At 39.4% G+C, this 57492-nt stretch overlaps 1 protein-coding gene across 1 annotated transcript; it reads right to left on the bottom strand.

Annotated features, from left to right (window-relative positions):
* Positions 1-5909: 5909 nt before the first annotated feature.
* Positions 5910-46337, bottom strand: SMIM14 (small integral membrane protein 14). Its single transcript, XM_066317092.1, has 5 exons — positions 46218-46337; positions 30228-30338; positions 18114-18162; positions 10604-10752; positions 5910-10048 (listed from the first exon to the last, which is right to left on the bottom strand). Exons 2-5 carry the CDS (start codon positions 30300-30302, stop codon positions 10016-10018), a joined length of 306 nt encoding a protein of 101 aa, XP_066173189.1. The 5' UTR covers positions 30303-30338; positions 46218-46337; the 3' UTR covers positions 5910-10015.
* Positions 46338-57492: the final 11155 nt, after the last annotated feature.

Raw genomic sequence — 57492 nt, 5'->3', positions numbered from 1 at the left:
TGAGCTTGCACTCTTGCCCTTGTAACCTGGGCGCTGCCCAGGCACCTCTTGCCTAGCAGTGTTAAAGTTCTCAGATACTGCTCCTACCCCTTATGTAAACACGGAATGGTATGAGTATACCACATCTGACTTTTAGGAGCCGAAAGATTATGAGAAATCTGCTGTCTTTTCTTCTCCAGTGTACTTAAGTTCACTTACGCTGCCTCTCCTAGAAAGTGGGTGTGGGTTTTGCTGCATCTGCATTATTGTAATGATTTGGACTTTAAACAGATTACAATTTCTATTTCTAAATGTTGCCAGACTAGGTGGATAATGCATGCATGTTCTTATCAAAGCAACTAAAGAATTGCCTTGTCCTTATGTGGCATTTTCATCCATGGCTCTTAAAATATATTTTTAAAAATTGAACAATTATTTCTGTTTTGTATTTTATTCTGTTGCTACTTTGGAGGATTAGGTCTTTCCCTAGAGGAATCTCTACCTATTTGAGTGAGTACATACTGTAATCACAGGCCCTTTAGAAATGCCTGTAGAATACGTGTGTTTCTAGTGAAAGAGCCTACTGAGGTTTGCAGTCAGTGCAGGATCCTGGCACAGTCAGCGTGGTTTGCCAAAGAACCGCCTGGAGAAGGCACAGGGTTCACTGTGTCTATTCTGACTAAAAACAAGTCATACCTTTTCTCATCGCTTACTGGCACAGCTGTCTCAATTTTAAACACATCTGGGTTTGGGTTTTTTTTTTTTCCAGGGAAACCTAAGCAAAGGAAATAGAAGCTCAGCGAGTGACTCAGAAGTCAGTCTCACCTATACCATCCTCTCCAACCCCCCATCTATCTCCTTAGGTCTCAGAATAGCCATGAATGCAGATGTTTGTACTGCAAGAATGTTATCTGGTCCTGCTGTACCAGCCAGAGCCAAAACCACCACCTTTAAGTGGTCCCCTGAGGGTGTTGGTAAGTGTGCTTAGTGTCTGCCTGGCACACAAGGGGTGGATTTTCTAGAACTAGGGAGGGTACGGTGGTTATGTGCAAGGCCGGGCTGTGTGACAAAGACTTCCCTCTGCCTGCTGGTGTATGTGTGGGTAGTTAGTGGTTCATTAGAGTCACCTAATACTTCCCAGTTACTGAGTATGCCAAGAACAAGGGCAAGAGCTTCAGAGCCTTCCTCTGCTGGTGGGGTTCAGGCATACTTACCTCAGCAGAGTGCTGTGTCCTGAGGATTATGAAGAAATATGTGGATCTAACTCTCCACCTGCATCTATGCTACTTGCCAAGGAGCTTCAAAAGGGATATTTTTTGTATCTGGCAATCATGGCCCTTTCCTGGGAGGAGAAAAGTCTGGGTTGTAATCATATTTGAGAGCTGTTTCAAATGTCTGAACAGCCCTTGGAACAGGCAGTGGACCCTAGTCCCTTCTCTTGTAGCAAAGGGCTGATAATAGACACTGATAATAGACAGTCACACCCCTGCCTGGGATGTCGATCTCACATTCTCTCTTACAATCACAACTTAGACTGAAAGGTTGGACTGCATCATCTTGGAGGTCTTTTACCAGCCTAAATGATCCTGTGAAAGGCTGACAAGGGCTGCTTTTGTTTCCCTATAGCCTACACTCTGGTGGTGAGGACGCTGCAGGCAGATTAAAAAATGCAGGGCTCAAAGACATGGCGATGAAAGTGGTGTGAAGTTTGGGTCTCCTGTCTTATTACAGAAAAAATTCTGAACTATTGGATGGGATCTTCTTGGGTTTTCCATTCAAACAGACCCATCATTTACCAGGATATTGAATTTTTTGCAACAGCAAGCAGAGGCAAGAAAGCTTATGTAAGGCTGCCGCGAAGTAGATGAGGCTGGTCCACTGCTGGCCATTTCATAAAGTAGAAGTTGTGAATTCTGCTCTGTTTTTTTTTTTTTTTAAGGCTTGGTGTAGACTGTGAATACTTTTGCAGTGCAGGAGGAATTGAATTTCAGGTCTATGTTTTCCTTTAGCCTTGGCAATTGCCTAAATCAGGTGAGTCCTTCTTCCAGCATATTGGGTTTGAGGCCACACCTCTGCCTTTCCAGAAACCACCAAGTGAAGAGTGATCTGAATACCAAAGGTGGGTGAAGGGGCCACTTCTCACCTCCCATGTACAAGCTGTTCCATCATGCAAGGGAGAAATTATGATTTATGAAGGATTTGGGGGATGAGGCGAAGGAGAGGGAAGGCAAAGAGCAAGTGAGTGCATGATTGCATAATCTCCTGGCTGGCATCCTGATTTTGGAGGTGGGAGGAAAAGCCAGCAAAGAACTCTGGATATTAAATAAGTTTTGAATCTTGTTTGGTTACTATTTAATGTCAGACTGATTGCCAGCCAGATTTAGCTGATCATTAACTAAAGGCAGCTGAGTTTGTATAATCAGTTTATGACACTGACATCTGACACAGATTCAACAGCCACCATTGTCTATCAAGCCTTTAATTTTTGAGAAAGCACAACTGGTAGGCAACCCCACCTATAACTGGGAAATGAGGTACTCAGCAATAGTCCCAGGCTGAGGCACGAAAGTGCCCAGGAGACCAGTTGGATCAGTATTTGAATCCATGCCTTGTATTTTATGTTAAGAGGAAGGAAGGAGATGCAGCTAAACAGATTATTCAGGACATGTGGGACTAGGCATCCATGTTAAAAAGGCTCCAGCAGCTGCGTAAAGCAGCCATATGCCATTTTTGAACACAGGCAGATGAGAACCTGAGCTCTACATGTGCTCAGAACCCACATTGTCTTGCTACAAGACATTTTCTGCCTGGCATGTCCTTACTTACACCCTCTCCTTATCTCCACCTCTCTGGTTCACCAGAACTTTGACATTGCTAAACAGTCTGACAGTTTGCCCAAACATCTTATGATTAATCTAATAAAGTATTTTCTTTGCTGGTGACAACCAGCCTCTCAAACTGCACTTACTGGTAAAATTTGTTGTAAAATGCAGTGAATTTCTGGTCAGGTTCAACATGCCTGTTTGCATAGGGCATGGAACATCTGGATAATAATGTCATCAGGTCTCATGTACAATACTGCTATGTAAATAAAACCCCAAAGCTATGCAGGATTAAAACTTTTGAAAGCTGGAGGAAGGGCACTCCAAGAACTGTGATGAAAATATCCTGACAAACCCCATTCTTTAAGTTAGTGCATAACATTTTGTTTCTCAGTACATGACCTTCCTCTAATTACATTATTTAAAGCTCTCAGTATAAACAGAATTTATTCACACTCCCTTCCAGGCATGATTACGTTTGGTGGCCTGTCTATTGTTTTTTGAGTGCCTTTTTTTCATTCTCTTCTGATGTTTTTCTGGAAACCATCTACTTCATACCAGACATCAAAGCTGCTTCTCCAGAAGCAGTGCAGTGGGCAGCAGCCCTGCTTTTCTGAACGTGGGGTACACTGCAGCTCCCACCAGGAGAACCATTTCAGGCTAACAGCCATCTCCAATGAAACAGTGAAGAAACATTAAATGCTAAAACTAACGCAGTGGAAGTAAAAGCAGCCAGATAAGGCACTGCTTTTCATCACTGCCCCATTGGAGAGAAATTGTCTTGTAGCATCCCCACTTTAAAGGGTTTTACTCAGCTGAGCTGTCCCATTGCAATAACAGTTCTTTGCATAAAATAAGGTGAAGATTTGATGCAGCCTCACAGTGCTAAAAGCTAATTTGGCTTAATCCCTTCCCCTTACATACCGAGGCCCAGCACAAGCATACAGCAGGAGAGGGTGTCAGAGACCAGATGCGTTTGTGATTCAGATTGCAAGCTAATATTTGATGAAGGAGGGATGATTATTTGGATTTTCTATTTCAAACAAGACTACGTGAAATCACTAAGGGAGTTAAGAAACCAAATTTTTACACATCATCACAAGAAAGCAGATTTTGATGCCTTACATGCAGTGTTAGGTGTAGTGCCAGTCCTGCAGAGGCTTCTTTGGGTTGTTTTCTTGCTAATTATATTCATCTCATCATTTTTGCCCTAAACAAAACACTTTTTAAGGTTTGGTTTTTATATGAAACCAATGGCTGTGACCTTCAGAATGTTATACAGTGATGGGGTTTTTCACTGGTCTGCTAAAGGAAATATATTTTCTTATCTCTAGGATCTTGTTCTAAATTTTTAAGATAGTTTTTGCAGCAGAAAAATTAATTTTAAACCAGTTACAAGTCTGAAAACTACATAGTCACAAAAATTATTCCTCTGTTTCATCATTTATAGCCTGGAAGATGTAACAACAAAACCTGTAATTGCAAAGAACTTTTTTCTTAAACCTTGCTACATGTGATCTTTGATTATAAATTACTGCTTTATTTTCAGTAGGTATTTTACAGTAACACTTCCATAAAAGGAGAGTGAAACCTTTAAAAATGTGTATATATATGGTGAATTAATATGTACTGCCAAATATTGAAGCACATTTGTTTCAGACAGCCCCTCTGGCCAATGCTCTGACCATGCACATGTTAAAAAAGATAATGTGGAAACCAGATCCTTGTATTATATTTAACTACAAAGTGTCTGCTATGGCAGTTGGCAATTTTGATACAAGGGTTCAGTTACTTTTCTTATATGAAAAGACAAATCTTCAGCTGATGTTGCCTGGAGCTGGTAAGAGTTATGTTGTTTTACAAGTGAGGATGTTGTTCTGCATGGCATATTCTGCCTGTTCCCCCACCCCAAGGTCCAGATCTTTGCACTGAATGGCACTGTAGGCAGTTGGCTGGTACTGAACCAATAAAAAGAAGGAGAAAAGGATGTAAGTAGTCCATTCTTGCAAGCAATCCACTTAATGGACTATTTTGCTGCAATGATTTGGTGTATTTTTCCCAAACATCCTAGATAGGGTCAATTTTTTTAGGCTTTACGGCAGAGCAATTTTGAATTACCTGGTGATCTTGAACAGCTAAGCCCTGGTACAGATCCACTCACTAATATAAATTTAAATTTGTGGCAATTTCCTTTCTGCATTACCTTTCTCAATAGGCATTTGCATCCTTGGCAAACATTTTAACAAGCATACTCAGAAGTCTAGTTTTAGTTTTATTTATAATCTCATGTTTAAGTCAAAAGGTAAATTTTGATGAGCAGATATTAATGATATCTGATTAAGATATTGTACTTTCTTGATCAACTCAAATGCCTAAAATATTTGTTACTTCTTGTTGTTGTTATATGACTCTGGTTTTGTTTCTGGTTCTCTGGTATTTATTACCACTATCTCAGGATAGCTGTATATTATTTTAAACCTCAGTACTCCTCTGGTTCTCCTTTTCTTCCTCAAATTAACACAGGAATCCCTAATGAGGGATCTGAGTTGCTGTTGAGGCAGTGCTCAGAATTTTGTGCTCTGCTTCCAGAGAACTGTGCTGCACTTCTTGGGAACAGTGAGGAATCAGCAGGTCTCTCCTACTCCTACACACTGTCTTAGAGCCACTGCAGCATCTTCCTTCCTCAGAGCAGCTGTGGGTCCAACCCTGCCAACATCTAGAACTAGAAATTAGATTGCAAATCCCAAAGTAGTAGGATTTGATCTAAAACAAAGTAATGCAATCAGCATATTTGTCAATACTTCTCTTACTGTATTATTTCTAACTTTATGTTGCATAACTACTTCAAAGAGCAAAAGGCAGAGGCATCCATGTTGATCATCAAAGTATGTTAAACCTTGGAAAGTGCTTTTGATTCCTTCTGTCTTGCTTGAGATACATACAATAGACAAGTGTCCATTAGAAAAACTAGAATTTATGTTTTAAAAGTTACACAGGTGACACACTTTTTACTGATTCTTATTTTTAGTTGATTTCAAATTACCTTAGAAATTGATAGGTTAGTGCAGTTCTCTATCTTACATACAAACTAAATGACAAAGACAAAAGTTTACTAATGATTGCTATTTATTAAGTCAATAAAAAGTGCATAGTACAAGCCCTTTATCCCAATCCAAGTACTCGGTAAAAGGTTACTAGGAAACTGCAAATGGCACAGATGATTTTTTGTTTGGCATAATTCAGATAGTTTAAACCATCGATTTACATTAAGTACATGACATCATCACTCTTCCTTTTTCAGTCATGGATATTACAAGGCTAAGTGATCTGCAGACAGTGCATGAATACATATGATTTCTCATTTCAGAGTATAGTAATTGTGTTAAGCAGACTCTAAAAAGACTATTGTTTTAACAAAGTTAAGGTATAATTGTAAATTTCCCTCCATGTTTCCCAAGTTGCTACAACTTGCATCTCTTACTAACCAAGCTTAAAACCATCATTACAGAACTGATCATATCCTGGAGCTTTGCATACCACTAATCTCTTCCACACTTCCCAAAATTTACCATAAACATCTGTAACCATGACACAATTATTTATTCACAAATTACATCACTAAAGGCCAGATTTCTGCCACCCTTACTAAAGCTGCTACTAGTACATTATCTCAGAGTAGTTCCACAAACTTCAGTGCAACTACTTGATGAGTAAGGCACTATTTAACACAAATAAGAGTGGCAAAATACAGTCCTATGGTTAGTTACTTTTAATTTTAATTAAGAGTGCTGATTTGTATCTTGGGAGAGTGTATCTGAATTAAAAAGGCATACATTTTGATGTGGGATAGTGGCCTGGCTCTTTAGTAAAACATTTTACAATAAAATATTTCCAATTTTTTTTCTTTTACATAGAAAATTTAAAATAGCAATTTACATGAGGAAAGCATACATATATAAAATCACTGGGACAATTAGAGGAATTTCAAGCAATACATTTCATTTAAAGGTAAACCACAACATTCCTCTGAACAAAAAGTTCATTTGCCAAGACTCTTAGAGCTGGGTGCATGTGGTAAGTTTTATAAATACATAAACAGACATTTAAGTGAGACTGATCCTCACAAGTAAGGAGCATCTGTAAATCTCACCAACTCCCATTAGGATGAGGAGTAGTGCTCTGTCTGAATAGAAGCCTGTTTCAGGCTTTTTAATCAATTGGAAGCTTGTTTTATGCCTCCAACAGTGAAGAATTCTGGCCAAAAATCCTTGGAGAAAAAAGGTCAGTCTGGGAGATTGTATATGTTTCCTTGTGGGTTCAACAAAATGATACTGTATTACTTGTTCTGAACAGTATTCCAAACATAAATGTACATGGAAGGCAAAAAGCAAGCACTGGCGGAGTGCTTGTCCCAGTGACATCTTTACACAGTGTTTGTGGCCTATACAGTATTAGACATAATGGGACAGATTCTCTCAGCTTCTCCCCTGCAGTTTCATTGCTTTACCTGGCACTGCACTGATGTCACTAAGAGCACCTGGCCAATCTTCTTTTTTTTCCCTAAACATGTTCTTATGCTTGGGAGCACACTATTCCATAGAAATTCAAAGGTCAATTACATCAAATTACAGAAGCCCTTCTTCGGGTCTACGCTGTACATTTACAAGATGGCTTAGCTGGCTCACCATTTACCCTGAAGAGCAAAACCCTGCCTCTGTCAACCATGAGATCTGATGTGAGATTTTTGTTAGATTTATTTGCTCCTTTTTATTTAGGGTATTTTTCCCATAAGTTGCTAGGAACCACCAACAACTGGGTATTTAAGAAAAACAAAAGAAGTGGCCAGGCTCAGGGGATGAAGGGCATCTGGTTGCACTACTCATATCTGGGAGTTTCTCTGAGGGGCAGAGACACTGGAGAATTGGGCAGGTAAAGGACAGGGCTGGGCTCTCTCTCTCTCGGCTTTGGAGGAGGACGGTCGGAGCTGCTGCTGCTTGGGGAAGGGAACTTGGGGCTGCCGCCGGAGCCCAGCCCAGAGCTGCTGCTCCTGCCGTGGGATGAGCCTCTGCTTGTGAGTGCAGCCGCTGGACTGGGACCTTATTAACACCCACCTCACTGAAAGAGGTGAGTGTTAATAATAAAAAGAGGGGCTTTTTCACCATCGGCTCGGGTGCCCGGGATCCTGAGCTCACCTCTCCCTGCCCTGCTGGGACCCGGGCTGCTGCTGGCCCGCCCCTGCTGCTCCTTCAGCACTGCTCCAAGTTTTCACTGCAGCGTAGCCCCGCACCCCCTGCCTGCTGAGACATCGTGCTGGCCCCGCTTGGTGCTCCGCAGAGTCCTGCAGGAGCACCGGGATCGGCTGTCCCAGGGTTTGTGAGGCCAAGCCTCTCCTCCATCCCTTCCCGTCTGGGCTGAGCCGCCATCCCCGCCTGCTCCCTGAGCCCACAGCGCCCCCTGCAGGCGCGGGGGAGTCACCGCACCCGCCCTGCCCGCCGGGAGCCAGCAGCGCCCCCGGTGGCTGTGACCGGAACTGCACCGAAGGGGTCACTGGGCTCCTGGTGCTGATTGTTGTCAGAGCTGGTGTTGGTTGTTGGCTTTATTGTACGTACTAGTAAAGTACTGTTATTCCTATTCTCATAGCCTTGCCTGAGAGGCCCCTGATTTCAAAATTATAACAATAATTCAGAGGGAAGGGGTTTACGTTTTCTATTCCAAGGGAGGTTCTTGCCTTCCTTAGCAAACACCTGTCTTTGAAAGCAAGGACAAGCCCATTAATACAAACCTTTTTGAATTTTAAGTTAGTTCATTCAGCTCCATAACTAAAGTCCTCATGAAATAAAGGTTTGTAGAGTAAGGCTTAGAATTCCCATGTCTGTTCTACTGACATTTAAGGAAAGAAGTTTTATGTTGGTAACATAAAAATGTTTTTTACATTATTCTGATCAATTTTTCAATTTGAACAAGAAAAATATACAGTGTTGCTTTTCTGTACATCTTTAAAATGTTCTTAAATTAATGTACATAAAAAAGTAATTCCCATTTGCCATAATGGGAGATGTGCACAGATGTGTGCACAGCCACACATACACACACTTAAACATACCACACATACACACAAATACTAGAGGGAAGACACATGCCATATGTAGTCACCTGCAAGTTCGTTACTCTACAATTACAACTAGTAGATAAAGATGAAATGTTAAGAATTGCTGATAACATACAGGTGAAAAATCTTGAATAATCCAGTACATGTTGTATACCAAAAGTTGGTAACTGTGGTAACTTCTTGGTATGATTTCATCCTGTCCAATATACATTACATCATGGCTAAAAACTTGTTAAGATACCAATTATGAGAAGACTATGCCAGGACTGAAAATTCTACAAAGTTCTTCTTACTAAATTTCTCTTTTGATGAAGTTTACAGGTAAACACACCTAGGTTTAGAATATGATTTTTTGACAATGTATCGAATAAGACATACAATTTATTAATGAAAATGGCTAAATTAACTTTTTTGGTGGTATAATCTTTTCTGTAAAATTCTCAATATATAGATCAAAGCTTTGACGGTGGCAATCGCCACATTCACTTATGTGTGCATGCACACAAAGAGTCTAATTCTAGTGGACAATCCATGCTTTTGCTAGCATCCCTGAAAACTGTGTTAGAGGTCCAAAGACCAGAATAAAAGCTGCTCTGAAACCAGGGCAAATATAAGACAATTTCTGTTTTTCAGCACATAACTAAGTAATTCCAATCATAATATTTAACTCTCAAAAGCATACTGGAGAAGAAATTAGAATTAATCTGAATAAAGGTCAGTGACCTTCCATTCTTCTAGATGGGACTGAGATTTTCTTTTTCTTTCGATCCATATCAGAAATCACGGCAAAGAGATTAGGATCACTGTAATAGAAAGAGACTGAGTGGAATGTCCACAGTAACAGTAACAACCAAAAAACCCCTGCAATGCCTTACCATTATTTGAATTACAATCTTATAGGAATTGTAATAACATACAAAGCAAAAATTAACTTAAAATTGAAGTTGCTAAAAGCAGTTCATGAAGATTACTGCTGAATGATAACTCTGCTCTAGATAAATGAGAAAGGGAAACCATATTGAGTGGGGTTTAGGAGTAATCTGGTCACTTCGTTCATTTGGTCGTGCAAGGTTTTAGCTGCTGAACTTTTCCAATATTGAATGCTCTAGTCCACTGGTGGGGCTGGTGGTTCTTGTCCCTTGGGAGAAGAAAGGAGGAAAGGAAAAGAAAAAAGCAGATACAAAATTAGAAACAGTGCTTCACATAGGAGAATTTAGCAATAGAAGAACTCAGAACCATTACACTGTGTTTTCTTTCATGGTTTTTCAATATCTCTTAAAATATTTGTAGTAAATGAGCATTAAAAAAACTGTACTTTTTTCTGTATTAATTGAGGTTATTTCATGATCCCACATCTAGCACAAAGATCACCCTTCTCAAAGTACCATGCTGCAATTTTGTTTACTGACTTCTCTTAAAGCTGTGTTTGTCCCCTTTCACCTAAGAAGGCAGGAGGCAGTTTCAACCAGGGACAGACAGTATCCAGAGGGCACTGCACCTGCTCCATCCCACAGCAGGCCTCACACTTAGCCTTCATGATGCCTTTCACTTTGGTTTAACTCAATTTTTAATGGACTTCCAAGAAAATACAGGAAAAAATAGGAAAAAAATACTTTGAGACAGTGTGTATTAAACCAAAATAGATTTAAGATGTTAAAGAATGTCCCAGCAGGGAACTTGAAGATGCACTTACATTGTGTTGGCTGGTTGCCTTTCCAGCTGTGTTTGATCCTCTTAGATTACTAGGTCTCAGTAAGAACAAGACAAGTGCAATCACTACCCAGGCCATCATTATCATGGCAAAGCTGATGCCATTGTCAGTGGAGGAGTTTGGTCCTGGCACTACAGACGAAGAAAAGTCAGGTTATAACAGAATAACAGCAGAGTTCTTTTCCCCAAGTGAAAACAAAAATGCAATCTCCAAAAAAAAAAAATCCCTGAAATATTTTTCAGTGGAGTGTTCTGATTAGTCCCTCGTTTTGGCTTTGAGACAGTAATACTGGGTTTTTGTCATATTTCTTATCCATTTGAAAAGAGCATTATCTATTTCATAATATTTCACTGGCATTCTCAGAATTCTCATGAATATTTGTTAGTTCATATTAAGTCCTAGTGAACTGGAGATGACAAACACACTCTTCACATTTAAGAAATCAAACTTGATGCAAAACATATTTATATAGGAAAATTCCCCATATGTATGTTGGTCTTTGTTTTTTTGCTTCAAACAAATAAAACAGTAAGACTAAACTAATGAAAGCTTAGGCCCCATTGTTAGGCCCCGCAGAGATGACATGCTAATTCTAGCAAGAAGGGAGAAAACTAATGGTAATCAATTTCTTGACTCTAAGTTATTTCTTGAGAGTTTGTTTGAATGTGTTTCAGTGTCAATATGCCAGATCTCCATGACTGATCATCCAGGTCTGCTAGCAACGTATGTGCAGGAGGTGAAAAAATGCTGCAAAGATACATTCCAAAGTGAATGGAAGACAATACAAAAATTTTACACCAAATTTCTGTACAGAATACCTGAAACATCAACATGTGGAAATAAATTTAAGAAAATACCTTCAGGATGGAAACAGCTGGTTTATCTGTTTGGATCATGAAACTCTTGCAAATACCTGCACATGTTTTAAAACAACTTTTTTCCTCTGAAACATAACTTCAAGTAGTCAAACAGTAACTAATCTTGTCAGCTGAAGTGTAAACCCATGTATAGCTAATTACCTGCGGTACTTACTTGAATCCATTTATCATAGTATCTAAAGGCCTAACATCTTCATTAATGATCTAGATGATCAATTGATACAGAGCAATTAGTTCAAAGGTTCAAATAATGTTGAGAAAGAGAAGAGCTATTCTATTTTATTACTCAAGGTGAAAATTTTAACATCCAGAAAACTCCACAGAGATACTCATACCTATAATATATTCAAGTTGTCTTATGTGGATCACCTGATTATGGAGTCAAGTCTGGATTCAGTATTGGTTGGATTGTTCTTATTTAACATTTACTTGATAACTTATACCCTGCCGGAATCACTTCCTTGAAGGTTAATGCTGATACCAGAGAACCACCCTCATCACGGTAATCCTGGGCAGCATTGCTAACAGAGGCTCTTCCATGGAAAAAGTTTATTCATAACACAGCAGAGGAGCCCAGCAGGGAAGCTGACAGCTATGCCACTCTCCACACTGCTGCTCTGGGAGTAAGGCTTCATGAGCTGGGGCTGTTGCACTGATGTCCTTTACTGACACCACATGCACTCAAAAACATTAAAGATGAAAAAACCATATGGAATATAGAAGTTCATGCTCCTCACAGCACAAACACCATCATTAACATGTATGAGCAAATGAAACTGCTTTTGCCTTTTAAATGTCCAAAATATAGACATTTCAAAACTCGAGAAGTTGCTGATGTAGAGGAATTTTATGATTAGAATTATATGCAATTACAAGTGAGAATTCTTTTGAAAATCTGAGAGACTAAAGGGCTTTGTATATGAGGAGATGGCACAGTGCACAGAAAATAAATAAGAATGCTACAGCCTTTAATTTACTAAACTCTTACACATTTTATTTTGAAAGCATATGGAATTGTGAAGGTGAGAGTTTAGACCTTCAATTTTGTTGGCCAAAATATTATTATTATCAGCAGCATATATCAATATTTGAAATCTTGGAAAACCTTTATATTTACAGTCCAGGAGACTAGCATATAATTTGGCATGAAAAGAACAACTGCTTTATTTTGGGGCTTCCAGACAACATTAAAAGCCATTCTGAGACTACCTTTAGCAACAAGTAAGAAGGCCTTAGATACCTGCTTTGACAAATATTTCTTGTAGAAGACTGAAAATTGAGATGACTTGTTAGTCAGGATTCCCCAAACAGTGCAGAGAAACAGACTAGTCTGACTGCCTTCTGGAATTTTTGCTGAACACTAGTGCACTTAGGGTCTGTGGTGGTTAAGCAGAAGTTGGGGTAAGCAAACGATGCCAGATCAGATCATGCGACAGGTCAGGGAAGGGAGCAGAAGGGACCACAGAGGGAAACCACAGGCAGTCATTTTCAAGACTCAGATTTTTCCAGCCGGCATTGTAATACAGTTCAGATGGAACCAAACGTGCTGAAACATGTTCTGAACTGACTGGCCCTTTACTACCTTCTCAAGGCATGCCAGACACTCAGACAGACACAATGATGTTTACACTTTCCAAGAGCTCTTAAACCCCCATCTCTCACAAATGACTGTGTGCTTTAATAAGGATGTGAGATATTTCAGAATCTGTTACTTTAATCTCTTACAGAGAAGAAGATAAGCAAAATTTCACATAGCTGGGGTTGAATTCAACTTTTCAAAGCTTTGCATCATAAATCAAGCAATCAGACAGGAAGTTATTTCAGCTACTGAAAGAGGTTATATATAGGAGACAACAATCTTGCTACAAAGACCTCCATCCCTGAGATCAAAAATAATCAAAAATAATCAGATAAAACCAGCTTACAGATAAAGAACAGTTGTGTGAAGGTGCAACCAAACAGGATGGAAAACATGATGATGGGCAGAAGAAAAAAAATATCTTGTTTTTAAGAGTTCAGAGTCACAGTGCCTTTATCTTTAACTGGTATTTTTTTTTCAAATAATTTAGAAGTGATGTTTTGATTCCTTGAAGAATAAAGGTTATCTTGTAAGAGCACATGTGAATGGTATTTTCTAATATTTTCAGATGGATAGAAGATTATCCTGGTCTGAGATGAATGTTCTGCCAACACCCATTTTGATGGATGGATCTGTTTATTAATCTCCAGTGCTCCAGAGACACCAACTAGTACAGAATTTAATAGTACATATTCCCATGTCACCGAGAGACATGACACACAGTCTCTAACCTACCTTTCCATGCAACACCGAATCCAGCCCAAGGTCTTTCTTTTCAGAGTATCTGGTCCCCTGGGTTTGGCAGACATATATATCCACACACTTCTGAATGATGCCTGTGAGCAGTTCTGGCCCTGTTACCTGTTCTGGTCCTGGTTACCTGGAATTTTAGGGGTTTTTATAGCATGGCTGAATTATCTCTGCAGGAGAAAGCTTTATGAGAAGCCAGTGTGAGACTGTGGGATTAACTCCCATGGGAGTTAGTGACTGTAGTGAATCCTATCTGTTGCTCCATGTACCAGATACAGTTTTTGGACTTGCATTTTCCTACAGAAGTAGAGACTAGGTCACACAAACTAGTCTTCTCTCAGAAAGATATGGGAAGTAGAGAAAAAAACCCCCTTTTGTGACAGATGTTTGCAGAGTCATTTGAGCTTCTAAAAGCCAAAGCTACTGAAGTTATGAATTTGGTAAAAAGTGTCTCAAGATTAAAAAGGTCAACCAATTCCTGATTGTGCACCTGAAATCTCAAGGATACAATATTAAAACTATCAAGTGCCTGTCTTAACTACCCTTACATGAACTTAGTTCTCTTAAACTGCAGTTTTTCCTTCAGAGTAAAGCTGTACTCTAAAGAAAAAGAAATTTTAGTTCTTTTACTGTATTCCATGTGGTATTCCATGTGTATTCCAAGTGTATTACATGTGGTGCCTTTTGTCTGCCCTCTCATGGTAGAAATATCTTTTCTTGGAGAACAAACAGACTGACCCCAGTAAAAATTGTTAAACATCTGCATGCAGGAAGGCAAAAGCATACTCTCTGACTTATATCTTCTTTTCATGGTGCTTTAAGCCTTGCTTTTTCTGTGAGGGAAAAGCATAAAACTGTATGAAGAGAGATGTTTCAGAAATTAATCATCTGGGAAGACAAAGAGGCGATGGGACCTTCAGCAGATAATGCCTGCAAGGTGACACTTTCAAAGGCAAGGATAAAGTACCCAAAGAAAGCCAAAACAGACTTGAGCAGCAGAGGAAGGGAGAAGGGAATTTCCAGAAAAGGGAGGGAAGAACTGGCAGACATTTCAAGCTGTTAAGTTGGGCTGCCGTGACTGCCCTGGATGAGTACAATTCAAGATGAATCACAGATACGTATTCATTTTAAATTGCATAGAAATTTGGAAGTAGACAACATTTGAGACAGTCATCTCTGACCACATTACAACCAAGCAGAGCACTGAGAATAGTGACGAAAATATGAACGTGGTAAATTGAGGTCACAACATCTGGGAATTGCTAGAACAGAGAGAAAAAACTCAGGCAGTAACTTCTCATTTCCTCTGACACGGAAGGCTGACTGTGAAGGACCATGAGGCATCAGAGCAGATCAGTACCAGCTGGGATCCTCCCTAGGCTGGATGAAACCGCTGATGTTGCAACTACCACATGTCAGAGAATCTCCATGCTCCACTTGCATTAGACAGAATTCACAAAAGAATTACCGCTCTTATTCCTCATTTCAAGGCAAGCTCTAAGATCTTCTGATTTGCTGAGCATTAGCAATCCCAACAGAATATTTAATGTGCTGCCTATTCAAAACTTACAGCCTCTTCTTTTCTGCAAGGCACCCACTGAAACTGAGGGAACAGTCAATAGACTCTGACACATACTTTAAGGTCATGCAGATATTCTGACAGAGAACCAGCAGATGAACAGCCATCAAGCAGAGAGAGAGCCCAAATGCTTGTTGAAGTGGTGCTCCTATCTTCCTATGCCTAAATCCAAAAGCACTGGCCTTGACCCTGGCAGGAAACTCTGCAGGGAAGTCACTTTGACTTAACAGTGCCAACAACTTTAAGTAAGAATTTATAGATAATAACACAAAAAAGTGAATGAGGGAGACCCGGTACTAATGCCTTGATATGGCTCCAAAAAACCGAAAAGAAAAAGAACTGAAATCAAGGGCTGAAGAAACAAAGCTCAGGAAGAATCAACAGAGGGTGTTTCCGAAAATTTCCAGTTGGTAGCAGCAGCACAACACATGATGCTGCTGTGACACTGGCTGAACCCCAGCCCTGACGTCTCCCAAAACAAAACCACATTCATCTCATCAGACATTCCACAACCTTGCAACTTAAGAATCTGTGTATGACAACATTCCCAGCTGTGCTTCCAGAAGGAAGATGAAATTCTGGGAATGAGCGAAATTGGTGGGAGTGAAACAAACTTGTTCATATCAAGATTCTGAAATGAGAAATCATAGTCAACAAATAACAGGAAATGGAGCTGTGGGACCTAGGGAAGAGGAGACCCACCTCAAATGTAAGCTCATCACTGTACAGCTCATAAAAACAGCATGAAGCAATGGACAGAAGACTGACCCAGAATTATTTTAATATGTTTCTGAAAACATCTCTAGAAGTTCTCCAGGCTCAATCTGTTTATTTTTGCCTTTGATTCCCAGGGTTTTACAGACTGGCATAAGCACAGAAGCATCACAAAATAATGTGAGAAATATGCAGACTGTGTCATTGCATCAGCAGAAAAATACCTTTGCTAGAACTAAATTTAAGGCAATATAATAAACATACAAAAAGATTTACTCTGTAATTTTTGCTTCTGTTTTTGAAACAAACCACTGGTTTGGAACAATTGCTGCCAAATTGCTTGCATCTGCACAGACAGTTATTGCAAGAATCTCAGAATGGAAAGCTATTTGTTGCAAACCATTCAAATCCCCACTGTACTATAGCTTGGTAACATTAAAGCTATCCCACAAGCTTTGTGCCCACACATATCAGAACTTACTCATTTACACAGTCTTTAGTCTAAAAGCTGCATAAGTATACTGATGACCCAAGACTCCCAAGGCATGAGTGGGAATGACCTACCATTGCTTAGTTCTGCCTGTGGACTGAAGCTTAGAAGGCACCACACCCTGTCTGTGCCTCCGTCTAATAAAGAAAATATTCTATCTCCCATCATCTGCCTCTTTCCCTCTCCTACATGCCTGTGATTAAAAAACTACATAGAAGTCTAAGGTGTGGGAGACTAAAAAGTCTGCCCTTGGAGAGGTGTATTTGGAAGAGGAGGAGTGATGGAAGTCACAGACAGCATAACTTGCAAAGCCCATAAAGAAAGAGTAGAGCAGCAGCACTGTACCGCACTTGTGCACCACACCATCTTTTCCTCAGGGGTTAAGTGGGACAGTCTTCCCCCTTCAGCCCAGCATGGCAGTGAATCTGGGACTGTTTCACACTGGCAGAGCCCAGTGCAAGTCTGAGCTGGATGCCCATCTCTAAACAGGTTTTACAGGGGAGTGAAGAGGGAGGAACATGAAGGTGAACAAAGGCATGTATTCTCTTCAAGATACTGGAAACCTTGCCTGCACTGTTCCTAGACCTGTCAAAGATACAGGCACCAGCAGCTCTTGCTTACAGGAACACTGCTCAGGGGCTTTTTGCTGCCTCAAAAGCATTACAGCAATCCTGATGTAAGCTGAGTGAGTTCACATGCTCAGTCGGTAAAGTGATACAAAAAAACAGATCCACTTCACTTTTACTTATAAACAATTGAAAACATTCCCTCTAGCTCACAGAAAGTGTCTCAGAGAGTGTCTCAATGCCTCAGGGCATGCTTACATTATTGCATAGCCTCCACACAGCTATGCTTCACTGCTGATTCTGGTAATGTTGGACTGACCTAGTACTGTTAGCTGTTTGGGAGAGGTTTTTTGATGCATTTCACAGCAAATTCCAAGGAAGTTTACACATCAGTCCTCTGCTTCATTAACTACACAGGCGCCAAATTAACAGAGATGCAGTGATGGTGTAAGTCAGCTTATGAGTCAGAGTCTCCTCCTCCTCACACTGGAGTAGAGTGGTCACAGTACTGACACTACATCAGCTCCAGCTGTGAACACAGTGGGTGTGTGTGTGCTCAGTATCTAGTCTTCTTTGGTTAGGCTGCTCTGAATCTGAGGAGGACAAATAAAGCACCTTCCAAATGTCCCCTCTCATGCCCCAAATTATTCTATTTGTAGGCTAACAATAAGATTCAGTAGTGCTGATTAATGGTTATGCTGCTTTATTGCTACCTCCAGGCTTCTCATCAATGCTGCTTCTAATGTACAAATGTTCATCACAGATTCTCATAAATTACCTCCCCAGCATATCAATTTTATTACTGTAGTATTTGATTTAATGTAATATGTTCCTATAACATTAAATCAACTGCTGCATTTTAAAGAACAGTCAGACTGTCTTCTAATTACTGCTGTGTATTTTACTTCCATGAACCTGATATGAACAGTTACTCACATTCCTGAAGGCATTCTGTGTCTGTGCAGTACGACTGGGATTGTCTCAGCTGAAAAGAGAAAAAGAAAGCATGACACTTAACAATAAATCTTGGCCAGCTTTTACTGAAATCAGGATTTAATATATCATCAGAGTAAAGTTCAAGTATAACTGATCCTTTACTGGATCATACCTTATGTGATTATGGTATGGAGATAGTTTCTGAACACAATTTACATTGACACTTTTAAATCATCTGACTACAGTGTTATTGCTTTCAATTCAGCCATTGAATACCTTTCAAAATTCAAGTAAAAAATCTGTAGTGATATAGGAGCTATTATATACAGATATACTCTTGACAGATATTTTGGAATTTATAATGGACAGGTGTTCTTACTATTATCTAGATCAAGTAACACTAAAATACTCTGTGATTATCACAATAAATAATCAAACTGTGATAATGGTTATGCACAAAGAAGTTGAATTAATATTTCACATTTAAACTTAGTACTTACTATTTTTTCCCCAAAGACCTTTTTTTTAAGCAGGTTTTAATATGTATTTTACTATTTTTTCTCTTTACTGACGGGTAAAATTTAAAACATTTTTAGTGACTGTAATGACTATTTGATTTACAGACTAGGTAAACTTGCCAGCTGCAAGGAAAGTCAACACTGGCTAACCTGCAAATCAGTACAGCTATTTTACAGATGACAGAGCCAGAAAAGGAAGACAAATATCACATTCTTTATTAGGATCAGAGATGTTAAATGGCTGGGATTGAATGTGCAGCACTATGGAAACAGATTCTATCCTCTGCTTAGGTAAACGTCATGGATTATTAGTAAAAGTGTTTAAAAGTACAGAATTGTTACATTGCCTTGGTTAGAAATGACATTTTGCTTTTTCACAGGTTTTATGATACAGTTGTGTCACAAATCCAAACACTTTTTGTCACAACAGGCTAATCTGTTTATTACCAGTGTAAATATAAAAATGTTAAAGAGAAGAAAAGATGGTGCTCTTTATGTAAGAAATACATGAATCATTTCCACAAAACCCATTTTTCCATCTTTTGGCGTAACTGATTTTATGTATATAGTCATATTATGCAAAACACATCAAAGAAACAGTGAAGAACTGAAGAAGGAAGACATCTGGGAAAGTATAAGCTCCTTCTTTTATCATAAAGATTGTCAATGACTGACACATTTGAAAAGAAAAAATGTAATTGGAGACTGATCTCATTAATTCTTTCATTAATATATTAAGATCTACTAGGAAATTTACTGAGACTACAAAGAAGTCTCTTAGGAAGGAATTTGGAAGGCTGGATTTAACCTTTCAGCTATTTCTATAGTTAAAAACAGCACTGAGGGAAATTCAGGTAAAACACTTCTCTTTCTTACTGAAGGAAAAAATCTATCAAACTATGCATATTTCCCGCCCTTCTAATAAAAAAAGCTCATTTTATGTCAAAACTTTGGAAGTAATTTACAAAGAGGGGGGTTTATCTTAGCAATAGAACCCATTTGAAATACTTGAAAGATTTCCAAGCTGGGAAAAATGGATATTCCTGTACCCATATTTTTAAAGAGCTCAGGAACATAATTATCTTCTGTTTATATAAGAGTTTAATTCTGAAAGGGGCTTAATTTATAATCCCTACTTAAAACACCATTTACAGATATCCAACACAGAAGGATGACCAGAATTAAAATGGGCAACAAATACATGATCAGAACCATTGTACAAGCATCTCATTATCCCGCTCTGTCCCCACGATGGCAAGTCCTCATACAGCTTATCCTAGTTTGCCTAGATACAGAACATTGCCTGGGGGTGTTTTAGCCACAGTATCACTTATCTCCATTCTAAGTGCCACATTGTCCAAATGCAACTTTTTCAAAGCTCTAGGACGGCTCTCTAAGCCAGGTAACAAATCTGTTTTTAATCACTCAGTGAGAGGCTGCATATTGTCATCATCAGATGAAACACAGCAGATCATGAAAAACGAGCAGCAGTAAAAGAGGTTTTTCTCAATTCACTCAGATCAACAAGTCCCTTACTGTGTAACCCAATATATATCTGATTCCTTGTGGTCACTCATTTAGTCCAAAGACAAGAAACAGTTCTGGCATATGTACGAAACGCTTACATAAGCTGAATGGCTGGGAAAGGTAATGCCTTTCGCTGAAACAGGAATGTTCCTTCTAGCAATTAGCTCTCTTTTGACAACAACAGCCTTTAAGGAACATTGCAACTGTTGGGAAAAACTGAATGTGCAACATTTCAATAGTAAGGCAATTGAAAAAAGAGCAGTTATCAGGGACTGGAAATAAACAGTCCTTTGTATTAAGATTTTTCAAATCCGATTGGAAGGGAAGTTTGGATAAAAGTTTGTGGAATACTGGTAAAAAGCTGAACCAGACTTCACCTGTTCTCAAAACCCTCAAAAAGACTTCAAATACACAATGTTTTTCAGACTGGGAACACTACAGAGCTGATGAGAAAAAATTTGAACAGAGAAGTAATTCTTCGAATTCATTAACTCCTAGATACTTAAAGATAGAATTAACAGTGATTTTGATTTTATTAATACTTCAGAGATCCTTGTGTGGCTGAAAGTGTGAATTTAGTGGAAGATTAATAGCTATCTGATCTAACATATACTAGTGTCAGCAACAGCCTTTTCATCTTTTTCCATATATTCTAAACCAGACCTTTAAGAACACAAAAATCAGGCAAGTGAAACATCAGGGCACATTCAACAAAAGAAGAGAGTGAAAAATGTTACAAAACTACACATTTATACTATTTTATTCCATTTAAATAAAAAGGATTATATCTGAATTTTAACATTCTCTGTGCAGTTCGTCATTCAAATATAATAAATGTCTTAGTGCATGAGAGCCAAACTATGAACTATTTATTTTTTCTTGTCCAAAATTAGGTAAATACGAATAAAATAGCATGTAAAGCTAGAAGAGAGCTAAAAAGAATAAAAATGTATGGTTTTAGTAGAGTTCAAACTTGAAAAAATAAAAGTAAAAATACTAATTACAAATGTATATAATTAAAAATACAATTGTGAACTTTCATTTCCTCCAAGTAAATTTAATACCTTCAATAGCCTAAATTAAAATAAGTTGAATTAATAATCCTGAAACCACAAGAACTCTTGGTCAATAGGAATATCTGGTTTCTATGAAAGCCCTGATAAGTTCCTGGAAGAGGCAGCAGTGGTTGAATCATAGCATATCAGTGCCCACCTACTGACATATTGTGAATATAAATTCAACACAATACCAAGAAAAAAGAAGAAACCAAATTACTTCTCATGGTAAGAGAAAAGGGGTTCTTCCTCACTCTTTCCTCATGACACTCAAATTTTGCATTGCAAAAATAAAAAGGGCACATTTCAAATGGCTCCTAGTTCCAATTTGAAATTATTCTTCCTTTCTTTTCCAAAATATACAGCTTTTAGCCCCAGTTCACACTAACACAGCAGTGTTTAGATCCTGCTCCTTTGAGACAAGGACAGTTTTAACATGCCATCTTGTGGATCAAAAGCATCCACCCATCCAGCACACCTGAAACCTCTATTCATGCTGCCCCTCTTTCAACAGATGCCATGTTATGGTAGGAGTCTGCCCAGTTTTTAGCAAAGAGAGCCTCGACTTTTTGCAATCCCCAGCTGTGAAGAAAACGTAAAGAGCCACAGTAAAGGGACACTGCTATTGGCCTCTGAAAACTCAGTTCTGAGGCCACCATATTAAGTAAAGTTTGTTTTGCTTTTTCATGTGCACACAAAGATGCCACTGTGCGCTGAAAACAGGGTGTGAACTTTTACTGCATTTTAGCTGCTCCACAAGATCACCAAAGTCCAAGTGAAATAGTAAGCCTAGTGAAAACATCTTCATCTAGCTAAACACAGAACTTGTTTTTCCAACAGAGAGACCTCAGCCACCAGGACAATTTCAGTCTTCCTTGAAAGATGTTAAGCTGCTTTGCAAGGGTACTGGCTGTGGAGAAGGAAGCACACACTTTTGTCTACCTATATAGAAACTTGCTCTTGCTTCAATTCCTCTGCTTCCTCTTCAGAGGAGTTTAGTGAAACTCTTCAGGTGAGTTTTCAGAGTTTGATATGCCAGAGTTCAACAGTCTCACAATCTTTGGGACTAAACTTGCAATCTCTGCTCAGACTTTTTTTTTAAGCTGAAGTCAATAGCATATTTCCTGAAAAAAGATTCAGGGTTTCTATCCAGTGTGAACACTTTTTCTTGAGAGTTAAATGTTTAAGAGTTAAATATTTAAGAGTTAAAATATTTATAAATATTAAGAGTTTATAAATATTTAAGAGTTTAAAAAAAAGGACAGAGCATACAAATATCAGGAAGATACCAATGATCAGACAGCTCACCAATTTGTCACTTTTCAGGAGAAATAGCAGCACAAACCTTGTCCAAAAGCACCTTCCAACTCAAGAAACGGTGTACTAAAGAGGTAACAAAACAAGAACAGGACTAATGGCAGGAACAAAATGCAACCATCAGTGCAGTCTAGTGTGAATGGCAGATGAGGTGAAAGTATATTATTTATGTAGGGATAAATAAAATAATTACATTTTAGACAGGTCAGAAAAGGACCTCCATACAAGAAATTGTGATGGATGAAAGCCCAGACAGATGTGTGAAAGAACAGGTACAAAGGTAAGAGGGCGAAAATGGATAATGGTGGGAATGAAAAGAGCAGTTAAGTAGGAAAGCAAGGCCAAATAACTAAACGGATATGGTCACTTATTCCACGAATGCAAGTAAATTTAAAATGGAATCATAAAGACTATTGATAGAAAATTTTATGTGATAACGAGGGCAAAGTATCAAGCCTTGTGAAAATACTTTTTTGCTATTTAGACCAGCTGGAAGCTCTGCTTTTGCTCTCCAACAATGCCTGAAAATGACAACACAATGGCATACTCCTGATTGCATTCTCATGTTTCTGGGTAATGAAATCACTGTTTAAGCTTTGTTGGCAGCCACGTCTGTTCTCTCTAAACTATATAAATGATCTAGTAAACAACATAATAAATAAATTGCTATGGTAGGATATCCCAGTCCTGAATACAAGCCAGGTTGCAAATTGAATTGCAGCATTATCTGTAAGAGTTCAGATTTAAAGATGCAAAACATAACACCTACATGCATTATTCTGCTACAAGCTGGCAAAGAGAAATAAGAGGAAAAGAATGGCATACTGATGGCATTTAATTGTCTCTTAAACTATGCTAGCTTCTCTTAGAGGATCAAAAACAGAAAAAGTGAACACTGCCTTCCCCACTCCATCTTCCATGTGTATATGCAGATTTAGAATAAATGATTGTTCATACAAGGACAGAATTACATTCTGCAATAAAAATACAGAGCCTGGTCCTGTGAGGAGGCAATTTTCTCTCCAACTGCAAGTAAGAGGAGGATGGTTGCTACATTTCAAAATAATATTCCTAGACTACACACCAACTTTTAAGACCCAGAATCATCAGCCAGTTATGACAGGAGAACATCAACTTTCATATTGAAAGACATGACATTTTATGGAGAAAGATGCATCAGAAGTCCCAGGGACCACTGCAATCTGGAGCCCTGATCTAGACATGAACACATTCTTCTCTTCATTTTTTCATTTGTTCTGGGATTGCTGTTTCACTTTGGTGTCATATAGATCCTCCTTTTTCACACTTCCCTCACTTTCCTACAATTGCCTGACTTACTGGTACTTCATTTTATAATTTTGCTGACCTATGATATCAATGACATCCTCCTTTCACTGAGTGCAAAGCAGAATGAATTAGCAGTGAAAAGAAGATGAAACAGTGATGATCAAGATCATTACAATGGGCTCACAGCATCTCTGATTATGTGAAATACTAAACAACAAATATACAAGGCAGAATATTAAACAAAGGCACCTGAAAATGTGCACAAACAACAAACACATCTCCCCAGAGGATATTTGCAAACTTACATCAAAAATGTAAAACCAAAATACATATAGGCTTTTTGACCAAACAGTTGAGTATCTTCTGCAAAATTATGCATCTCAGCAAAAAGGAAGTGTACTCCCACGTAGAGAGCCTTGAGGAAAAGGCTTAGAACTCGCAGTTCCAAAAGATAACTACAGTTCTTAGATCACTAAGTGTTGATTACATGAGGCCTGAGAGAAAAAGCACAATCTTCTCCTTTTTCCTCAAGAAATAACACATCTCTGATCATCAGAGTTCAGCCATTCATAGTACAGGTTATACCAATTATTTTTGGAATATCAAACTGAAAATATTTTTGGAATATCAAAGTCAAAGAATTTTCAATGCATGATTTTTTACACTGTTTGCAATACACTTTGCATGCCTCGAGATGATCATGAGGAGTGACTGAGATTTTCCTCTTTTTTAAAAAATTTTCTTAATATATTTTGGTTAAGAAGGAGCAGTTTCAAGCATACCACAAAGCTCAGGAATGGGAAATGTAAACAATGACAGATATGTTCAAAAAGTCTTGATTCCTAACCCTTTACAGACCCAAGGGGATCCCCCTTTTCACAGCTTTTTTTTTTTTTTTTTTTTTTTTTTTTAACATGTCTAGAAAACAGTCTCCATTTGCACTGTTTGATGTAGAATCAGATTCTAGGTTATGACATGTGTTGGCAGTACACAAATTCTGTAACACAGTTTTGTGGCCTTAGCCTGTGCAACACCAGTACGTTGAGCACTCAGTGAAAGGCAGAAAAATTGAAGTCAGTAGAGCAAGAGCACTCAGGTACAGTCTTATCCTCTTGGACACTCCAACCCTGTGTCTTATTCTTTTGGGCTGGTGTCTAAGCAGGTGGATCAAGTCTTTTCCCCTGCACCTCTGAAGAATGACAGCTTCTCTGTCCTAATGAACGACCTGAAGTTCAGCTGTTGGGAAGGCCTTCTTTGAATCAGCTTGAATGCAGAGGACAAAAGGGGGAAGTGAGAGCAAAATGCTGTTTCCTGCTCTTGGGATGTTTGGCTAAAAACTATAGACTAGAAGAAGTAGCACCTGCTATATTAAAAAAATAGAAGGCAAACACCATGGAACATGTGTAAGAAGTCTCCAGGGCAACCCTCATATTTAAAGGACATTTTAAATTATAAAAAAATATATTTGGTACAGTTCTGGTGTGCTTTCAGTAAAAGTCCACATCAGTAGGGAAAGCCACTTCTGCTGACTATTTAAATTGGGCTTAGCTATGCTAACATCTTGAGAGCTTTTCAACCATTTGCAGCACATATCTGTTTTAGTCATCTGTGTTTATTTTGTGCTGTTTACACGAAGTCTCCTTCAGCCAAGACTTGTGGCTATGCTGGATACTATTTCAGACTATGCCAGTTTGGAACAGTAAGACTCTAAAATAACCTGGTCAAGAGAATTATGCGGAAACTTGATTGACAAAAGAGCGTTTGAACCAATTATGTTGAAATAGTTTGAGAATTTGGAACTTCTGCTATAAAAACCTAGTGACAAATCAAAATACAAGAGAGATTAAAATAAAGAATGATTTGCTCTGTATCCCCTAAGTTCTGATATAGCAATATAAATAAGCATGGACCATTACTTTGCAATTAGCTACTGAAGGACAAAACACAAGGTTGTAATTCCCACAGTGGTTTCTAAGTAGAGCTGTTGGCAGTTTATCGAAAACAGGTTCTTTTACATTATAGTATTAGAAATGTTTTGGTTAAAAAACATACTGCTCATTTTTTTAAAAACTAGTATGAGAGAATTCTGAAGTCAGTTTTTGTAAAGCAAATAATACTGGAGCAGGAGGAGACAGAAAAAGGATGTTTACTTGACACAAAGTCATGTGTGCTACTGGCTTGCTTGGACATTTCTGGCCACTCTAAGTACTGAAAGCAGGTTTCAGTCCTCATGGAAGATGCTCTATGTATGGCTATTCCTCATCACCACATAAACTGTGTTTTTTGGTCTAGTTGTCAAACTTGAACTGACCTTTGGGCCAAGACCAGCCATGCATACTCAGAAAGCATCAATACCCAGAGGAGTAACATAAGGGAATCAGATTTTTGTATTACAAAATAAGGGAAAAAAGGGGAAATAAAAAGGTTTAAATGCAACATCATTCTTATCTAAGGATTTCTTATCTTTTGCCAAAACTAAGACAGGCACCATTTCCTCTGGGTACACTGAATGTCCTTCATCATAATTCATTCAAACAACTATCCCCCAGTCTGACAGATTCCCCTCAATAAAACCATTTGCTGTCATTTGTTGTTCCTCATACTTGAACTTTGGCTCTTCTTGTCAAAATAAAGTTTTGCAGATGGAGGAGACTGAACAGGACACAGAGTCACGCAAGCTAACAAACCTGTCATTGTCTTTTGACAACTCTTGTGCATCTGCAGAGGATGGAAAGTCTTGTGACATTTTTCTTCTGTGCTTACTTCCTCTTATGGAAGTTCCCAATTAACTGCTAATATCCATAGAGTAAACAGTGAACCCAACATACAATAGCCAAATTGTTATTACACAATATCACCAAATCTTAACAGATGGTGCTGTGGGTATTACACGCTAGGAATTATATTTATGAAGTCACAGCCAAAAATTTTAGATTTCTAGTGTTTCCCAGGAATATCTGGAGATCATAATATCTGCTTATAATTTACAGTGGCCATACTACAGAAATTTACATGTGCGTAATGTTAATATTTTGACACCAAGGAGAACCCTGAAAAATCCACTATAGGAAAATGATAGAATATTTCAGCATAAAATAATTCAATGCCCTGTAAGCATATACATATACATTGTAAGAACTCTGTGTATGAACAATATCTCCAAAGTTAACCTAATAAGCAGCAAAATATCTTTTAAAATATTATGCATATTAGAGATCCACAGTTGACTGACTATAAAATCTTCATGGTATTATGAATTAAGAAGGAAAAACCCCCCAAAAACCAAAGCCCTGCTTAGTCAAGAAAAATGAAAGACAGATAAATAATCAAGGGACATAACTAAGTGATAAACTTTTTAACACCTTTCTTGTTTGCAATTTCTGTTGCGTTGCTAACAGAGAGGAAGAAGAGTTAAAATGACATTAGCTTTTTTCACTGTATAAGCATTAATTATACTATAAGATGAACTGAAGTCTGCATTTCAAATAGAGAATTAAACAGTATGCTGTATAAAACCCCCAAAGTAATGTATTCAACCACAAATTAAACTCTGAATGCCACATACGTTTTCTAAGAGTTTCAAAGTAAATATACCAATTAAACTAGAAGTTCAAATTATCATATTGGAAATTAAACACTAACTTCAGGTTCTAGAGGCAGACTTTTTCACCTCCTTCTTATTTTGGAATAGCAGTGTCATTCAAATCTCTTGTACTGTTAATTCTAAGAGAAATCTTGTGTATTTGAATATGCTAACTGTACATAATAGTCATGGCAGAATAAATCTTAACTTCCTCATTAGCAGAAGCCTTAATTCTTATCAATGTTGGAATTCTTATCAGTGTTGGTTCACAAATCAGTCTGTAAAAATTAGGTTTACTTTAACTTAAATGCAAGTTTTAAAAAACTACAATCAATCATGGGGGTTTTGCACAATGTCATTACTGGGTTGAAAGACCATAAAAGTAACATTTTCACACTTGGGCATCTCCTATGCATATTATTCTGTTAAATTCGATTTACATTATTCTGTTAAATTTGATTCGGTTAAATCTCATCTCTGAACTTCTGCATTTACAATGCTCAATCTGGAGACAATTGCAAACACCTTGTTACACAATTTGCTCCAAAATCCTGTTGAGTACTGCCAGCTATAACACCATTCAAATGTACTCTGGTGTGTTTTATACTTATTTAGCTTAAAAAGACTCAACAATCAAATACATATAGGAAACCATTTGGGGTACACAGCATATTTGGATATCTTTTTCTCACCCAGAGTCTGAACAGATCACTTTATTTATTTATTTAATTATTCAAAATAATAATTTTGAAGCTAGAGTTTTGAGGATCCAATTTCTAGAGGTAGTGTGCACCCAATCTCCATTGAGACTTGCAGGGTTCAGCAATTTCGAGAACCAATGTCCACGTGTTTGTTCTTTTTAGCACAAATAGTACAACTTCTGCTTGTTTATGTTGTATAAGACTGAGTGACAAAACAGCAACTTAGAAGGCAAACTCTTACTGAAGCATAGAAGTTACAGATGCAAAAATGGCTAAGCAAGTCTCCTGCTGAGATCATACAATAGGTTACTTGAGGATAGTCTGGCTGCTGACTGAGACTTCTGAGACTCGACTTTTCCAGATTCTGCTAAATTATCCCAGCTAGTGATTTGGTCTTATAAATATTTAGAAGCATCTGCTTTGCTTTTTCAGAGAGATGAAATCTGGAATTTCCCTTTACTCCTCATAGTTTCAAGCGCTAATCAGCATGATCTTTTTGGAAGGTGGATACTTAGCAATAAACTCCATTCCTGCAACTACACAGAACATTGTTAGATTGCTCTTGGTGACTGCCCAAGAGCATGCACCTATTATGTGCTCTGTTCACATTTATAACACAGGAATTCATAGCACAAGAATTTCTGTTCCTCCAAATTATCTATTTTTACCCACTTCAGACTGCACGGAGCAGCCCAGGAACAAAAGCTCCCAGATATTTGTGGCATTTCTTCTAACTTTGGACACAACTCCCCTACATTGTTCACAACTAGAATCCTCCAGCCACAACAGAGAGAACTGGATGACCAATGCCATTGACTGTCAGTATCTTATAGGAAATAAAAGGAAAAAATAAAAAAAGTGCTGAATAGGGGTCAAAATTTTGAACCGTGCTGGTTGAGATTTGCTTTTGACAAGCCTCAGGAACAAGGGTACCCTCCTTTCTTCCTCCCAGCTTCCGAACTTGGTCCTGGGCGTTCCATCTCAACACTTTAGCATGTGTTCAGAAGCCCCGAGGCTCAGAATCAACACAACTGTGGGATGTGGCACAAACATCATGTTGAGGACAAAAAGAAAGTCCTTCTTGGGAAAGAATATATGTACAAACATCCATATAAGGGCAGCAGGGAGAGTTCAGAAGATTTTGAAATCGTGCTTTTAACTGGGAAGCATGAGCTAGGATGGCTAGGCCTGATGTAAAGGCTCCACAGAAAATACAACTATTCTCCACAGAAGCATCAATTTTCTGCACCTTTGTGTCAGCAGCACCTTTCCAAAATACTGTTAAGAAATTTCTTGAAGAAGGGCCTGATCCTAGAGAGAATCTTTTTCACACATGACTGCCTTGAACAGCTGACGTACTCAGTAACTTAAAATAATATTAATTTAGGCCCTAAGAAAGAAAATATTATAATAAGAAATATATGAGAACCAACAAGGGGAAATACACCAAATGAAGATGTATAGTGTAACCTTAAAAAGAATTTAACCAAATGAGAGTTGTAATCAAGTTGCCCTAATTGCTCACAGTTCATAACTGTTAATATTATTTTTAAAATGTATATACTTTCACTTGGAAAAAAAAGAAGCACTTCGTAGCTTATTTTTCAATGGACATTGGACTAAGTTCAATACAGAAACAAAGAAACAGCTATTTTACAGGTCACAGTTAGAGCAATTTACATAACTTGCTTGAAGTTGCTCAACCTATCAATGACATAGCAAGAAACAGAACTCAAAACTCAGAATCACTGGATTCTCAACTTGGGAACTTTTTAGAGGGTAGTTTTAAAAATTTAGACATCATTAGCTTGCCATATGAGTATGTGCAACTTCATATGTTGACTACAAAGACTTTGCTGGGTAGTTTCCTTGCCTGAAAAAAAGACACATAAAAGAAACATTTCAACAGAAAGTGTCAATGCTGCCGAAATGCAGCTCTGGGAAATAACCAGAAAGCTGTAATTTGTACTGACTATTCAAAAGCTCATCACAAAGTTGGATACACAGATTCTAACTATACATGCTACTGAATAAGCAGAATCAAAAGCACCAGTAACTGCAAATCTGCAAGAGCTGAAGTACTGTCTGAACAACCACCCTTCCAAATATCCTCATGTTATCCTTACCAGATTGATTAATCTTCTCATTGCATGTTCATGCGAGCAAATGCATTCACAGGGATCAAATCCACCTTCTGCCATGGCTCTCTGGATAAACCTGAACTTGTCTGTGAACACCTAAGAAGAATAAAAGGACAATGAACTCTTTTTCTACTGACCTTATTTTCCAGAGACTCACACATCAAGTTTCAGTTCATTTAATGCCAGGGTGAAAAAGCAAAACAAAGCAGGGTAATCCTATTATTTCTTTGGCAGTATGAAAGAAGAAGTCTGGTATGTGCAGTTACATTTTGATGTTGCTGAAAACACTGTCTCACACAATTTTTTTTGCAAGACTGTGTGCGTCTCCCCTGGGTTTCCTCACATACCAAAATGAAATACATCCTAACAAATATGAAGCACAAAGATTAAACTCTTGTTTCTCATCTGCACAGTGGGACTCTTAAGTATACATATACAAATTGAAAGGTCAGGCAAACTTGTACTCCTAAACCCTAATAAAGTATTCTGGTATTCTCCCTCCAGATCAATGTACAGGAAAATAATTTAAAACTCAGTATGTTTTTTGCTAAAGGAAACAATCATCTTGTATAATGAAAGCAAGCAGCAGGGGTACAAAAGTGAATGTACTTGGAAACACTAAAAATGGAGCTATGCACACTAATTTTACATCAAAGAAGTAGGTTAATCACTTAGCAATACAGAATGTTCAAAGGAACTGTAATGGACATGGTAGGAAATCAATTCTAGATTACTCACCTGCTAAAACCACTTATACCAGACACCTCAGGCATGTTCAAATGTATGTTTACTATTTACCAATAACTTTTCAGTGTTAATCAAGGGTCAAACCATACAGCACACTGCAAGGCGTTTCTACCCTTGTGGTCAAATCTGGGATTGATTTCAGTGAGGACTCTTAGGATGTATTCGGTAGTTCTACAAAACTATACTTAAGAAATATTTTTCACTTGCCATCAGTAAAGCTGTATTCACACTGTGTTAATGTTGCATGCACTCAGGCTCTAATGTGACAACTGGCAAGCTTAACAAATGCAGCAGTGCAGAGCAGATACAACCTCTCAATTCCTTAAACAAGTACTTTATGAAGGTACCAGCCATTTGATAAGGGTGTGCTTAATCAACAGATGTGCTCTGCAGTCATTGCCTATAAAAACTTCCAGCTTTGATCACACATGAGCATTTTAATGTTTCAGTGTCACTGGAAGAAAGAGGAAGGACCCATTCATCTCTAAGACATCTTCATTCAACAGAATATAACACTGCTACAGTTCTAATCTCTTGAGAAGAGAAAAAAGCAAATGCATTTCAGAAGTCCTTCCTTTGTTAATGCCTACTATTCTTCTGAATAAACTTTTACCATGGTGGAGAGAGCCAGAGAGTAAAAGAAAATCAGAGATATCTGTCTTAATTATGGAGTTTGAACATCAATGCCCTTAACCTGTTAGGGTCTCCACTTTTTAAAAAGAAAACTGAAAAAGGAAAAAAGAAAGTTGAACTGATGGAGGAAATTCTTTTTGCCTAGATACTAAGAAAGCAGTCTGGCTATGTAGTGAGAAGATGACAGAGAGATGACTTGATTATGTGGCATACAAGTACCTTTGAAAAGAAAAACAGGCCCAAATGTTGAATTCTTCAATGAAAAAGTAATCAAGAACCAGTAATTGGAAGCTGTAATTAACCAGATTGAAAAGAAAAGCAAGGCACACATTTTTACCACCACAGTAACTGATCAATGCAACAAACCACCCAAGAAGCAGTGGATTTCCCACCACTCACTGCATTCAGATATGCTTCAGTAAAATACAGGTTACTCAGTGTCTTGGTTTCAAAGACAGTTGTTTGCTGAGGAAGGCAGGAACCTCCCTTGGAATAGAAAATGTAAACCCCTTCCCTCTGAATTATTGTTATAGTTTTGAAATCAGGGGCCTCTCAGGCAAGGCTATGAGAATAGGAATAACAGTACTTTACTAGTACGTACAATAACGCCAACAACCAACACCAGCTCTGACAACAATCAGCACCAGGAGCCCAGTGACCCCTTCGGTGCAGTTCCGGTCACAGCCACCGGGGGCGCTGCTGGCTCCCGGCGGGCAGGGCGGGTGCGGTGACTCCCCCACGCCTGCAGGGGGCGCTGTGGGCTCAGGGAGCAGGCGGGGATGGCGGCTCAGCCCAGACGGGAAGGGATGGAGGAGAGGCTTGGCCTCACAAACCCTGGGACAGCCGATCCCGGTGCTCCTGCAGGACTCTGCGGAGCACCAAGCGGGGCCAGCACGATGTCTCAGCAGGCAGGGGGTGCGGGGCTACGCTGCAGTGAAAACTTGGAGCAGTGCTGAAGGAGCAGCAGGGGCGGGCCAGCAGCAGCCCGGGTCCCAGCAGGGCAGGGAGAGGTGAGCTCAGGATCCCGGGCACCCGAGCCGATGGTGAAAAAGCCCCTCCTTTTATTATTAACACTCACCTCTTTCAGTGAGGTGGGTGTTAATAAGGTCCCAGTCCAGCGGCTGCACTCACAAGCAGAGGCTCATCCCACGGCAGGAGCAGCAGCTCTGGGCTGGGCTCCGGCGGCAGCCCCAAGTTCCCTTCCCCAAGCAGCAGCAGCTCCGACTGTCCTCCTCCAAAGCCGAGAGAGAGAGAGCCCAGCCCTGTCCTTTACCTGCCCAATTCTCCAGTGTCTCTGCCCCTCAGAGAAACTCCCAGATATGAGTAGTGCAACCAGATGCCCTTCATCCCCTGAGCCTGGCCACTTCTTTTGTTTTTCTTAAATACCCAGTTGTTGGTGGTTCCTAGCAACTTATGGGAAAAATACCCTAAATAAAAAGGAACAAAAGGTAAGAAACCTAACTCCTAACACTGAGTAAAATACAGAAGCACCCATGTTCAGATATAATGTCCTCCAATATACAGGAGATCAGAGTAGATGATCTAATAACTCTTCTTGAGAATTACTGTAAGGCTAAGCCACTAACTTTCATTAAGTTATTTCAGAACCACTAGAACTACAACGATAGCAATATAAGAATTTTTTTAACTACACAGTCTCCCTGAATAATATACGACATCAAGCAGAGGAGCCTTTCTAAAACTATGTTAGAATAAGGAACAGATAAAAGCACTGATTACTAAACAGTGCAAAACAGCTTCTCTGGATATAGTGCTGACATCCACCAGAACAAGTGAAGTTGCAAAAATACTTAATTGTAACTTGTAATAATTCAGGGATCAGTAACACATAATAATGTCACAGCAATTAACAGACAAGTGTTTATATTACAGAGGACTACACAAAACCCAAACATCTAGTAAGAGTCACGACTAATGAAACAAGGCTAACATCCTCTACAGAGCATACAAGTGAAAAAGATTAGACAATAAACGGGAAAAGCTAATCTGCCATACAACATCATAAATTTAGGTGGAGGTGCGCTAGAAGGAATTTACCCCAAGGCACCTGTACATGACAAATTACCTCAACGAAAGCACAAGACACATCACCAAGTAAAATGCCATCCAAGCTTTGAACAAAAGATCTCTTACAAGCTTTCCCACCTTGACATAATGCTGAAACGAATCTCATCCTTTCTTCCCTCCTAGCCTACAACAAACTCTTTCATTGACAAAGAACCAAAGATCACCCCTGTATTTTGGGAACAGCACTAGGTTTTCCCCTAAAAAAGACGCTAAAATTGGGTTATTTTAACATGCTTAAAATCCAGGTAAATAATTCCCCTTTATGCAATTATTTTTTGCCAGAACTGAAGGAAACAGAGACTTTATACATGTCTGCCCAGTTATAAAGAAGAGAGAAACACTCTGTACCATATGATGATTTTCACTTGCAAAATGACACTCTTGTGTCTTTATTTCTCGTTACAGTATTCTTAACTGTGTTATTTGTAATACACTTCAAATGCATGGAGTACTTAAGCTCTGTAATCAGATCTTGAGGTTTATTCGCGTTTTGTGACCCTGTGGAAGAATAAGACACTAGTATTTTTATATACCACAAAGCAGGATTTCTTGGCTCCTTAGGCAGCCTGTTTGTATCAAAATCCTGTTCCAGAATTGCAGTGCGCTTCCTGCCTGCCTCCCGGTACTTGCAATTGTCTGATCTCACGTCAGCAGTTAACTTGTTCTGCTCAGCTCTGACCTCTTTGCTGTGAGTCACACAAGCTCTCCACCTTTTGCAAATACAGTCGTTCTACATACAATCTACCACAGAAAATGGGAGTATGTGCCCTGTTCCTTTCCTCCTGACTTGGAGAAAAAAATAAAATGCTTGCAATTTTCTGTCACTTATTTTTTTCCTGCATGCTTTTATGTTTATCATCACCTTGTTTTCCTTGGCATTGGTAAGAGTTGGTTTATATCAGTTGGTAGGACCACAGCAATCTGTAAGGCTATGATGTCAAATACCTGCAAGTCCTCTGACTGGCAGTGTCCTCTACTCAACTCAAAATTAACATATTTTGGGTTGGCCATATTACTGCTAGCACAGTATTTAAATCACAGGTTTTACAAACAGCTGGAAGACATAGTAAATATGCCAAAGCTCTCTATGATAACATCTGAGAACATATCTATTATGGCCTCCAGACTAGCAAACTGATAGAGCACATAATAAAGGAGAGAATTAGTAAGCATGGACAAATACAATGTACCATCAGAGAGCCAATATGACCATTCCAGTGTAAAGAGCCCCACAGATGTGACCGTAAATAGAACTGCTGAAATTAAAATACTGTGGTCGGAGTTTGAATTACTGTAATTCAGGAGTAAAGTGAAGGATGGTCTCTCATGATTTAAGTCTGAAATAAAAGCCTCTCATTACTTTTTGACTTGAGTATCTATTTGAAATTGTAGCCAGTGAAGCCATATGGAAAGTATTTCTAGTCTCTCGTGATTTAAAAAATAGCGTTCTCAGTTATAGTAACTATAGTAAATAGTTTATTATCTTCCCCACTCCCAGCCCTACAGAGGTGTCACATATTTTATACATCCTGCTATCAAACCTAGAATCTTCATGGATACAATCTGGCTGGGGGGAGTTGTCCCTGGAGACTGTTCTGTATTTTGAATTGTTGCAATGACTGTACATTATTTCCCAATTCTGTAACACCGCTCCTGAGTAAACAGCATGCAGCTGGTGAGCTCTAGGAGACAGAAATTATACTCTGCCTTGCTCCACTGTAATAATTACTAAACTGGATTCCTTTCTATCATGAGAGCAAACAAGAATTTTTGCCCAATTTTCCATGTGCTAGATGCCCTCCAGTGTGATTCTGATGTGATGCTGATTAACAAGATAGTCAAAGTGTGCACATTGGTCATCTCCACTCCCTGGTATAAAAGACCGTGAAAAAAATATTTATCACTGCAGCATTTGAAGAAACACACTACAGATTTATCATGGACTAGACCAGGCATCTTCAGCATCGAAACACAAGTCTTATTAACTTTTTTCTTTCCTGGATCCAGGGACTTCAAATGTATACTATAGCAAACAAGATAAATACAAAGGCTGAAGATTCCCCTGCTAAGACCTCTTTTCATTGTGTTGCTATTTTCCTGAAGACTGAAGGTAAGAAATCCTTAGGAGCAAAAATACCTCATAGCACAGCAGGCAGGTAACAGAATCTTGCCACAGTACTTCAAAGAGAAACAAAATCCTATTCAGATGCTCACTACTGTATTTTGGCCAACTGCAATAATTTGGAACACAACTGTCAAGGACCTCTAAGAAGCCATCAAGTTAATTTTGCTTCTGAGTTCAGTTTGGGAGAAGTGTGGCAGAACAAATGAAAATACGTGTCAAAATTAAAATAAAATTACAGGGGAAAAAAAGCAAATTAATTGCTCTGCCTCTTGCAGGCATTCTGAAAAATTACAAGGGCTAAAACAGCAAAAGCCATACACAAAGCATGAATGATTCACTGCCCCAAAGATAAATGCTCATCTTTATCTTACTGTCAGAGGCAGAAACCCTCTCTCTTGTACTCATCCATTATCTACTAAAGTACACAGGTTTCCTTAAAAATTATGTCCTCCATTGCCTTTTTACCTGCATATAAGCCATACTAGTATCCATGCTTTCTTACAATACCTGACCCTTTCTGTAATTCTTCTATTCACAGCTTTCTCCAAGTTTGGTTCTTTTGCACAATCCTTCCAATCTCCAAATGACCTCCAAATATTTTCTTCTAGAATCTAAAACATTGGCTTCATATAGCATAACATAACACCCTTGCAATCCTGCACATTAAGTCCTGCCCCAGAGAAACTTCCAGTGTGACCATAGTATCCATTAACTCAGGGAGTGAAAATTTGTTTCAAGCAGAAAAGACTGGTGTGATAAGCTCCTCCTTGAACTCCTGATCACTGCATTTATAGGAATCTCTTCTCCTCCTTGGCTACTCTGTCCCCCTAGGTACTGCAAGCATTCAAAGGGCAACTGGGACCCCAGCTGACTCATTACTGGGCATTTCAAAATGTCTCTGGGTACAACTGGTTACTCAAAAATCTGTGTCTAATCCTGCCTGTTCTAGGGAGCGGCCCACTGAACCCTGCCTATTGTCATACAGAGTCCAATTCAACATCCATTAATTGTACAGTAAAATCACAGATAAAGCTATATGCAGTAGGACAACACTGTTCACTAGTGACTAATCAACCAAGTGAAGCCAAAACATTCCAAAACAGTGATACCCAGACAAACTCAGAATTTTCTGTATTTGTTATATAATGCATTTCCCTGTTAATTTCCATCTTTTATAGTATTTGTACTTCATGTACATCCCACCCTCTCACAGAATCCTGAGTGTTTTGTTACTCTTCTGACTACCTACATCCAAATCACTAGTGTGTTATTTGACTTGCACAGCTAAACTTTGTGAGTAAGACAAGGCAGGGAATTTTATCCACTAATTTCTGTATTATGTGCTCCTTCAGACTGGATTGAAGCATAAAGGGGGAAAATAATACACATGGATTTTGGGGGTTTCTCTTTAAAAGCCAAATAGATGTATGTGTACATAGGATTGGCTGGTCTTACCAGCACATAGCTTTGTGAAATTTCTAGTTTAATTGCTACTACCTGAAATGCAACATATTTCCTATCACCAGAGCAGTATAAAGGAGGAACAAGGCAAAAATGGTAGCAGAGCCATTAAAAAAGCAAAGGAAGGCAAACTGAACATTGGATAGAACTGGAGGACAGTGGAAGTAAACAAAAGCAGTAGTAGTTCAGTAGGGAATAGGGAAGAAACATCACAAAAAGAACTATGAGAATAGAGAGAAAACTAAAGAGAAAAATACACAGTACTTCAAAATAAATAAATACTATTTGTCTAAACTTAACAGGGGCATGATTCTAAGGCAAGAGAACACGCACTAAAGACAAAGACACCACACTAAATCAAAATTAATCCAGAAGCCAAGGGCCTGGCATGAGTAACCAGTGGAGGTGGCCTTCATTTTTTATATAAGAGTTTTAAGTTGTTGGGGTTATAAAACTAGAAAAATAAGCTAGAAGTTTTCTAGGAAAACTTCCTTTAAAATGCAACTTCCTCTGTTCAAACAAGGCTAAAAATAGCTTCTGCAAAGAAGACTCTTGTATACAAATTGTTACTAATTAAAACATTCCAAGGATCAGTTTTCCTCAACTACTGTAATTTAGATAGCTCAAGTAAATATTCCCTCATAGAACTAAAATCTGAAACGTGGTAACACTATATTTGGCTTTTTTCTAATGCTGATTTTTAATCCCTTTTATTAATAACCCAAGAGATGCTCTCTCTCATCATCTCTTTCACACTTACAGCTGCATCCTGTTTTTACTGCAACAGATACTATGACTCTCATCAGATTTAGTACACTAGGATCTAGTAGTTCTGCATGACCACAGATCTCCAGAGAACTACTGATTATCTTTTTCTACCAGGCCTTCTCCTGGGCATAAAACTGAATTTTCAGGACACAAGAAAACCAACTGGCTAACCCGGCAGCAAAGGCAAAACAGCAGGATATATCAATGTGAGCCCTGCCAAAAGGAGAGCAGCCACAGTAAAGCGTGGGTCCAATTACAGCTTTCTTCAACTAATTGTCCAGTTCAGATCACCCACTTAGCTTTTCTAGGGATAAGAGCTGCAATGGCTGATTCCAAAGTGAGCTCCTAGGCATAGCAACACTTTCACGGTATAAAGCAATCATCTCTGCTCTCCTTCTAATTCCAGGGGTGGGGGGAAAGCAGCTGGTTTTGTACTTGAAAGCATCAGCATGTCTCCCTGGACTTTCAGCTGTAGCCTAATGAGTTGGCAAGTATTTTTTGCACTACGACTTTTCTCAGAATAATTAACAAGATCTAAGATGAACTCTTCAATGCAGATTGAACTACTCCAGTTAGTTCCTCACAAAAAAGTCAGTGCTTACCCACACACACAGATGGAGGCAACTGGTGGTGTTCTAGTTGGATCCAACCAAGCTGATTGACACTGGTCAAGTAGGAGCTACAGACCCCAGCAGGAGCTCCACAAGAGCAATGCTCACCCAGCCACATCCTGCTCAAGGCACACTAGTTGGGTAACTTTGCTACTGTCCCACAAATCACCTCATAAGTAAACAATTAATTCATTTTCCAGGGCCATTCTTAAAGTGTTTCTTAAAGGTGCAAACATAATACAAAATAACTCCTTAAAAATAGGACAAAGCCAAAGAAACTAAGAAATGCTGAGCCAGCCACTGAAGGATAATACAGTGACATCTAAAATCAGGAAAGGAGCTTTGAGCAGGGACGGACTTGAAGCTGAGAAGTAAGTGGTAAACGTCTCTCTGAGGTTTTTTTCTGGTGGTCTTACAGGAGTACTAAAGCACTGATACATTCCTTGTCTCCACAGCACAACTCCACTACTGTGTGACCACCACAATATTCTGAGAATTGCTGGGTTGCTAAGATTTTCACCCTGAAGTGGACATCAGAGTTGCTCTGAGTGGAGCAGAATATTCTTCTGAGCTAATCTGCCATCAACAGTGTTTCACCTAGAGTGTTTAACCTAGAGCAGTGAAACAGGAATCAGAGCATAAAAACTTCAACCACTTGTAATTACGGTCAAAGTCCTTGCATCACAACCCTTCTCAAACTGAAGTATGTGAAAAAGTTCACACCCCTTCAAAGAGTGGCAGGATCTAATAAGAACCTGGCAGGAAACTTACTATTTTTGGGCTGGGCTAAGCAAGGTATGCTGAGGTGCATCAGTTCAACACCAAATGGCAAATCAGGGGAACACAGAAGATTATACAGATGCTTCCTTCAGCTTAGTTAAGTCTTGTCAGTGTCAAGTACAACTCTCAGAGGACAAGAATGCACACACTGAAACTCCTCATTGTTCCAGTACTGTTTCCCCCCTCCTTTTTCATGGTCAGACCCCAGTATGTCAGGACAAAGAGAGATTTCAGGCTTTAAAGTCAATAAGGCTGATGTCAGTGACCAAAACTGAATTCCCTAAGGGAGCTAAATAAGATCCACCAAGATTATAAAAAGCCATTTAATTATTCCCATGCAGGTGCCTCAACATTTCCTCTGGGCAACACTTGAAAAGGAGCTAATTATGCACATACAGTCATGGACCAAAAAAGCAGCCTAGCTATTTTAGAATTCATTTACTGATATTTGATACAGAATGTTATTACCAAACTCCAGCTGTCAGCTTTGGTCATCCTTTTGTTAAAATGATGCCATTTTTCTGAAAGAAAGCTCTCGGAATATGAAAAGCAATTAAAAGAAGATGTCAATGACACAGAACACTTCAGGAATAACACTCTCTTTATGCTAAGTAAATGCTTCAGCTTCCTCTAGTGTGGGAGACCGACAAGGGTCTAGGACAACAGTTATTCCTATTGCACTGAGTAACTAATGGCTATTAATTTTATTTAACATATGTTAGCACAAAAAGTTGTTGAGCTGTCCTCTGTAAAACTGCTAACAGATTGTATTTCAACCAGTTTACAGAGCAAACTGGGAGCCCTCTCCCATGGTCTTCAATAAGGCAAGAACTCTCACTGACTTTCATGGTTCTTCCATTTCAATAAGTAGAAAACCTGGGCATATTAGCTCACTCTCCTTCTTTTGGTTAGTGTCTCCAGCATTATAGACTGCCTCACTGCTTGCTGACATTCCTCTTCCCACTCCAGCATTACAGACTGCCTCACTGCTTGCTGACATTCCTCTTCCCATTCCCAAACAACTGCCAATCTCCCAAATTCAGCACCCTGCAGCTGTATGAGTGATACACTGCTGCATGAAGCAACACATATTAAACCTGAAAAACCTCCTGGAAAGTGCTTCTACACCAGCCCTGCAAAGACACCCATGCCTGTGCCACAGCAACCAGGGCCAAAGGCTTGTACTGCTTTAGCAGGCCAGATTCTGAGGAAGTGGCTACATATGGAAGAGGCGCAGATCTTCCAGGGGGCAGACCTGCTTTTGCAGGGAAGCAAGAATAAAGAGCACTCCTGCAGATGGAAAATGGCAGAGGTGAGGATCTCATACTGGCTGCCCATGGAAGTAGAACAGGGAACCTGACTTTGCTGTTTATTACCCCACACAAGAGATGTTTTGGGCTTAACTTCTTGTGCTTCCTAATACAAAACTAATAATATACTTTTAAAAGCATTAAAAAAGTATGCACCTATAAGAAACTATATAGCCTATTGTGCTAGGTTTGGCCATTGAAACACAACTTTGCTTGGTCTGTAAAAGAAAAAGGTTACCCTGAGACACACCAGAGTGACCCTGAGCTAACCATGAACAGCCAGGCAGTTACCACAGCTCAGGTGGCATGCAGTAACTATTTAGTACAAATAAGGGTTTTTTAAAGTGTTAATAATTTAGAAAATTCTAAACATTTTGTCTCTTTGCAAAATGAATTGTGAAAAAAGTCTCTTATTCACTGCTTTACAAAAAACATATAGTTTAAAAGAAAAAAAAAAAACAACAACAAAACAACAACAACAACAACAACAAAAGAAACTTTTGCCACCACACTGAGGCAGCAAATTAAGCCCTAAACCATGAGCTATGAATCTTGTTTATACTAGTATATGAAGAGTACAATTGTTTACATTACAAAACACCCTACTAAATCCTTAAAACGGTAAAAACATGCTATTCCTTAATGTTACTCTGATCACATACAAACACAAAATTATACTGAAATTCTTTGGAATACTTTCATTATTTTTTTTTCTCCAGGGATGACATATGTTTCTAATAACTTGCCACTGAGCAAACAGATTTAACAGGGTAGCAGCATGCTGAGAAAGATAGCAGGATTTTCAATTTTCAGATGAAAGCAGCTCTATTCCCTGGCAGCCCTACTCCTAACCCCTTTAGGCCAGATCAAATTTTATCTGAAGCTAGCTGGTGCCTGTCTTCAACTTCAATGGAAGTTGAATCAGGTTTCTTACATACCTGCAGTAAACAATTTGAAGCTTATCAATTAGAATTTTTAAAATCAGTACTTATACCAGAGTGAATCCATAGCAGTTAACAGGATTTCTGGACTTGGTTATTTACATATGTTTAGCTAACAGATGACCCAGTTTTTACCAGAGAATATCGTCCATCTAATTCAGCAGACTCATAGACTAGTTAAGATTATCAAAAGGAAAGTGTTATGCAAATTACACAACTCTCCCCTGCACCTACTAGCCACAGATTTTTAAATCCATTATATTAATCTGCACAACAAAAATCTAGGGTACTGTTTCACAAGATCAGGATTAGCTTGCAACACGCATCTTACCTTTGGCTCCAGCGTTTTCACACAGAAAATAATGTATCTTTCATTTTTAGATGCTTTTGTTCTACATACTGATCTGAAGCTAAACCATCTGACAATCTCCATGGTGCAAAAAGTCTCTTTATATAAGAAATATAATAATATAACAAGAATATTTCTACATTTTAGAGCGCTCCCTGATAAAATGCCTACCTAGTATTTTCAAATAGGGGTTCTTAATTATGGGTCACATCTGATCAATCTCATCTAGATACCATGGTGAGGAACCCCTAACAACACTGTAATCACTTGCACTGGAATTCTTATTAAACCAAGGCTGCTCACACCAGGAAGCTTTCTTTCACACTTGATTTAGTTCAACTGTTTGAAGAGCTGACCTCAACTTTGCTTCACACCTTCAGGTAATTTCATTCAAACAGCTGGTTTTTTTCCTAAATAACTTTTGAATGTGTGAAAAAAGACATATATTATTTTATCATGTTGTCTAAAAATATTGCCCTGCTAAAAATAAGGATTTTATTATTAACTAACAGGAAATAAATGAACATACACATATGATCATATGAACAAAAAAGACCAAAGCTCTAATACTAGAGGTCTGTATTTGACAAAGGTTCACCAAATAAAGTAAATTAGTATTGCATTTGCTTATGTAATGTAAATGGTTGCTGCTACATTTCTGTTTTTTTTCCTGATAAAAATCTTTTCTTTCTGAGGAGCACTCAGTAGTTTGGATCTGAATTTATCTAGAAGCTTTATAAAGTAAGAATGAAACTATATTTAGCTCCAGAAAGCCATGCTTTTTAATGCATGCAAAGCTGCAGAAGAATCAGAACTAATCTTAATGAGGAAAATTTTTATCAAGTGTAATTCTATCTGTTCCCACCCAAATGGGACTAATTTGTTCAATTATCTGTAAAAATACCAGTTAGACACTTAAATGAAAGCTTCTGAAGCATATCTGTTCAATTAACAACAATGCAAATGCACAATCACTCAATCATGCCAGGGGCTGCTCCCCCAAGCATCTTGAAATCTTTCATGAAAAGCCCCATCAGTCATCACTAAGGGACCTTTTTCTTGCCCCAGTCTCAGACAATAGTGTGGAATAGGTGGTGGGAAGAGGATAGGACCATATTTCTCCACTATACTGCTAGCAGAACCACTGTTCTGTCAGCAGAAGTAAGACTAACACAGCAAACACACACGGATCCTTCTCATATCCCTGACTGTATTCCTTCATAATGAGGAGCAAAGGTGTAAGTTCCAAATGAGGCTCATTGGGAACTAGGGAAGGTAGCTGTTGATGAGTCAAGGCATACAAGCTGAAGGAGCTCTTCTGGGAAAATAATTCCTTTTGTTTTTTACCTGAACAAGGACTGCAAGATTCAGCTCTGTGATAGAGCCTTAGAAAGTTATCTTAGCTTCCACTGTACTCAGAGATGGTTTGGGAGTATTAGCATTTTGCAGAATCAGGTGCCTCATTAACAACTAGATGGATCTGTATGCATTCATAAATTGAATCTCTAACCCAGAAAATTAAGACAGAGAGCATGTTTAACATGAAGTGTACTATCAGGTATGTAGATGCAAATACGCAGTGTGTAACAGCATGTATGCCGAGTAGGCTCACAGGCTCTCTGAGCTGTGTCCCAAGCAGAATATGGCCAGAAGACAATAAGCTTTACATGCATAAATGCATCTGCCAAAATATTTTCGTGTTTGTTGTGACGAGGCATCTGAAAAATGTTTAAAACATAGAGAGTAAGAATTTGATACTTGGTATTGTCAAGGCACTGTACACCTCTGCTATTCATATGCATTTATAAGAGAGAAGATCTTGCTACTTTTGTTGTACTGGCCCTCTGAAGTCTCATTATGTTGTTAGGTCAAATTCTGGTATGACAAACTTCAGCAAAGACAAAATTTGGTCTTTAAGAATGCATGTCAAGTACCCATAATATCTAAGAGGGAAAATTCTAAACATAGAAATGTAGTTTTATTACACATCTGTTATGCAAATAACATTCACACACCACTTACTGTGAAGTTTAAATATAAGAAAGCAGGAAATGAGAAGTTAATAACAAAACCAGAAGTCAGTTAGAGACTAACTTTCCCCAAAACCAAACACCAATTTTTTGAAAGCCAGTAAAAGAGTTTAAAAGTTATTGAAACATAATCAATTGTTTTAAATGTAAAATACTTCTTTAATAACAACTGTATTATTCTCATTTCCCTTAGAACAAAAGAACATGGACTGCAGAATATTGCTCATGTAACTGGCCCATGCAGTTTGAAACTTAATGAACTTGATTGTGGTTTATGTAAGGTGTTCCAAAACCATCACAATGTGATGTATGATGAATCTTGTCTATTATATTTATTTCTGTAGTCAGCAAAATAATATCCAACTAGGCTAAAAAAAGATCCACCCAGAGCTACAAAACTGCTGCTACCATCATCTCGGTTCTACAGCAGACCTCAGGGCTTATGGTCCCAAGGGGTCAGGGACATCCCTGCCAGTCCAAGAAGCACAAACAACACCACAGTGTGGAACTACCAATAACACACCCAGTGTAACTTTGCTGTTATTACGCTCCGTATACTAAATGATTTTAAATGACTTAAAATACAGAACTCTGTAGCACTCAAGAGTTAGGCAAACACTGTAAATCTTGTCTTTTACAAAGGACAAAAAGAACCAAAGATGTTGGACTCACCCACCACAGTGGTAGGGGAAAGAACAAGTTGTCTAAAAGTGGTTAAACAAGTTGTCACAGCGGTTAGAAGTGAACCAACTAATGACTGCTAACATTACAATTAATTTAATTTTGCAAACTGCATCTACCATTTCAAGACTCACTGATAGCGACAGGGTCACTTTTTAAAATCAAATACTGACTTCTTTCATCATATCAAGTCACAGGAATTGGATGAATTTATCAGGATAGAGGAAGAAACAAAAAAGTAAAACAGATCTCCCTCACTTATGATTTTTTGAGCTTATATCTGCTTTTGGAATGTAACATAAGTAAACGTGGATAGCACTCTAATAGCTAAGCATTTAAAGACTTCTCATACATAACCCCTTGCCCAGTAGGCACACCAGCAACATTAATGTAAAATGCTATTAAGACCCAAACGTTAGCTGTCCTTGCCTCTAAAACCCGGAGCTTGTTTTCAGGACTTATCTATCTGCATAGATCTGGACGTTCAGACGGTATTAAAACACAAACAGTCTACAATCTAAAAGGAAAACCTGAAGACACTTGACTAGGCAAACAGGTGTTTGTGAGGAAACCAAAGTTTTTGATGTAGGTCTTGCATCACATTCACATAAAAGTGTTGGTTAGCCAAGGCCTCAGAACTGCCATGGAAGGCAACGGCTGAGCTGCAGGGCAGGACAGCTGGGGAACCCAGCACAGCGACAGCACCAGAGAAATAATCCTATCTTGTAGTCCCCAAGGCCAATATATCCCTTCCCCACTGATTCCCTAGGAATCACATATTCGAGCATACATGAAGAGCTCCTGGCAGGAACCCTATCTTTAATAAATTAACAGCAGTGTGATACCGTCCTTTTCTCGAGATTATCTTTCATATGACATTGTTTCATCTCTCTCACTTCAGCTGCACCCTGCTCGAAAAGCGGGGAGCAGCCTGGCAGCACATATCCTGGTGTCTGCACGTCGCTGCCAGCTTCTTTAAAGAGAGAAAACTAAACCTCTTTGGCTCAAAGTATCAGACTGAGAACCTTTAAGAAAAAAAAAAAAAAAAAAAAAAAAAAAAAAAAAAAAAAAAAAGGGGGGGAAAAAATCGTCGGAAGAGTGCTACTTCGCACTAAAATCCCAAATAACCAGAAAAACCACAATCAGACCAGCTGGTAAGACGACGAGCCGACGTTTCTCTGGCTTGGAAAAAAAAGAGAGCTGCCTGACACCGAGCGGAGAGGCTCCGGCTCTCCCGGTGTTTACCGTCCCCGGCACCCGAGGAAGCGCCCGGCGGCGGGGACGCTTCTGCACTTCAACAGGCTTGAAGTTACCCCGCAGCCCCCACCGGGGCTCGGCCGCCGCTCCCCGGCCCGCGCCCGGCGGACGGAGGGTCGGGCGGGGGTACCCGCGCACACCCTCGGCCGCCGCCAGCCCGCGCCCGCCCCGGCCCCGCCGCGGGGCCCGCTCACCGTTCTCCGGCCGCCGTCGCGGAGGGCTGCGGGGGCGGGGGCAGGGCGGCCGGGCGGGCAGGGGGCGGCCCCGCGGCTCGGCCCCGCGGCTCGGGCCGGCTCACACGTCAGCCCGCGCCACGAGACCCGGATCTGCCGGCTGCCGGCGGCGGCGGGGCCGGGGCGGCGCCGCGCGGTCCCGCCCTGCTCCCGCCCCTCCGCCCGGCACGGGAGCCTGAGCCTGGCTGCGGGCGGGGGAGCCCGTCCCTGGCCGCGCTGTGCGGCGGGGCACGGCTCCAGGGCTGCTGTGGCGCGGCGTGCCGGGCGGCCGCAGTGCCGAGCAACGCGGCCGCCATAAAATAAAGCTCCAGTAGGTCAGCGCGGAGAGGACGCAGGGACAGGACTGCTCTGGGGCCAGGTGTGCCTGCGGCTCGGCCACAGCCCCCGCGGCCAGGGCTCCGCCACCCCGTCACAAACACTGTCACTTGGCCGCTTGGCCCCAGCCATCCCCACCGAAGTACGAGGGAATTGACAGTGTAGTTTCTCATCTTGAAATCTAAATCAGGAGCTCGTGACTCACGGGCTTCTAAGCAATTAAAGCATCCATCAAAATAGGTATTTAGATGATGTGAATGAAGTTAGAAAGGAAAATCAAATTGTGGCTTTTCAGTCAGCCGAGGAGAGGGAGTCTCATGGTCCCAATATAGAAAGATAGACCACATTCTGTCTTGGGGACACTGATACCATGCAATAATGCGGTGGGGATTGTATAGAGAAGAAAATCTTGTCCTTCAATATTTCCAAGGCCGTCTTACCTCCTCCAAGCCAGGAAGCAAGAACAGCACTGCAATTAAGAGTGAGAAAGGAGGGTTGGATAGAAGTTGAAAGTGCTCTCAGGTTTCTACTTCCGACCAGTGCCACATAGTCTCATGTGACCCATGTATGGCTGTTCTCATTACTATTTGCACTAGTAATATTTGTGATATTACTATATCACAGGGTTTTCAAGCCTCCTTTCATGGCCACAGCTTTTTTGTTTGTTTGTGGGGTTTTTTTTTTTTTTTTTTGTTTTTTTTTTTTTTTCTGAAATTTTTTTCCTAACTTTGGCTGTCCAGCCTAAGTTACTTTGTCAAGTCCTGGATGCACTGCCAGTTGCAGCTTTGCATATCCAACCATCGCTGGTGCACAGAGCCACCTCTCTCTGAGAGATGCAGGTAGACTAACTCTACTTGGTTAGGGCTGGACATATCCACTCCACTTCTGAGAGGCAGCAGGTAGGCTGTCTTTGTCTAGCAATGCCACACAGTCCTGACTTGCTGTGAATCTTGCCTCTCCCATGTTTTAGTCTTTTCTCTTGTCTTAGCACCCAACTGAGCAGCAGCAATACTGAAAAGGGAAGCAAGTCAGAGACAAAGCCAGGCCATCACAGAAAAAACTAAACTATGCAGAACTTGTATCATCCTGCTTACCTCCATCCAGGGAACTAAGCCTCTGGTAAGGCACTAGGGACGCTAAAACTTATCTTTAATTTGGAAGTATGAAACTATATCCCTACAATGTTTCCTGGGAGAACAGGTTTCTTGACAGCCTGTTCAGAAATTTGGACTGCAACAGGAACCATGAACATCAGGAATATCAAGGTACACTTGGCTTGAAGTATACTTTGGCTGTTCTGGCCAAACACTAAACTAACCTAGACAATGGTGCCAGAGGGTAGTCATAGGAAGAACCATCAACTGTTAGCTGCATCCTTCCTTCCAGCTCTCCCACAGCCATTCTCCTGACCCTTCACCAGGAACAAGCCACTCTTCAAACAAGCAAAGGCAGCTTCTCAACACCATTAAGTAGTCTTGCCTGTCTGTCTCCCACACCTCATACAGAAGGCTATTGTTCTAGAAAAAGGATCTGTGATCCTAAAATCCCCAAACCAGACACAATTTACCATTAGTCCTGACTCAAGAGAGGAGAGAAATGACAACTGCACAATAGCAGAGAGATGGGTTCCTCCTGCCAAGCTGAGGCAGGAATGAGGAATGCCTCTATTTTCTTGCCAAACGGCTCTTGGACAAAGTCAAACAGCAATTCCTAAAATGATAGCAGGCACATTTGGAGGAACCACTGAAATTGATAAAAGAATCTCAGTGGTCCGTTCTTGGGAGAACTGAATTGGAGAACTGAACAATCCTAGAACTGGAAGGGCAAGACCAAGTGAGCTGGACCATTAGCCTGAGATGCCTTGTCAGAAATAATATGAGCCTGAAAAGAGTTATATAGGAGAGGCAGGAGTTGAGAGTGATGACAACTGAGTGATCTACAAGAAAGCAGTATGCAATGGTGGCACAGCTAGAGCTGGGATGTATTCCTCACTTTGAACAAATGCAGCCTCCTCAGACCTCAGTGCATCATATTTTTCTGGATCATTTCTCACATCGCCCCATCAAGGTACTTGCATTATGTTTGGTAATGTCTTGAAATTGTGCCTTAAAGAGGTGTGCAAGCAGCGCTTCTTGGCTGGCCAGCCAGCTCCACTGGGTAGGATAAAAGCTACCCCTCCCTACTCTAATTTCTTCACCCCATGTTGTTACTGCAAAGCTCAGCATATCTGAAAACAATTTTACATAACTGGTTTCAGTAAAAAAGTGGAGGTTTTTTCCCAGCATCCTGTATTATTTGCACTGCCTTTTGACAGCAAAATAGTAATTGTTTTCCTGATTATTTTTCTTTGTTCAACGTATATTTTTCCACTGGCATACTTGGAAATCCAGGAAGCTGATGGGCCTAATGAAGGATGGATTTGTGAAAGGGTTTATCCTCATGTATGAAACTTCAGAGGATGAACTGTCAAGGAAGGGGGGCAAGCAAGAGGAACCACAGAAAGCAGAGACCAGGAGCAAGAGAAACAATGCATAAGCTTATTGCTTTCAAATCAGCAAGAACGTACACGTAAGCAGAAAGTAGCTGGGTATTTTAAATAAAACATTCTGCCAGAGCATCCCTCAGAATTTGGTCCTCCTGGTTCCCACGGGCAAATGAACAAGCCATAGCAGGCACCGATTCTGTCTCAGCTTCCTACTCCCAGGCTGCAGCCATCTGCTCCCCTTTACACTCACAAATTTAGTGCACAATACAGCAGTAAAACAAGATCCTGATATGGAGGCTATTTTCAGACTCACTCTATGAAGTTTCCATTCTGGCAGTCAAACTATGATGAAAACAGTGGTGACTTAGACTACTTTATGAACAAAGCCATGAGATGCATTCAAAACCAGCTAGTAACAAGGGCAGAATAGGGAATTGACTGATTTTGTCACACTAAAAGAATTGTGCTGCCCACTGCCAAGCTAAAACTATGAAGACAACTCTGATTAAAGAGCAGAGGACGGTAATATTCCTTCTACCAAAATCCTGTACAATGGAGGAGAGTTGAAGTTGAGCAAAACTTAATATTACATTCTGTACATCCATCATCTGAAAGTAGTGTGGGTTGGGCATTTTGTAAAGCAACAGGCAGGTGTCACATTCCACATCACAGTGCTAGCTTTCCACTTTTCCACCCCAATAGGCAATGGAAAAGTAGGAGTCATGTTGGTGATCTAATTTGCCAAATAATGAATGAGCTTGTTTACCAGCACCCAAGAACATTACTTTTTGCATTCTCAAGTTCTTTTTCTGCTGATGTTCTTCTCATCTTTGCTGCATAAGTCATGTCACTAGGCATTGTATTGCTGACATCCAGGTACACTGTGGAGTGGAAATTGTTCATCCGCAATTCATGCAGTTTCATCAGATCTGGAAAATGACCTCGAAATGGGGCAATTTTTCCTAATGTAACTCCTTTTCTGTTTGCTCCCTCTTTTCCTGTATGCAGTTCATAATAAGTAGATAATGCTATTCCTAGAAGGAATCTGCAGGAAACTCTGCTGCAAATTTTGATACCAAAGAACCATTTGGAACAGGTCTGCCAAATGGTCTGAAAATGGCACCTAGGAAGCGGAAGGGAAAAGATTATTAAAATACCCTTGTAATATCAAGGTAAGAGAGGCCTTTGGGCAGCAGTACTGGGTTTTTTGGAAAAGGGAAATCAAATTTTGGAAAAAAGATGCCAAGTCCTTAGAAAAGTTGTGTGCAAGCATTCCTAGAGTTCAAAGTGGGCTGGCATCTCACAAATCTCTGGAGAATTAAAAAGCACTTTGGGACACTAGGCAGCAAGCCTGTAAGTTGGCTGGCACAAAGACTATATTGTGTACTTATGTTAATTTAACCCATATTTACTCATGTAATCACCACTGAACCAAATGTATACTGCCAGATTTTCTGTCAATGTGCAGATCTAAACTTAACGAACACTCAACCACCAGCGTCAGAACTCACAGAAAAAATATGGCTCAGTGAAAACAAGAAACTCCACTGAAACTGTCAGAGAATCTACGGAGGATGGTTTGTGCTCCTGAAGCATCAACACACCAACACAGACTTTTGTGATCAATTGGCCACAGTCTAGGGAAAATGACCACAAAGGATTGCTGCAATGCTGCCAGATAAACAGAGCTAGTTTTCCAAACTAGGAAATGGATGAAGGAAATCTGAAGCTGAGAGATGACAAGGATTATTTTACACTTAACTAGAATAATGACTAGTAATTTAGAGTAACCATGAAATGCAAGCAGGCCAATTGGGATGCTTACAAGGTCAGGCTTGCAAAAAGCAATTTAAAAAGAGAGGATAAAATCCTGAGCCACCAAATTGTTAATGATAACACTCACTGATAAAGACACACCATCTGAATTAGGCTGAAATTCTGTAGTATTAGAATAGTATGGTCTCAGTAACCACATAAGTTAATAGTCCACTAAATTTCATTGATAATTATCCAATCAGTACTGGGAATATTATTTTGCAATTACTTTGGGCAATCCCCTCTAAAAATGTGGTCTAAGTGAACCAACACTGCTATAACCTTAAAAAATTGTTTTTCTTTTGGAGCAGAAATCATAATAGCAGCTGCACAAGTGTGGTTTCTTTCTTGCAAAGAAAAGATGAGAAAACAGAGTGAACTGCTTCATAAGCAACTGTAGTTCACATAAGCTATCCACAGCCATAAATTTACCAGCAGCTAACGTTGCTATATTCATCTGAAAACTGCTGCCACTTGGGAAAAACAGATCTCATGTCACCCTCTATGTTCAGAGCCATTTCAGCATTTAGTCTCAAAATGCCTCTGAACATGAGTCAGAGTCCTCAACTGTTACAGTTCTCACAGACTTGAAATAAAAATGAATCCCTGTTCATTTCCAAGTGAATGCCTAATAGAAGAAGCCTGATAGACAAACCACAAACTAAAATGCAAGCAAGCAGATTTGACGCAGAAGTGAGAAGAGAAAATGAAAACAAGATCCCAAAGGATTTTTTTAAACACGTTACAGCAATGAGTTAAAATTTTCTGGTCATGAACTGAGAATTACTCTCATCTGAAATGGATACATGCAGTTTGCAGCTGGTAATAAACACTCAGTATATGACTGAAATTTAAGAGTATCATCCATTAAAAAGCCAAGGCATTATTTACTAAGAAAAAAGGTATGACAAAAAGAGAAGACATTTCATGCATCATCGAGGAGGTGTCTCAAAAGGCCTAACTCTGCCAGTCAGCACTTGAAGATCAGCATTCTATCACATAAAATGTGGCAGCATCTCTGTATGGACTACAGAAAACTAAGTCATACTGTTGGAAAAATATCTGATCTTTTATCGCTGTAAGCAATACTCTGGTTTGTGTAGCACACTCAACCATACTTTTTAGTTCGGATATTAGAACATGAGCACTGACAAGTGTACAAGAAATTACTGTTCTCTCAGCTGGGCAAGATCTCTACAGACAGAATGCAAGGTTTTAACTTGTGCACATTTGCTTTTGAGCAAATTTTGTTTGAGGATATGGTATGATGCAGCTGGGTGTTTGCTGTATGTGTAGTATGTCGCACCTTTTGAAGAGGAGCTGTAACCCCTACAAGTGGTTTAGTGTAAGAAAAAAAATTGGCTTTACAGAACCTGACAACACTCTCTGGTCATGAAAAAAAGAATTCTTCTGTAGTATACCCTCAGCAAGTTTGCTGACAACACCAAGCTGAGTGGTGCGAACAACATGCTGGAGGGGAGGGATGTCATCCTGAGAAACCTTGAGAGACTTGAGAGGTGAGTCCGTGTGAACCTCATGAAGTTCAACAAGGCCCAAGTGCAAGGTCCTGCACATGGGTTAAGGCAATCCAAGGACAAATACAGGCTGGGAGGAGAATGGATTGAGGATGTGGATGAGAGGCTGGACATGATCCAGCAAGGTGCACTCGCAGCCCAGAAAGCCAATTGTATCCTGGACTGCATCAAAACCATGGTCTGTAGGTCAAGTGATGTGATTCATCCCCTCTACTGTGCTGTTGTGAGACCCCACTTGGAGTACTGTATCTAGCTTTGGGTCCTGCAACATAAGAAGGACATGGACCTCTTGGGGTGAGTCCACAGGAGAGCCACAAAGATGATTAGAAGAATGGAGCACCTCTCCTATGAGGAACAGCTGAGAGCTGTTCAGTTTGGAGAAGAGAAGGCTCTGGAGTGACTTTATTGTGTCCTTCCATGACTTAAAAGGGGCCCTACAAGAAGGCTGGAGAGACTTTTTACAATGGGTTTATTAGGATCAAATTTTTTACTGTGAGGGTGGTGAGGTACTGGAACAGGTTGCCCAGAGAAGCTATGGCTGCCACATCCCTGGAAGTGCTCAAGGACAGGTTGAATGGGGCCCTGAGTAACTTGGTCTAGTGGAAGGTGTCACCCATGCCAGAGAGTTGGAGGTAGGTAATCTTTAAGGTACTTTCCAACCCAGACCATTCTATAATTCAATTCAACTTACACTTCACAGTTCATAAATTTTGCAAAAAACATCAAAAAGATTGAGGGAAATTGTTTTGGTGTTTGAAAGTATGAATTTACATTTTTGGTGTTTAAACAGGTTGTTCTGGTTACCTTTTGTTAAGCTACTAAGGTAATCATTAGACACAGATAACATCTTTAAAATGGAAAGTAATTACTGAAAAAAAAGGATGGAAAGTTTGGAAGCTGAAGCTGTACTATAGCAGAATCCCAACTCCTTTGTAGAGAAAATACTGAGGGAGCAAGTCCCTTCACAGTGGTGCCCAGTGACAGTTCAAGACCTAAACATAAGAAAACTTCTTTATTCTGATGTTAACTGAACATTGGTAGGTTGCCCAGAAGGGCTGTGGTGTCTGTCTCATATCCATAGAGATACTCAAATGGACATGGTCCTGGCAAGGCAATGTGCTCTGCCTGATCCCACTTCGACAAGCAGGGTAGTCTAGTTGATTTCAAGAGGTCCTTTCCAACCTTGACCCTACTGTGATACTGTGCCACTCAAGAGGGAACCCAGGAGTAGGTACACCTGCAAAGCACTTTCACTGCAATTTCTGTGGTGGTAGAAATATTTGGAATGAGTGATATTAAGATACAGGGATAGTACAGTGCCTATAAATATGTGTGCTGGGAGAGCTAATATCTTTTATGTCTGCTCTGTGTTTGACAATGAGACCAACAGCATAATACCACAACATTCCTAGGACTGAGAGTTAGAATCTGCAAAATCAAGAGACAATCATACAGCATGACTGAATACTTCCCAGTATGACTAACCTCTGGGGAAAGAAAGATACAGTCTAAAATACTGCCTTTAAAAGCTAGTTTCAATTCACCATGTGATCTTTTTGCACTGTCAGAAAGATGGGAGAGCTGTAACAAGGAATTGTATGAGATAGATTATACTTCAATGAAACTGCTATAATTGCTACCCTTCATTTGAACAAAATGCTACCTTTGAACAAAAATGTTCAAGACAAGAAACTCCTTACATCTAAACTAGACCTTCCACCTAAACAAAGGCATAGCTATTACTGAAAAACTGTCACACAGGATAGTAGGGTTTTTCTAGATACTGCTCTGTGAAACATTGTGTGCCTGGCAAAAATCCACAGACCACAGAAATGGTTTGTATCTGCTGTGTTCAGGAAAACTGTACATTACTCAGTACAGGACACTATTTGAGCCTTGTTTGTTTAACCTGACTTTGTCCTCAATGTTCTCTAATAAATTGCCAGGTACAGTTTTCTTGCTAGCCACATGGACAAACTGAAGACAATCAGGGGAGAAAAACAACAAATCAGATTGTCCTGACTTCTATTCTTGAATTTACTGGTTTATGTGATTTGAAATCCTATTCAATTAACTTTTTTACAGAACTGTGTAGACACTGACTAAAGATTTAGATTTAAGGCTTTAATTCTAAATCATTATTCTACTATAGTAAGATCAATAGAAAAACTTGGGGTTTTTTTCTAATACAAAATTGTTCTAGTCTCCAAAATGCAGCTATTTTAGGATGGTATCAACATATCTACAACAACAGAGCCTGATAAATTACCCATCTGTCACAGCTGAGCTTTTCCTGGATGATCTCTGACAAACTTCACTATTTTGTAAATTTTTGTTGTAGACAGTTCCAAAAGACTTCCATCAGTTGTGGATTTGGTGCCCATCATAATAGATTATACTGCAGTTTAGCAAAATGGCCATCATTAGAAGTAAGTTCAAATTCTAGATACAATTTTCAAAAAGCCTCAGAATCAAAAATTGCTGGATCAAGCAATATTAACCAAATTCAAGAGCTCCAGATTGCTTTTTTATTATTAGCCCTACCTTTTTCCTGATCCCTAAAAAGTCCCATGCTTTACAAAACAGAGACACCATTGAAGGAATTCTTAACAACTGATATGCAAAGTATACTGGAGTATGTTGTCTCTGTGGCTTGGGTTGTACTAATTTTCTGATTTTACTGCACATATTCTTGTATTATACTGTGTTTATTCATACATCTTTAATGCATATTCTCTTATAGCTGGAAACCTTTATTGAGGTGGGACCACCTCATAAGACTATTCATAAGACTATTGCCTGCAGGAACTTAATCCATCTCTGCAGCCTGCATTGTTGGCTCTATGTCTCAGGTGATGTACATTAAGAGGAAAGCTGTCCATAGTCATTAAAACAGCAGCAAATATTTTTCAGTCACAAATCCTAAGGCCATGAGGAGAAGATAATGTCCAGTTGGCCATGGAAAAGCTGTCCAGCTGGCCTTTTTAGGCAGCTCTAACTCTCTTTTGTTCCTTTCTATGAAAGAAACATCACAATATTTAATTAAATAAAATTACATAGATTTAATAATACTAAAAGTTATTCCATTAATAGATGATCGTACAAAATACTTAAAATGGTACAAATTTTTCACTCAAGGTAGAAAATGTTTTTTGAGTGGACAACAATATTCCAGCAACATAGCATGGTGAGTAAGTTCTTTATACCATTGGTCAAATCCTCTCTTCCCTTATAACGCTAATATTCATAGAACTACTAATAAAGTCATGTTAGGTTGTGAAATCTATTTCTGTATTCATAGCTTACTTTTATTTTGAAAGGATCCTCAGAAAGAGTGCTATCTTCTTTTTGTAATAGCAAGAATGGAGCACAGTTTTACACCTTTTTCATTATAAGAAGTGCTTCTAGTTCCCTGTAATCAACTTGTCAGTCTGTGCTTGCCATATTTTCAAGGTAGATTCCTGATCATCAAGAATACTAATCAACTTGGGAGCTCCTGCAAAATTACAAGAACTATTTCACAGCTGAACCTAATTTTTCACCCCTCTTTTTTTTTTTTTTTTCTTTTCTTCTTCATGAAGCCACAAGAATTGGCTTGTGGACCCCAAGGGGTGTATGTAACATCAGTTGAAAATCATTCCTCCACAAAAAAGTAATTTTGCTAACAGACTCAAAAAACAGACTCAAAAGCATTGAGTGTCGTTGTATCTAGGTTTTCCTACTAGAAACATCAGGTCCTGATGTAACGTTAATTTAAAGATATTGGTAGACCAATATCAAATTAATGAAAAGGTGTTCTGTCAATTTCTAATAACAGCCCTTAAAAAGTGAAGGACAATAGGGTGTTATTAAACTACAAAAAAAAAAAATCTGCACATTTATTATTTAATGAAAACTTTGCTATGCCATAGATCAATTTCTGATGTAACTCTACTAATTTAGATGAATTGCATCATATGAATTCAACCTGAGTGACTTCCTGTCACTCAAATATTTAGTTAGTACCCTTACTGCCTTTTAACACATATATATTCATCTGCTAACAACATGAAAAATATTAATGGTAAGCACAGGCATCTTGAGTGAATACCTCCTCTCTCTTCCTGAATATTGAACAATTTCTGTTCAGGTTTTTGCATTTCTGCCTACAGAACTACAAGTTCTCCATCAGCACCTTTACAGGTAAGGGTGGACAAAGCAGTGACAGTACCTTGAGCTATCTGTAAGGCAAGGAAAGCTTCCCAACAGAGGGATCAGTCTCAGCAGAGCAAGGCAGACTGCCCTGTTCCACCCAGGAGAGGGCACTCTTACACCTGGCCACGCAACCGGACATGGACACCTATAGGAGGAACAGGAAAGTTAAGATGACATCTTAAAACTCGGTCAACTTGCACGGCAAGTTAATTATTTTTATGATAATGCTAACCACAGGTAAGTTGAATCATTCAGACTCTGCCACAACAGGAACGCAATATGACAGACAATAAACGTGCAGGCTAAATTTATTCTTAATCCCCAAAATGTGCTGAATGATGTGCAGATAAAAAAGACTATTTCTGCATTTCTCTTCTAAAGGCTGGCATCATAGAAAGAGAGCTGTAAGTGTGCCTTTCGTGGAAAACGAAGGTTAAATTTAAAAATAACCTGGTTATATAATTATTAATTGTTGCCTTTTTTAAAAATAAAGCACTATTATAAATGAGCATACAAACATTTAAATGTAAAGTGCATATAATCTAATACTAACACAGCCTGTAAAGTTAATCCTTGTATGATATCTCATTAAATGAATAAAAAAAAATCTAAAATGCTACAGGGTCAACCCCTGTTTCTAAAGAGATTGAAATCAATATACATACCTCTTGAGATAGCTCTCCTCTCCAATAAGTAATCCCCAGCAACAAAGAGAGAAGATCAAGCCTGTCATTTTTGAAATTTCTAAACTGAAGAAGCCAAGATGAGGAGGTGGTAGTTTTGTTATGCAAAACATAAAACAGTAAAAGAGGAATAGAATGCTGCACACTGCAAGGTTAATGTTTAAAAAAATCTCATTTTCCTCTAATCAGAGGGGATAATCTCAATAATT

This window comes from Sylvia atricapilla, chromosome 4, assembly GCF_009819655.1.
Source record: "Sylvia atricapilla isolate bSylAtr1 chromosome 4, bSylAtr1.pri, whole genome shotgun sequence".
Lineage (NCBI taxonomy): Eukaryota > Metazoa > Chordata > Aves > Passeriformes > Sylviidae > Sylvia > Sylvia atricapilla.
This window is presented reverse-complemented; position numbering and strand designations above follow the sequence as displayed.

Bases quoted from the DNA above. Each gene is read 5' to 3' on its own strand.
- SMIM14 (XM_066317092.1), bottom strand. From the start codon at position 30,302: ATGGCAGAAGGTGGATTTGATCCCTGTGAATGCATTTGCTCGCATGAA. The intron at 18,163-30,227 runs GTAAGGATAACA...TTCTCTTTTCAG, and splicing joins TGAGAAGATTAATCAATCTG to CTGAGACAATCCCAGTCGTA. The intron at 10,049-10,603 runs GTAAGTGCATCT...TCTTCTCCCAAG, and splicing joins AGGCAACCAGCCAACACAAT to GGACAAGAACCACCAGCCCC.